Source organism: Pinus tabuliformis, chromosome X (genome assembly GCF_031772625.1).
Source record: "Pinus tabuliformis cultivar Carrire ecotype Pingquan chromosome X, CPIR1, whole genome shotgun sequence".
Classification (NCBI taxonomy): Eukaryota; Viridiplantae; Streptophyta; class Pinopsida; order Pinales; family Pinaceae; genus Pinus; species Pinus tabuliformis.
In genome coordinates, this window is record NC_142308.1 from 377,673,388 (window position 1) to 377,734,335 (window position 60,948).

The following is a 60,948-nucleotide window of genomic DNA, read 5'->3' on the forward strand; positions in this document are numbered from 1 at the left end:
CCTAAAATCATGGAACAATACCACGAGCCGACACCATAATAACCCAAAACCGTCGGCTAAATACCAAGAGTAAAACATAAGAAACCCCACGTGTGCTTTTCTCTGCCTTGAAATGTGTGCACTGGGGGGACGCACCTCCTGAACGGCTGGCCTGCGTATCTGGACGCGGTCCCTGCATGGTGTACCTGCGGGTACGCACCTTATGATCTGATTTCCTGCGTACTTCTTTATTTTCAACAAAATGAGGGCCTTGCCACGAGAGTTGCCATCAAGTACAACATTTGTAACATATAGCCATACCAGAAACATAATGCCAACAATCTCCCCCTTTGGACTTGATGGCAACCTACACCATAATAACCCAAAACCGTCGGCTAAATACCAAGAGTAAAACATAAGAAACCCCATGTGTGCTTTTCTCTGCCTTGAAATGTGTGCACTGGGGGGACGCACCTCCTGAACGGCTGGCCTGCGTATCTGGACGCGGTCCCTGCATGGTGTACTTGCGGGTACGCACCTTATGATCTGATTTCCTGCGTACTTCTTTATTTTCAACAAAATGAGGGCCTTGCCACGGGAGTTGCCATCAAGTACAACATTTGTAACATATAGCCATACCAGAAACATAATGCCAACATTCTCCCCCTTTGGACTTGATGGCAACCTCACAAACCTCAGTTTCATTCTCCCCCTTTGACATCAAGGGCAAAGGGGTATGCTCCCCCTACGATCATGCTCCCCCTGAAAATGAACCAGATCTGCAGCAAAGAACCATAATCCACCATGAAAGAGATAGAGATATATTACAGCTACTTCCAAGATCTCCTTCTGCACATCCTCCATAATGCCAACAATGCATTATATGCTCCCCCTGAACCTGTACCATCAATGAGAAGAGGTTCAACAATAAGATGATGCATCAACAACCCCCAGCATTTGCCTGAGGTATTCAAAAGTGTCCCTGGGCAATGGTTTGGTGAGAATATCAGCAACTTGTTCCTTAGAAGGAACATACTCCAACTTGACCTTTTGTTCAAGTACTTGTTCCCGGAGAAAATGGTACTTGATTGGTATGTGCTTGGTTTTTGAATGCATAACCGGATTCTTTGAGATGCTGATTGCACTTGTGTTATCACATAAGATGGGGATAGGTGGTGTACAAGTGATTTGAAAATCCTGCAAAGTCTGCATCATCCAAAGGAGTTGAGTGCAACAAGATGCAGCAGCAACATATTCCGCTTCAGCTGTAGACAAGGCAATCGAACTCTGTTTCTTGTTGAACCAAGATACCAGTCTGGAACCCATAAAGAACGCACCACCACTTGTGCTTTTCCTGTCATCCACGCTTCCGGCCCAATCTACATCTGTATAAGCATGAAGTGTAAGATATGTATCTCTAGGATACCATAAGCCATAATTTTGAGTCCCTTGAAGATATTTGAAAATTCTCTTCACTGCCTGAAGATGAGTCTCCTTCGGATTTGCCTGAAATCTTCCAACTATTCCAACTGCATGCATGATGTCCGGTTGGGTACCTGTCAAATAAAGTAAACTTCCAATCATAGATCTGTAGGTTGGTTGATGTACTGCTGCAGATTCATCATTTGCACTGAGGCTACATCCTGTGACCATGGGTGTACATACTGGTTTTGCATCTTCCATACCATATTTCTTCAAAATCTGTTTGAGATACTTGGTTTGAGATAAAAAGATTCCTCCTTCCTTTTATTGGATTTGCAAACCAAGGAAATATGTCAGTTCTCCTAACAAATACATTTCAAATTCTTTCTGCATGACCGAGGCAAAGCTTTGACTCATAGCTTCTTCATTGCTCCCAAAAATAATGTCGTCTACATACACAACAAGTATTAGCAATTTGTCATTTTCAACTTTTATATAAAGATTGCTATCTGCTGATCCTTTTGAAAAACCTTGTTGATGAAGATATTTGTCCAAATGGTAGTACCAAGCCCTTGGAGCTTGTTTGAGACCATAGAGAGCCTTTTTCAATCTGCATACAAGTTTTGGATCATTTCCAAGAATGAACCCATCTGGCTGTTCAATGTATACTTCTTCTTCCAGGTCTCCATTCAGAAAGGCTGATTTCACGTCCATTTGAAATACTTTGAAGTTTTGAAAACTTGAGAGAGCAAGGAACATTCGGATGGCCTCAAGTCTTGCAACAAGAGCAAAGGTTTCTTCAAAGTCTATTCCTTCTTGTTGCGCATACCCTTTACAAACAAGTCTGGCTTTGTTTCTAATTACTTCTCCATTTTCATTCAATTTGTTTTTGAAGACCCATTTTGTTCCGATAACATTCTTATCCTTTGGTCTAGGAACCAGCTCCCAAGTGTTGTTCTTTTCGATTTGCTCAAGTTCTTCATCCATTGCTTTCACCCAACATTCATCTTTGCATGCTTCTTTCACATTTTGTGGTTCAGTAGAGGAGAGTAATGCCAAATAGCTTGAAGCTTCTGCGACTGTTCTTCTTGTTTGTACACCTGCTTCTTTCTGCCCCATAATCTGAGATTCTGGATGATTCTTCTGAACATATCTGGATGGAGTCTTTTCTTCTATTCTTGTTTGCTCTTCTAGTTCTTCTTGAGGTTCTTCTTCTTCATTATTCTGTCGTTGGGGGTAGCCTTCATCTTCTTCTTCATGATGTACTTGCCTAGGAATGTATCCCTTCTCATCAACCACTACACCAATGCTGTCAACAATTCTGCCAAGTCTTTTATTGTAGCATTTGTATGCTTTGCTATGTGGAGAGTAACCAAGAAGAATGCCTTCATCTGCTCTAGGTTCAAGTTTGCCAAGCTGCTCATCAGTATTCTTGATATAGCATTTGCTCCCAAATATTTTGAAGTGCTTTACCGAAGGAGTCTTACCACTCCAGAGCTCATGAGGAGTTTGAGTGCTGTTCACCCGGACATTTGTTTTGTTGAGAATAACAGCCGCAGCATGTGCAGCTTCACCCCAGAAAGTTGCGGGAGTTCCTGATTCATCAAGCATAGCACGAGCCATTTGTTGGACTGTTCTGTTCATTCTTTCCACAACTCCATTTTGCTGAGGAGTTCTAGCTGTAGAGAATTCTCTTCTTATCCCATGTTCTTCACAGAAATCGAAAAATTCATTTGAGGTAAACTCCCCACCTCTGTCGGATCTGAGGCACTTAATTTTGTGACCTGATTCATTTTCAACCAAGGCTTTGAAGGATTTGAATTTTTCAAATGCTTCATCTTTGTGCTTCATAAGTCCTAGCCAGACAAACCTGGAGAAATCGTCAATGAATAATATCAAGTATTCTTCTCCTCTAGGTGTTCTTTTCCTTAATGGACCGCATGTATCTGTATGAACTAGCTCAAGAGGCATGCTAGCTGATCCTTCCTTCTCTGGAAAGTTAGTTCTGGTTTGTTTTCCAAACTGACATGATTTGCATATGGTGTTGTCAGGAATTTTGATATCTGGAAGATCACGAACTGCCTGATATTTGCATGCTTTCCTTATTTGTGAAAAGCTTAGATGCCCTAACCTTCGATGCCATAACCAATGCTCATCATCCTTGCTCAGATAGCATTGTTGTTGTCCTTCTTCAAATATGTACAGATTATTTGGAGTTCTTTTGCCTTTGATCACTGTTTTACCTGTATCAAGATCACGAACAAGACATCCATTTGATCTGAATATAACCTCGGTTCTTTGATCACACATCTGGCTGACACTTAGAAGATTATGCTTCAATCCATCAACATACAAAACATTTCCAGCCTTGACCTTTTCTTTTAACTGGGCAATGCCATTTCCTTTTATAGTTGCAGGAGTATCATTTCCAAAAGAGACTTTCTTTCCCTTTTCTAGAGCAAAATAAGACTTGAGTTTTTCTTTATCACCTGTCATATGCTTCGAACATCCACTGTCAATATACCATAGATTTTCCTGTCCCTCTGCATAAAATGCTATCCCACATCTTTCTGTTTGAGGTTCCTTTATTCTCCATGTTTTGGTGCTTGAGGCTTGTTCCTTTTTCTGCTGAAACCTGCTCCTGCATTCAGAGTCTTCATGACCAAAGTTATTGCAAATAGAACATTCAACTTCATTTTCAAGAACCGAAAAGTTGTTATAGGTCCTGTTTGTAATCCCTGTCATACTTCTTTGCTTTTGAGCTTCCCTAGTCATGATCGTTTTATATGCAACACATTGAGCTGCTTTGTGACCAAAGTTATGGCAAGAAAAACATTGTCCATTGAAGAAACTTCTGCGGTTATTGAATCTACCAGCCAACTGATTGTAGTTTCTATTTTCATCTATTCTTGAACCAAATTGAGAAGATTTTACCTGTGGCTGGTTGTAGCTTTTGTTCACCCTTAAGATGGATTGCCCTTGATAGTTTCTGTTTGTAATTCATTCCTGCTTTACCTGTTGATCTTCTTTGTTCTTTTGCTCATTTCTTCTTGCTGCATCAAGATAACTTTTTGAGGTGGATGCTTGAGAAGTTTCTCCATTATAGCCCAGACCTGTCTTGTTTAGAGGAGACCGCTGCACATTGATAATCTCATCCAAAGTTTCAGATCCTTTGACAAACTTGAGATTAATAGCTTTTGTTTTCTCAATCTCTTTTCTAAGACCAACAATTTCACCTTCTAATTTTTCAAGATGTTTTTCCTTTTCATCAATTTGAAATTGTAGAGTATCAATGATCATGTTCTTTTCTTCTATACATCTCTTGAGTCTAGTAATTTCATCATAAAGGTTATCCACATCTACAGCATCCATATAATCATCATCTTCAAATGCCATTAACAACTTATATTCATTACCTTGTTCATCTTCATCACTGTTTGATAGACCATCACTATCTTCATGAGTGTAGTAGCTTTTCTTATTTGCGTTCTGTTTCTTGTTCCATCTAGCAGGTTCCTTTCCTTTATCCTTATAAGGACATTTTGCAGCATAATGACCTACTCTTCCACAAGCAAAGCATTTAAAAGGTAACTTACCTCTGAACCTTCCAGAACCCCTTTGAAGATTTTTGACAAAATTTGATTTTTCTTCCTCTTCTTCTGGGACGTGGCTTGCTTCATAATAATCTCCTTTGCCTGATGCCTTGAAAGCAGCTTCTCTTCTGTCTGATGGACCTCCCTTTCTCATTTCATAAGCAGTTAGAATTCCATGTAGCTCAAACATAGTAAGAATTCGTAGATTTTCCTTTTCTTCTATTGCAGATACTTTAGATTCAAACTTGGGGGACAATGATCTTAGATCCTTTTCAACCACAATAGCCTCTTTTATTTCTTCACCCAAATTTTTCATACAATTAACAACCTCATCTACCCGAAGAAAATAGTTAGCCACACTTTCATCATTATACATTTTGAGAGTCTCATACTGAATTCTGAGAGTTTGAAGTTTAGCACGCTTTACCTGTTCATCTCCTTCATAGCTCGTGACAATTTTGTCCCATATCTCTTTTGCGGATTTATAGTGCATTACCTTCATGAATTCTGATTGAGATATACATCCTAATAGAGTACTGATTGCTTTCGCATTTGTTTCATACTTCTTTTTCTCGGCTGTATCTGTAGGAGTAGCTGAAGGAAAAGCATAGCCTGTCTCTACGATGTCCCAAACTTCTGTACCAAGAGATTGAAGATAGACAGTAACTCTTACCTTCCAATAATTGAAGTTTGTCCCATCAAAAACCGGTGGCCTGATTGATGCTTCTCTCTCGTAGTTGCTCATGATGAACGATCTACCTTCAAGCGATCAAGCTTCTCTGAAGGACCTGCTCCGATACCAATTGTTGGAAATAATACTGAGAGGGGGGGTGAATCAGTATTATCTAATTCTTTTAATCAATCTTCCTTATTTGTTCTTTGAATTATTTTTGCATGTCAGTACCATAAAATAATGAGCATGAACAAGGAAAAACAGATAGTCACACCAAAGAACACAAGATGTAAGGTGGAAACCCAATGTGGGTGAAAACCACCTGCTGCAATATGTCTCTATCTTCTTTCAACTTAGAAACTTCTTTTACAATGGTTTTGTACTGGTGCAGTCCTTTACCAGTACGCAGGCTGCAACCTGCAGAGAGCTACAACTCTCTCTCTCTCGTTTTCCAGTCTCTCCTGGAAGGGAGCTACAACCCCCTACTTCTTTTCATAAAGCATCAATTGAACATCAAGTACATGAAAGTTACAGTTCACTACAGTTATCAGATCAGCAATAACATAACTAACCCAGAACACCTTATCAACAGAAAAAATTCAATCAACAGAACTTGTTAAGACAGGTACGCAGTTTTCCCTTCTGTGGCCTGCGTCGCTACGCAGTTCACCTTCTACTTTCCTGCGTCTACCCGCAGAGATCCTTCTGCCGCACTGCGTGCCCACGCAGATCTCCTGTTTCTGCACTGCGTCCCGACGTAGATCTCCTGTTTCTGCATTGCGTACCCACGCAGCTCTTCTGTTAAACACCTGCGTCCTTCTGATTAGGGCCGAATAGGCAATCCACCAGAGCGGCACAGTTGCTCAGATCTGATCATGCGCTCGAGAGATCACCCTTCACAGATTCGCCTTCAACTTCCCTTTCATATAGATCAAGCTTTTAAGACCATAACCCAATATTTCATATCTAAAGATATTCAATTGCAAAAGATACTTAGCCAAGAGATCTCCTTTGCTTTATATAGGCAAGCTACTCCTAAAATCATGGAACAATACCACGAGCCGACACCATAATAACCCAAAACCGTCGGCTAAATACCAAGAGTAAAACATAAGAAACCCCACGTGTGCTTTTCTCTGCCTTGAAATGTGTGCACTGGGGGACGCACCTCCTGAACGGCTGGCCTGCATATCTGGACGCGGTCCCTGCATGGTGTACCTGTGGGTACGCACCTTATGATCTGATTTCCTGCGTACTTCTTTATTTTCAACAAAATGAGGGCCTTGCCACGGGAGTTGCCATCAAGTACAACATTTGTAACATATAGCCATACCAGAAACATAATGCCAACAATCTCCCCCTTTGGACTTGATGGCAACCTACACCATAATAACCCAAAACCGTCGGCTAAATACCAAGAGTAAAACATAAGAAACCCCACGTGTGCTTTTCTCTGCCTTGAAATGTGTGCACTGGGGGGACGCACCTCCTGAACGGCTGGCCTGCGTATCTGGACGCGGTCCCTGCATGGTGTACTTGCGGGTACGCACCTTATGATCTGATTTCTTGCGTACTTCTTTATTTTCAACAAAATGAGGGCCTTGCCACGGGAGTTGCCATCAAGTACAACATTTGTAACATATAGCCATACCAGAAACATAATGCCAACATATAGTGACTAAGATTTGTGGCGAAAACATAAAACCCTAACCACAATGTTATTTATCAAGATAATCTCATCTTTTAATATTCATTTATATTTAAAAAAATAATAGAAATAAATTATCATATATTTTTTAAAAATAAAATATTTTTATTTGAAATTTTCAAAAAGATAAAAGTGAGAACACTTCATTTAATAAGTTTAAAGTCATGGGGGAGAGACATTACGGATATATGAATTGAATTTAGTGAAATATTGTATTTTGGTTTATTAATATTAAAAAATAATAATATATTTTAAATTTGTTTAAAAATAGATAAATAAAAATTTAAATATTTTATTATTAATTTAATGTAATAAAATGTTATTTAAAAAAGAAAAAAAGAAAAATGGCTAAGATAAATGTTAAGGTAGGGTCTCCCTTCCTATAAAGGATTCAAAGGCATTATAGATACATGAATTGAGTTAAACAGTTAAAAGGTGATACAATGACATGATTGATTATATGAATTAAGTTCAACACTAAAAGGTTGATCCTATTACGAAATTTATTTTAGAGACTACAGCCTTGGCATTCAAAATGGTGTGCAAGTTGAGATATTTTATTTTGGTGAGACTGGTCGCTCTATCACTCAACGGATTAGTGAGCATTCGGCTGACTTGAGACATGGTAGGACCAAGTCCTCAGCCCTGGCTGAACATGCAGGGAAGACTATGCATCATGTATGTATAGAAGAGGCTCAAGTCATTGCCAAAGTTGCGCAGTTTCACCATCGCAAATTTAGAGAGGCCCTGGAGATTGAAAAAAGGCCGAATAATCTTAATAGGGATGATGGCTGGAAGATTAGCAGCTGCTGGGTCCCAGCCTTGTCTTCCTAGCCTCCTCATTCCCCTTGTGTTTCCGTCTTCCCCCTCCTTTAGTTTCGTTTTTGGCGGATTAGTCCTAGTTTTAGGGTATTAACCTTGTCCCGTTTATGATAATATTGGATTTATTAGATTAGATTTTTTGGTTCCATTATTTTGATTACATATGCTTCCTTTACTAATGTCTAAAAAAAAACCCTTTTAAACCTTATAAGTAATAGTATATTTACCTAATGGCACATTTAACTTTAATAATAGAATATTGAGTATATATTGAGTATTTAATAAATATAATTCGGTTATTTATATATTAAAGGAGACATTGTTTGCCAATGACCATTAGGTTTAAAAGAGAATTAGATAGTAGTATAAATAAATATATATATGATATAACAATAATATTGTTATTCTAGTATTAATAAACGTGAATATTACTTTATTCTAATAATAATAATTTTTTAATAAGAACTCTATTTATTATTGGTATTATGAATTATTAAATAAATATGGATTCATTAATAAACATAGGTGATTATTGAATAAATAATTGAATGGTAAATTTTTTTACCGAAGATAACTAAATTCTAAGATTAACATTTATTTATATTTAAATAATATTAGAATGATAATATTTATAGATTATTATACTTAAAAAATAAAAGAAAATAATAAACATGGATATTATATTTTTCAATAAGTTTAATCTTAGATATTATTACAACTATTTTTATGTTTATAATTACCTGTTTTAGCTATTATATAGGACCATTATATGTAAATAATAAATATTAAAATAGTATAATTTTACTTAAGATAACTAAATTCTAAGAGTATCGTTTATTTATACTTAAATAATAGTAGAATAATAATAATTATAGATCATCTAATAAATATATGACCATTATATTTAATACTCATATGATTAAATGATTTTAATCTTAGATATAATTTAACTGTTTTAGCTATTTATAGAAATGTTAATAGTTAAATTAGTGGTTTGACCGGGATCCTTAGGTCAAATTAGTCGTTGGCAATATAGCCGTTGGAGTCTCTGCACACTCTATTTAATCAGCTAATCCGGATTGGTTCTTCAACTTGTCCTGACGATGAACCACACTGGTTGGTTCGAAACGCGTCGACAAAAGATTGGTTATGTGATTTTGCCGAAGATTATCTATACAATGTTATGGATCACAGAGGTCTAAATTCCTTAATATTTTATTTTAATTAGCACAGGCGAAAATTTATCATTTCCATGTTTAACAATATAAATAAACTTGAGATGTCACATCATTCTTTGAGAGCAACTATCATAGCCGTGCACGCAAGCTCTTTCGAAGGAATCCACAATATAAAATAATAATTAATGGGTTAAGATTATCCACTCCGGAGATTTTATTCTCAAAATGTTGAAGGGGTGTCAATTTTTAAATCAGAAGTCTGCTTTTGGTGTGAAATTATCGAATTTACGGCAAAAAAATTGATAAGCTTCTTGTTGGGAGGTTTGAAATGATAAGATGGTAAATGGGTTTAAGCCATAATTCCAAGCCGTATGACCATTTTTTTCATTATTGGTGGGTGGCCACCCTAGAGACAATCAAGGCAATATCAGCGATGGCATGGCGGCCATCGTTTGTCTGTCTGGACTTGTAGAAATAACAATGATTTAAAGGCTTGCTTGCCTCCTCTCCCATGTCAGATCTTGCTGCTCTGCGATGCCTGCTTTAGAGATGGGATATTATTGATCCACAGAATATCGTCTGGTTTTGAGGTTTAGTTTTTATAATCAGCCTGCAATTATATTAGAGAGAGAATGATTTTAGCCATTGTGGTATCCCTGTTGCTGTTCTGCGCTGGTATGGCCATGCTGGTGGCGTTCTATCTCTGTCTTGTCTCCTATGTGTCTCTGCATCAGAGGCGTGGACAGCAACAGTTTGAGGAGAACAGGAAGGTTCCCAAGCAACAGGGCCTTTCGGAGGCTGACCTCCAGCGTTTGCCCACACTCGAATGCCTGAAAGAAGAAGAGCGGACTCCGCAGAGCGAGTGCGCGGTATGCCTCGAGCCACTCCAGATTGGTGACTGGTGCCGCGTGATTCCAGCATGTGCCCACGCCTTCCATGTGCATTGCGCCGATGCGTGGCTCTCAAAGCGCTCCGTTTGTCCCATGTGCAGGACGAGCGCCGCTTACGAGAGCGGGGAAAAGAATGGTGTGAATGGTTGCGCGCCTGCGGCGGCGTTGGCCCAAAAGGAGGGGCGGGATCACGATCAAGAATTGGGGCATCTCCCTCAGCCTCCTCCTGCTGAGAGTGTCGTTGTTGAAATGCCGATAACCCTAACGCCCAGAGACTGTTGAGGATGCTTTGGTTGGTATAGGACAAGTTTTTGGGTATCGGACAAGTTTTTGGGTTAGAATCTGGGTAAAATAATTCAAGAAATTTTGTAACAGTAGTGTTTGAATTGTGTTTTTCTAATGAAAATGGATTCAGTGCTATCAAAAAATTTTGGGGCATCTAAAATTTTAAAGTTTGACAATTGTATTTACAAAAATAGTTGCCAGATTTTACAAAATATTACCTTTCCATGATTTTCAGGGCAAAGAAAACAATCTATTTAGACTACTACCCACATGAATGGATTAGTCTTCCTTAATGACCTTAGAGAAAATTTAATTCAGGTTGTTGAATTGAGGTCTCTGTGATCCATATCAAGTTTAAGAGAAATTTTTCGGCGTAAATCACAAGATATATCATTTGTCCACGCGTTTCGAACCAACGAGTGTGGTTCATTGTCAGGACGATGAACCACACTTGTTGGTTCGAAACACGTCGGCAAATGATAATATATCTTGTGATTTAGGCCAAAAAAATTCTCTTAAACTTAATCAGGTTGTCATTTATGTTATAAAGATTTCTAGTTTTTGAAATCTTTAATATTTTTGAAATCTCATTCAAAAATGGGCGTTAGATAAATTTGTCTTTCCAGTGTTTGAATCTTGTTTTTATGGTGGAAATAGATTCAACACCATTAAAACTTTTTTGGTCATCCAAAATTTTAAACCCTGACAAGTGTAATCCAAATTTCCCAAAATTATCAAAACCTTTCAAATATTTCTATTATTTTCCTGACAAATTTGAACCCTCATCAGATTATGCGTCCACAAACATATTTTTTAACCAATTATTTTAACCCATTATAAATGGTGGAGTTAAAAATTAATTTTGATCTTAATAATATATTTGAAGTAATATGTCAGCTTATTCTCCTGCACGAAAACAAAAACAAATTTCAAAAACAAAAACAAATTTCAAACTATAATTCAGGGTTGAGAGTTTTATACGGTTTCTTCTACAATGTAAGACATACATACGCGTGTTGTATTATATTTCCCAATTTTGTATAACTTGGTCTTTTTTTCCAAAGGAAAAAACGAAACTTTTTATTAAGTATATAAAAAGTTTACATTGCATATGTCGTGGCATCACTGCTCAAACTGAGCTTTGTCAAAACTGAAATTCAAAAATTTCTGCCTTTATGCCTGTAGGCAGCTCCCTTCAGGTGTTGTCACTCTTCCTGGTGTGTGCTGTCCAGTGGCTTTTTAAAAGCCAAAAAACACATAGCTGTAGCTATGTATTGTTCATCATGTAGAAACAAAAAAAAACAAAAACAAAATTCGGGTCTCCTCAGGGGTGAGGAAAACAACCCATCGTTGTACATGAAAAGATAATATGGCCGCATTGTTTTTGCTGTAATGTTTTAAGCAGTACAAAAATATTGAAAATAAGCACAATAAAACAGAGATTCCTGCCAAATATATCAGAGAGGATGGAGGTAAGGAGGCTGGTCCGATCTTCTGGTGTGGCCTTGTTCATCTTCTTCTATTTTCCAGCTGCCCAAATCCTGTTGAAGACCATCTTTAGATAGCTGATTTGCCATGACATTTCTTTCCCTGTAAATGTGACAGATAGAAAAACTATTAAACATTGATTTCAGTGTTTGAACTTCCCCCAAAATTTGTTTTAAAGCCTGATTTCTGCAGGTACTGAGACCATTAACCCATCTGATCACGTTTTGAGAATCCCCAAAGATTTGAATAGTGAGGGTGTGCCGATGGATGAGCCAGCAAAGGAGGAGTTTTAGGGCGTTCAATTCTGCATAATTATTTGAGCCTGTTCCTAGCCCCACAGAAGCTTTCAGGGAGTGAGATGGGGATAAGTGAATGATTAGTCCTGCTCCTGCTAAGTTGTTTTGTGAAGCACCATCGAAGAAAGCCCAAGGGATTCCTTCTAAGATCTGTAATTCAGGGGCTATTCTTTGGGAAGAAGAATCCTTAGGTTCAGGAAGGCTTGAATAGATGGCTGCTCCCTGAGTGGCAGTGAGAGCTACAGGAGTTTCTTTATCTTGAAAGATGCTCCTGTTCCTAGCTATCCAAATCCCCCAGCTAATGATGAGGGGCAGGTTTCGAAGATTCCCGGTCGCATGCTCATTCCACCACTTCTGCCAGGCTTCTTGTATGTTGATGCCTTCCCAGACTAACTTTTTGTTCAGGATGTTTCCAATCTCACACCATACCTTAAGAGATTCTGGGCATTTGAGGAAAAGGTGGTTAACAGATTCTGCTTCTGCTTTGCATAAGGTACATCTTCTGGGCCCGTGCATGAATCTGGACTGCAGATTATCCCAAGTTGGGATTTTTCCCCTTAAGATGCACCAAAAGAGGATTTTTGATTTTGGAGGGCACTTGAGTTTCCACAGCTGCTTCGCCCACCACTCCGGATCTCCCCATCCCTTCCTTGACATAAGGAGACTATACCCATGCTTTGGGGCATATTCCCCTGTTTCTGCATGGGCCCATAGAAGCTCATCTTGCCTGTCGCTCAACCTTATATTTGACCTGAGGAGTTCCTGAGTGAAACCATTCCATTCATTCCACCATCTTTGCTCCAGTTCCAACTCTTCACCATTCTTCCATGCTTGCCCCCATATGGAAGAGAAACCCGGTTTTTCTACTTGGCTGAGGAAACGAAGATCCTTCCCTTCCAACTGCTGAATCAGTTCGGGAGAGAGGGCATAGTTGCCATTGCATCCGACCCAGGGGTCCTTCCCAATATTTACCTTTTCACCGTTCCCGATCTTCCAGGCTAAACCTTGTTCAATCACCTTGAAAGACTCCAAGGTGGCTTTCCAGATTGCAGAAACATTCTTTTGGGTCTTAGAAGGATCCCTGATCCAGTCTTCCAGGGGGGTTGGATCAATGTATTTTCTTTTTACCGTCCTTGTCCATAGATTTTCCATCTTTATAAGACGCCAACCTGATTTAGCAGCTAATGAAAATCTGAAATCTGGTAGACTTTTGATCCCCCAGCCACCCCACTCCTTTGGCCTAGCCACTTTCTCCCATGCGACCCAAGGGAGTACTGAGGATTCCTTAGTCCCTGCCCATAGAAATCTGCTGCATATTCTCCTAATTTTCTCCAGTACTCCTTTTGGAACCCATGTTAGGGCTGCCCAGTACACTGGGATGGCTAGAAGCACGGATTTTATTAAGGTCAACCTCCCTGCTCTGGATAGCCATTTGAAACTCCAGTGACTAATTCTAGCTTCAATCTTAGCGATTAGCCAGGACCAATCCTCCTTCCTGTAATCGTTTGGCTTCAACCAGAACCCCAAGTATTTAAATGGAGCGCCCATGGAGCTTACTTCATATGGAAAGAAAGATCTGAACTGCTCCCTTTCAGATCTGCTTAGACCTTCTTCAATGATTTGAGATTTCCTGGGATTAATCTGCATACCGGTAGCTTTCATAAAGAGGTCAAAAATGGATTTTAGCTCCTTCAGTTCATTGAGGGATCCATTTGAAAAAATCAGGATATCATCTACAAAGAGAAGGTGAGATATGAACAAGTTTATTGCTGCCTCAATACCAATTAACTTACCTTCCCTTTTGCTTTTATGGATCAACTGGCTCAGGCCTTCTGCCACTAGAAGGAAAAGCAGGGGAGAAAGAGGGCAGCCTTGCCTCAGCCCTCTCTGTCCTTTGAAAAACGAGGTGGCCGCACCGTTGATGAGAATAGCATAGCTAACATCTGTTATGCACCCCATGATCCATCTGATGAAGTCCACTTTGAAACCAAGGTGTGTAAGGAGCATACGAATGTATGTCCAGTTTATCCTGTCATAGGCCTTTGAGAGATCAATTTTAATCACTGCTCCCTTCTTATTTTTCAACTTAACACTGTGAAGGACCTCCTGAGCCACCCCGATTGCCTCATGGATTTGTCTTCCGTCCAAGAACCCGAATTGTTCAGGAGAGATATGCCTTGATAGAATTGGTTTGATCCTGAGGGCTATAATTTTTGCGATTATCTTGTAAATGCTATTGCATAAAGATATAGGTCTGAAGTCTTCAAAGGATTCTGGAGCTTCCTTTTTGGGGATGAGAGCGATGAAAGTTGTATTGAAAGGGCTGTATATTTCTCCCTTCAATCTAGACTCCTCTACAACTTCTGTGATTTCTTCCCCTATCTGCTCAAAAAAATGAAGGAAAAGTTCTACTGACCAACCATCCGGGCCAGGACTTTTCTCTTTTGCCATAGACTTTATAACACTTTCCACCTCCTCCTTGGTGACAGGATCCATTAGCTGGTCCGCTTCTTCCTCCTCCACATACCTGTGGAAACACTGCGCTGTTTGGATGACTTCTGCAATGGTGATCTCACCAGGGTCTTTGAAGAGGGATTGGAAATGATTTACTCCAAGGGCTGAGAGAGCTTCAAAAGTCTTGGCTTCCCTACCATCTTCAGTTTTTAGACTCCAGATGGTATTTGCGCTCTTCCTCCCTTTTGCATAGTTATGAAAAAAGCTTGTATTTTCATCCCCTGCTTTGAGCCATATTGCTCTGCTTTTAAGTCGCCATTCTTCCTCCTTAGCCAGCAGAATTTGATTCTTGACCTTCTCCAGGCCTACAATTTTCTCCTTAGATTCTAGGGTCGCATAGCTGTCCGCCTCTATACTTTCAAGCCTTTGGAGTTCCTCGGTAATCCTGGACAAAGCCTCATCCTGATTTTGTTTCCTGTCCTTTGCCCAAGAGATTGTTGCCTTTTTCAATCTTTTGAGGTTTTCCATAAATAAAAAACCTTTCTGCTCTTGGGATCCTCTGACCGGGTGAATCCAAGTTTCATTGAACAACTTGTTGTAGGATTCTTCTTGAAGCCAGGATGCGTTGAATTTGAAGGGAGCAGGAGGCTTTGAGGGACCTTTGGAGAGCTCAATGAAAATCGGAAAGTGATCCGAGGGGCCTCCTTCCTCTACCCATTGCCTGAAAAGAGGGATAGCTGCAGCCAAATCCTCATTGATTAAGAAGCGGTCTAATCGCTTAGCCACCCTAGCTTCCCCTACTCTTTTATTCCGCCAGGTAGGTTTCAGTTTGATGAGATTTGCTTCTATAAAATTGTTGGAGGCTAAGAGATTCATAAAGAACTCCGACTGCGGATCCTCTCTAGCATTTGGCCCCCAAGTCTCAGCTCTTCCTAAAGAGAAATTTAGATCTCCTCCCATCACCACAAAATTATTTTTCACGAGCGAGCTTTCCATCAATCTATTCCAGAAGGGAATCCTTCCCTGACATGGCCCGTAAATGTTAATAATAGTAAACGGGAAATCAAACTCCGTAGATTGACACTCAATCCCCATCACCTGCTTCATTCCCCATTGATTCCGAACCTTGATTCTGCCTTCTCTGATCCCTACCGCCAAGCCACCGGAGTGGCCCTCAGCATCCAGAGCTGAGAAAACCCAGCCTGGTAGCAGGCCTTTGAGCATTGATACAACGTCCTCCCCTTTCCCCAAGGTCTCCTGAAGGAGTATCACATCAGCTTTTGAATTCAAGACTAACTCCCTCAGAGCCAGTTTTTTGGGTTTACTGGCTAAACCCCTGCAATTCCAAGAGGATATTATCATTTTAGAACAGGCCCGGGGCTTTGCACTGCTCTAAGTGCCCCTGTGATAGATTGTTGCTTCCCATCTGCCACATCAAAAATGGCCTGGACCTTGGCTGCAGAGAGTTTTGACTTCCTTCCCCTTTTTTTCCCGGGCTGGCACAGGGAAGGGGAAGGATCGATGCCCCCCATAGAAGACATCGGGCCTGGTTTTGATCCCAGCGAGCGAAGGTTATAAGGGCATTGAGGGAGCTGGCTCTGGGAGGCGGGGTCAAGGCAACACCCATCACGATTCAAATCCAGGGAAGGAATGGCAGCCGATAGAGTTTCAATGCAATTTTCAATACATGTTTCCAGGGGACCCTCAATTGTGTTTGAGTTTTTAACAGTAGATTCAGAAGGTGCAGAATTGATGAGCGGATCAAACACAGAACGATCAATCAGGACAACATCACTAATTGCATTTAGAGAGGAGAGGGATGAATTCAAATTCGTACCCTTTTGGTCCGCGACAGGGCTTGAGGCTGGGCTAGGAAGCTCCTCGTCCGCAGGCTTCGAAACTTCCGCTGGCTGCTCTCCGGCTTCCATCATCTCCTTCGGCCTTTCCTGAGTGACATCTTCCTGAACATGGCGTCCCTGAAGAGGATCCATATCCATTAATTCCTCCTCCTGTATGACAGATGGATCTTTGGGGCTTTGGTGCTGAGAGCGCCGATAGCTCAGATCCGTTCGGTGGAACCTCCTCCTCCGTCTACCCAAGGGGCATTCTTTGGCTAGATGCCCATATTCGTGGCATCGGTGGCATCGGAACGGCAAGTACTCATAGTCCAGAATCTGTTCAAACACATATTCCCTGTATTGAAGAATGATTTTTTCTGCCAGACCTCCACTGGGGTTAAGGTTAACAAGGATTCGCGCCATGGCTCTGTTGTTTGTTTCCAAGTAAGACTTATCAGTCTCCAGATAGGTGCCCAATCTATTTCCAATCGATTTAAACACTGAGTCAGCCCAAAGAAACGATGGCAATCCCGGCGCCCTAACCCATACCGGAAAGGCCTCAACCCTTTCATGATCTGCATCAAACAAGGGGCTCCAATTTTTGAATAGCACCGGAATGTGCCCAATAGACCAGTTTCTCTGCTTGACCCAATCCGCAGCCTCTTTAGAATCAAACCGGACCGAGAACCAGCCTTTTGCCAGAGTTAAAACCCTAAAATCACTGATAAGGTCCGATTGCCAGTTCTGCTTCCCCCAGGACTTGATGAATTCCGAAGAGAAAAACCTCCCTCTTGCTCTACCGACCAGGGTACATTCAGCAACCTCCAAGGCTTCTTCAACAGTGACATCCATCCCCAACACCAGGTTTCTTTCGACCCCTTGGGATTTTATCACTCTCTGTTTTTTCCTTTGCCCTTCTGGGGGATTTGGACCACTGGGTAAGGTGCCTAGGGCTTCATTCACCTGATGCCCTCTGTGGGCGCTAGGGCCGAGCGAAGGAGAGATGTTGCAATGCTCCTGAGACGAGATAGGAATATGAAAGTGGGAGTCAAGGTGAGACTGATTTGTTACCTGAGACCCCTGAATTTGCCGCCATTCGTCCCCCCTTGGGTTCTGTGACTCCTCACGACGCTGATCCGGCCCTCCTGCCTCTTTTGCACTGATCCTGCTTGCTGCAAGAGAAACCCTAGTAATGGGAGCTGAGCTTCGCGTCTTCCCGTCCGGGCTTTGCCCTAGCTTCGACCCTAGGATAACTATGTCTTCCAATCCACCCGAAAGCACCGGGCCTGTAGACCCAAGGGCCCCGATACCGTCGAAGGGAGTTATTGACTGCGAGATCTTCTGGCTCGAGCTATGGGGCGAGAAAGGGAGTTTTTCTTCCTGATTCACATTTGCCGTTTCACAGCGGCCCTTAAGCGAAGAGGAGGGTATTTGGATCTGTCTCTCAGGCTCCGAACAGAACGGACGGGTGGCAATACCTTTCACCGAGCCGAAATAGTGTTCCACATTCTGGGGAGTTGGGTCTTTTCCCCAAACGGAGAGGATATCCTCCATGGAAGGGTTGAGATCGATTCCCTCATCCGCGATAACCATGGTTACTTCCGGGCTAGCGATCGCTGTCGGGCTGTCGGGAGCTGCAAAGTCACGGACCGTAAACCGTTTTCCCCTTGCAGTAAAACAATCTTCACGTTTCAGCTGTGATACCCTCCAGGTGTCTGTACACTCCTATGATAACCTCCACCTGCCGATACCCTCCAGACTGTCAACCGGACGTGGTCGACCGCGAGAACCTGCACATCGTCCATCGGATCTGGGCCCTAGTCTCGGCCCTACGGGCCTAGGGCTAGATCTGCGCCAGCTGCAGAGTCCTCCATCAAAACCCTATAATGTGTATTTACTTCTTCCATTATTTGTTGGAGCTTTACCAATGAGTGGTAAAAGATTGTTGTATTGTATAACTTGGTCTTATATAACGAGTCCCTTTCACTCTTTTGATTTTGTTTGGAATTTGACTTGGCCAGATTTCTGTTGCGCTGTAAATGTTTTTGATAAATGAAAATTATTAAATATTATTAAAATAATGTTTTAAAAATAATAAAATTTTGGAGGAATTTTTAAAAATTTTAATAGAAAATTTTGGAAATCTTTATTGTTGAGCTTTATAATTTTAAGTGCGCCAATCTTTTTGATAGTGTTAAATTTATTTCTGCCATCCAAAAATTGATTTAATTAAATTTCTTGATTTTTTGTGACCTCTATAAACAACACCGGTTAAATTGATAAACATTTTCATTTATTTTTTTATATATAATTAAGAAAGTTCGGTAAATTGCCGAGCCACATTAGTTTGCTAGTTTACTTAACCTTAAGTATGTCTGTATCTTATCGATTTAAAATCTTCCGGGTGACTACGGGCATGGTAGCTGACAAAGTATTTTCTTTTGCTTTCAATAAATTACAATGTCATTATGGGCCTTTCCGCAAATGGGGAGCATCAAATTATAATGTCGTTATGGGCCTTTTCGAAATGGGGAGCATCTAAATTTACTTTCGACGTCAGCAACGAGGAGCATCTAAATTTACTTTCCACGTCAGCAACGACTTTCATAATTAAAATATGGTACCAATTTAATTATTTCTATCAAAGGGTCAGTGGGTTGTGACTCGGCAGTAAATTAGTGTACCTTACGTGGAATGTGGTTATCGATAGGTTAGTGTAAATTTTACGTTTGTTCAAATATAGTTGGTTTAAATTTATTGGTCCACTCTCTCATCTTTGATTAGGGTTCTAAAGGATTATTTAGATTATCTTTTTTAATTAAAGAAATCGGGCTTGGAGTAGCTTTCATACTAATCTGATATCTAAATGTTTTTCGAATTATTATCATCAATATTTATTGGTTTTCGCTTGATAACAATTATCTATTTCATCTACTCTAAACATAGTGGATAATAGTTATCTATTTCATCTACTCCAAACATTGAGGAAAGGGGTAGTTAGGCTACCTCTAGGTAGGCTTGGAATTAGCGAATGGATCCACCAACATCACATCCACACAATTCCCTCCTCTTGAGCCTCTAAAGATTTCAAATAAGAGGACTAGCAACTCAAATAAGTGAATCTAAGTGAAAACAGGGATCAGTTGACCAACTTCACATTCAATGTCAACAAATAGTATAAGCCTTGAACCTTCTAAGGGCAGAACAATTTAAAGAACTTGTTTCTAGCTCGTTGCTTACATCCATTGATGAGCTAAAAGAAACCCTATGAAAACTTTGATAAAGATATTGAAAAGGCATTATAAATCATTGTTACAATGGTAAATAAAATTAGCAACAAAACAAAGATAAACCATAGATGTATTCCAAAAAGATTAGTGTGCCCAATCTTAATGTTCACATAATAGAAGCTAATCCTTTTACTTCTACAATTCACTCCAACCCCTACTTCTGCATCTACCTTTGTTGCATCAAGCTCTTCACTAGAAAATAAAAAATTTGCATACATGCCAACAATGTCTTTCAATGCCATCACAGTGCCACCAACAAAAAATTCCCATGCCTTCATGGCATATAAAAGAACTCCTCGTTATATGCACTAAAAGCCACCTCCTGAACCTAGAAACTTTTGAAAACTCCATAGATCAAAGAGAATATAATGCTAAGAACCTCTATACGTGGATTGTTGGTGGTCTTAGTGAGGAAGAAATACTCACTATGTGCACCCAAATGTTAATTTGTTATAAAAATTATATTGGAATAAGAGAAATGGATCTTGTGGAGGTTTTCACTAATATAATATCTGAATTATTAGGCATTTTAATAAAATGATGGACCTCAATTATCACGAAGGCTCAGTGGGATAGTTGGGAAAAGGTAGAAGTTACAAAGGAAGATCACATTAAAGAAAACAATGCGATAAGTTGTGTAATAAGTGAAATCATTAAAGGCTTGCGTTGATTACGCTAGATACCACTAACATAAAGGGGATCTCCCCTATATAAGGTCCCAATTAAGCCTTACACCATTTGGTGTAGGATGTAACACCATCCTCCCACATTTACCCAAGTTCACCGGTCTATCGGGGTAAACATGTGATGAAGAGTTACTATGATATGAATCAACCTCCTAGGTATAGTTAAGGAAGTGGAATCAAGAAACTAAAACCAAAACCTTACTGACCTTCCTCAGGAGCTACAGGACCCACAAGAGCTAAACCACCCCTCCAAGTGCCCAAACCCTGAGTCATATCACTTTTCCATTGACCTAGACTCCCAGTTGCATACATAAGCCTGCAAGGTAGCAAATGCAGTCTTATTTTCCTAGTTTTGTGCCTACGGCCTCGAAATTTGAGCCACCTTTTTAGGGCTAGTCTCCATACCACTGCCTAGAACTTGATGAAACTTTCCAAAACAATAAATAACACAAAGACAAAGCCTCTAACACAAAACTTGATCAAGAAATTGACCTAACAAGGTCTAACCATGACAAACATTTCGTCAAACATATGGAAGACATTTAATCTATAGGTCATGAATGCATATATGATCAAAGGAGTTTGAAAATTATTTGATACTCAATAAAAGGGTCTAATGCCCTCTCATAATAGCTATAATAAAAAAAAAATAGTTCATGCATTTATCATCCATTCATATATTCATCAAACATGTCAAGATCCATAAACAATATACATCATATAACCAACATATAAACCATGGAAACCCAACCATAATATCACCATCATAATCAATACATATGCTCATAGATCACAATAAAAAATACATCTTATTAACATATGAAAATGCCAACCAAGTCAAGGACTTCCACGTACCACCCGACCATAGACTAGGTTGAACCAAATATTTCCTTCAGCGAGTCATCCCCATGGCATATTACAAGCATAAATGTGGGATCTCATTGAATAACCAAAACAAAACCAAACTAGGGCTTCCAGAGGCCCAACCACCTCAATCATGAACCAGTGATTTCACCTCACGATCAAACATCACTAACCATCAGCAAATTGGTCTCTACCCAAGTTGTTTAGGGCTCCATAGTCTTTGTTCCAACCCGACTCCAGGACGGGTAACTTAACCCACAAATGTTGTACGAATCTAGAGCGTTTTTCCAACCAAGGCTGTAGGACTAGTAACTCAACCCACCAAGGGCTCCAGAGCATTTTGTCCAACCAAGGCTTCCAGGACTAGTAACTCAACCCAAGTTGTTTGAGGGGTTCCAGAGTGTTTGTCCAACCAAGGCTCTAGGAACTAGTAACTCAACCCACAACCATTAGGAACATGAGCACCAATTAGAAAACAATCAAATGGGAAACTGAAAACACCATGGCTATCCAGGAAATGACAAGGCTAGGTAAAACCACTATCAATTCAGGCACATTGCCATGCCAATGAAAACACATAAGCAAGAAACCACATGCATGTACCATGCATGCCAATACTAGCAAGGAAATCATACATGCAACCATTAGGGGAATTTTGAAGTCTAAATTAATAATAAAATAAGATTAGATTAGATTATCAAATTTTAGAGGGAAAAAGAAAAAACTATTTTTTCAACTCGTATTTTCAACTTATCTCCATATGGGTTTACTCAAATTTTGAGCATAAACACTGATTGGATGTAAAATTTTATTCCTCATCCAAAGAGTACCCATGTTGCATACTTTCAATGGACCCTGCTACACGAAAAATAAGAAATACATGAAAAAATGTGATTGCAATCACGTTTTTTCATGTATTTCTCATTTTTCGTATAGCAGGGTCCATCAAAAGTACACAACATGGGTGTTCCTTGGATGAATAATTAAATATTGCATCCAACGAGTACTCCCGCTCAAAATTTGAGTAAAACCTTAAGGAGATAAGCTGAAAATACGAGTTGAAAAAGTAGTTTTATTATTTTATTATTTTTTAATCTTTTTACTTTTTTATTCCAAAATTGGTGAATCATCCCCCATGGTTGACATCATCATATTGAATCCTATTGGTTCTTATAAAGTTTATTTTGGTTGTACATTTTTCTTAGGAGGCTCATTTTAGACCTCAAAATTCCCCTAATGTCAATACCTGTAAAGCAATCTAGTTGTAGTAGTTGTTGTTCTTCCACATGTTCCCTTGCACTCTCCTACTTTCCTTGTCCTTCTTCCTCCAAATCCAAGTGAGACTAGAATTCTCCAACAATGCTCCAAGATTTCTCTAAGTGTGAGAGAATGAGAGAGAGAATAGAATGAAAGTGTCAAATATTAAACTAACAAAATCTAAAACTAACCAAAATCTTCCACTGACAAAAGCCGTGAAATGGTCCTCATAAGCCTTTTTATCATTGAGGCCTCTAATTTCTTCGTTTTCCTTCATTTTTTCTTCAATTTCCTCCTCATGCAAATCTATTACCTTTCATCTTCCTTTTCTCCTACTTTCCATTATTTCATAAATAAAGTCAATTATTGCCACTTTGTCTTTTCCATTATTTTTTCCAATTTCCAGAGTCATTTATTAATCACTAGTGATCCCCATCACTATGTTTTTTCCTAACATTCAACTTGGAAAGGATGTCCCATGACCTTAGTCTTATATTTTTTTTACATGGAAAATCAACTAGGGTTGTTACAAAATCACCCCCCTTGGAGGAACACCATCCTTGGTGTGCAACGAAACTTATAAAATAGCAAAATAACACTACTTATGGGGCTTTATAACACAACTCGTTGTAGTACTTACAATAAACAACTACTTGAAACATGAAAAACATACCGCTTACTGGAGATTTATAACACAACTCCTTACGATATTTATAATAACAACCACATATAATCTCATGCACATTTGCTTCAACCAACAAATAATCATACTATCTATGGAGCTTTATAAACACAACTCGATACAATATTTACAATAATGTACACATATGCACATTTTATCAACCAAAAAATAAAAGGATACGATGTCTACATCAGCAACAAGGTAATCTAGAGGTTCACACCTCCACCCTCAAAAGTAGTACTAGGATTCACCTCCTTCCTAGGAAGTCCAGAATCCACTGTCAAGGTAAAAATGTACATCCAATGTCCAATGCTACAATCCTGTACCACTTTTCCTCTTAGTGAATAGTTTGTTATGAAACCAGCTCAAGAAAAGATATAAAAGATAGATCAACGCCTTAGAATTCAGCCTCTTCGAGGGGGCAACCTCCTTTACATTACATAAATGAACAATTCTTGGATGATACAAATGACAAAACCTCCTTTCTATATATAGGAGTCTAGGAGTCACAATATAATCCAGCCGACCTAACAATAATAATATAAAGCCACAAAAATAACAATAGAGGGATTCTATGGGGCATAGAAATAACAACATGGGGGTAATAGGGGCACAACAATATAAATATGGGGTATAACTACAATAGTAATGGGGTAATCACTAGTATTATAGGGACCCAACATGCCCCTCTCCTTCAAAAAACTGTTGTCCTCAACACTTGAGTAGTTCTGGATACTTCTGCATAAAATTTTCATCCTCCCATGTGGAATCTTCAGCGGATAAGTTCTTCCACTTGATAAGATACTATGAAATTGCTTGATTTCGTAGCTGTCGAGTTCTTGTTTTTGTGACTGCTTCCGGTTCCAATATAATTTTTCCTTCCTCATCAAGTTCTGGCAATATTGTTTGCACTGGGAGCTTGTCGCCTATAACCTTCTTTAAACATGAAACATGGAAAACTGGGTGCAATCGAGAAGCTGCAGGAAGCTCCAATTTGTATGCCATAGTACCAATCTTTTGCAACACCTTGTACGGACCATAATGCTTTGGTGATAATTTATTATCCTTCTTAGCTTGCTTTAGGGACATTTGCTTATATGGTTGTAGCCGTAGGAATACCCAATCACCTACATCAAAACTTCTTTCACTGCGATGTTGATCTGCCTATTGTTTCATTCTATTTTGTGCCAACACGAGGTTATCCTTTAAGAGTTGGAGGACTTGTTGTTGATGTTCGATGTGATGTTCCACTGCCTGAACCTTAGAATTTTCTCTTAAATATGATGTGATGGATGGTGGTTGATACCCATAAAGTGCCATAAATGGGGTCATTTTTGTTGCTGTATGGAAGGAAGTGTTATACCACCATTCAGCCAGAGGCAACCATTTGACCCATTGTGTCTGTTTATCAGATACAAAGCAACGAAGATATCCTTCCAAACATTTGTTTACTATATCATTTTGCCCATCAGATTGAGGATGATAAGATGAGCTATGAGCTAACTGAGTACCAAGACAAGAAAATAATTATGTCCAAAAATTTCCAGTGAAAATGGGATCTCTGTCACTTACAATAATCTTTGGGTTTCCATGTAGCTTTTGAATTGTTTCCATAGATGCAGTAGAAACTGTACTGGCTTTAAATGGATGTGATAATGCACAAAAATGTGCATACTTGGTAAGTCTTTCAACTACCATCATGATGACACTCTTTCCCTCAGACTTGGGTAAACCTGTGATAAAATCCATTGAAACCTCCTCCCAATGTTGACTTGGAATGGATAAAGGTTGTAATAGAAATGGCGCACAACAATGCTTCCACATCCTCATCCTTTCTTGAGAGTGCATCTGCCACCACATTTTGCTTCCCTTTTTCGTAGATGATTTCAAAGTCATAACCCAACATCTTTGTAACCCACTTTTGTTGCTCTTCAGAGGATAATCTTTGTTCTAAAAAGTATTTAAGGCTATCATGATCCGTTTTTACCTTGAAGTGTCTTCCCATTAGGTAGGGCTGCCATTTCTTAAGTGCATGGAGTATTGCCAACGTTTCCTTCTCATAAATAGCTTTTCTTAAAAACTTTCCCTTGATTGGACGACTTTCAAAAGCAATGGGTCTTTCACCTTGCATTAGAACAGCACCAATTCCATTTCTTGAAGCATCACATTCCACAATAAAGGTTTTGTGAAGTCTGGTGTAGCTAAGACCGGTGCTTGGCACATTGCCTCTTTAAGATGTTCAAAGGCCTTTGATGCTTCCGGAGTCCATGAAAATGAATTTTTCTTCAATAATGTTGTTAGAGGTGCTGCTATTCTCCCATAATTCTTAACAAACTTGCGATAATACCCTGTCAACCCAAGAAATCCTCGCAGATGCTTTATGGATGTGGGGATTTTCCATTCCTTAATGGCTTTAATTTTGCTAGGGTCTACCTTAACTCCTTCATGAGATACAATATGACCAAAATATTCCACCTCCTGGACTCCAAAGAAACATTTGGATCTTTTTGCATATAATTGTTTCTCCTCCAATAGTTGTAGCACCCTGTCAACATGTTCATTATGATCCTTCCAAGACTTGCTGTAGATTAGTATATCATCAAAAAATACTAACACAAATTTTCTAAGGAATGGTTTGAAAATTGAATTCATCAAACCTTGAAATGTTGAAGGTGCATTAGTAAGTCCAAAAAGGCATGAACAAAAATTCATAGTGACCCTCATGAGTTCTAAATGCCGTTTTCGGAATGTCTTCAATCTTCATTCTGATTTGATGATATCCCGAATGAAGATCCAACTTGGTGAAGTAAATTGATCCATGCAATTCATCCAGTAATTCATCAATGACAGGAATGGGGAACTTATCTTTAATAGTGAGCTTGTTGAGCTCCCTATAATCCAGACACATGCGCCATGATCCATCCTTCTTGTGCACCAATACTACTGGAGCAGAGAAAGAACTTTGACTTGGTTGAATTATACCAGCCTCTAGCATTTCTGCAACCATACGTTCAATTTCACTTTTTTGGACATAGGGATATCTGTACGGCCTGATGTTTGGAGGAACACTTCCTGGAATCAGATGAATAGCATGATCATGATCACGCATAGGTGGGAGACCTTTGGGAGTCTCAAATACCTTGGAATGATTGTCCAGGACTTTTTGGAGATCTGGAGAAATAGATGATTCCGATGTGGAAACATCTAGCGAACATAATTGTGCAATTACACCTCTTTGCTCCTTTTTTAGAAGCTTTGTCATACCATTAGAGCTGATTATCTTTCCCAGTTTCCCTACAATACCCCTTAATTCAACTTCCTTTCCTTCCGTAGAAAATTTGATGAAAAGTTCTTGAAAATTTAAAGCTATTGTACCCAAGGATTGTAGCCATTGGACTCCTAGTACAACATCAGCACCTCCCATTGGAATGGAAAGCATTGGGCTAGTCAATACATATTCTCCCATGGATAGCTTGATATTATGGCACCTTCCAGAGCAATTTATTGTTCCTCCATTTGAAATCATCACTTGACACTCTGGTGCTGGATATAGGAAGCAATTCAATTCTTTTGCTACCCTACAATGAATAAAATTGTGAGTGCTTCCTGAATCAATCAACACTATTACCTTTTTCTTCTTGATTTGTCCTTCTATCTTGATGGTTTGAGGAGTGGTAATTCCCGCCAAAGCATTACAAGATATGGTCGGATTTATTTGTTCTTCATCCAGGCTTTTTTCCTGGAGTATATCTTCTTCTTTTGACCTTTCTTGCTCCTTTTCTTCTTCCTCTTCACAATCTATGTAGAATAATTTCTTCTCAGCACACTTATGACCTTTAGTGTATTTGCTATCACAACTGTAACAAAGCCCTTTTTCTCTTTTTTCTTCCAATTGTTGTGGTGTCAACCTTATAGGTTGTGGAAGACTAGGGGCAACAACACTTCCATATTTATAGTTGTGAGTCGTATGCTTCCTGGTTGCCATAATTTTGCTTTCCATTTTTCTTGCTAACCTGAATGCCTTCTCTAATGAATCAGGTTCCCAAAGGTGAACATCATGTTGGATATTATCCTTTAAAGACCCTATGAACACATCAATCCTATGCTCCTCTAGAATATCTTTTACCCTTATGTTCAATTTTTGGAGCTCCTCAATGTGCTCCATTACTGAACCCTTTTGTTTGAGACTTATCAATTGGCTAAAAAAAGTGTTGTTTTTTGTATCTTCATAATGTGCTATCAATTCTTCCGTAAAAATTGCCCAAGTGATAAATTTTTTATGAGAGCAAAGCCAATGATACCATACAAACTGATTTGGTTCCAAATATACAGTTGCCATACGTACCTTTTGTGTGTTTTGCACATTATTGAGATCGAAGAACTGCTCCATCTGTAATATCCATGTGGCGGGATCCTTGCCATCAAAATTCCTCATATCGATTTTTGGAATATGGTGGGTCTTCGATACAACATTAGCGTCTATGGAATCATGATTAACATTACTTTTGTTCACATCATGAGTTTCCTTTACAACCTTTTCACCATTAGTAAGTATTTCTTGTAGAAAATTTGTTAAATCTGTCTTAAAATCTGCCATGTCTGTCTTCAAATCTGTCCTCAAATCTATCTTCAAATCATCCATCTTAGCTTCCATGCCCTTTATCTTAGATTCCATGCCATTTATCTTAGATTCCACGCCACTTATCTTAGCTTCTGTTAGCTTTTGTGAGCGTGACATTTGTTGCACTTGTTCTTGTAATTTTGATATATCATGTAGCATTTCTTCCTATTCTTCATGAGTCATGCTCAAGCTTTCAAGTTCCTTACTAGGTGTTTGCATTTTCTTTCCTCGGGGCATCAGTTACCGATAATAATGCTTTACTATGCCCTTTGAATTCTGTTAAACCAAGCTTACACAAAAATAAAAAATAAAAACTACACACCTTTTTTCACTTTATAGAAGCCTGATATTGAATTTGATGTATATCTGTAATTTCGGATCATCCAATTCTGAAATTGCGACCTGTAGTAGCCTTCTGTGTCCTCTTTCCAATGCCACAAGTCTGACCCAAATTGGATTCTCCAAGGAAGAGTTATGTGAAATCTCCCACAGTTACTTGCTTTTAGACTAGTTCAGTAGAGTGAACTTGTACGACGTGCCACGAGTCACTGTTTCAACCTTTTAATCTGAAACACACATACAAGAAACTACAGTCTGTCCTCTTTCTGTACCTTCTTACGTAATTTCAATCCGATCCCCAGAGAGAAAGTTATGACGATTTTCCCCAGGTCACCTATTTTGAATGTAATTCAATAGTTTGCAAAAAGACCAACTTCCTCGGATCATATCTCCGCAAATATCGTGCGAAAAGCTCTGAAATTCGGACCCAAGGTTCAGCGTGATTTCTTCTCAAATGGGTTTTTTTTGCGACTTCTGAAATGTCACAAAAAAAAGGTTATAGCGAAAATGACACGATGCCCTGTTTGGAGCAGCGAAACCCTAGAATCCAAAGCTCTGATACCAAATGTTATGAAACCAGCTCAAGAAAAGATATAAAAGATAGATCAACGCCTTAGAATTCAGCCTCTTCGAGGGGGAAACCTCCTTTACATTACATAAATGAACAATTCTTGGATGATACAAATGACAAAACCTCCTTTCTATATATAGGAGTCTAAGGAGTCACAATATAATCCAGCCGACCTAACAATAATAATATAAAGCCACAAAAATAACAATAGAGGGATTCTATGGGGCACAGAAATAACAACATGGGGGTAATAGGGGCACAAAAATATAAATATGGGGTATAACTACAATAGTAACGGGGTAATCACTAGTATTATAGGGACCCAACATAGTTACTGTCTCATTTTTCTAGGGCGCACTATGAATCTGCTTCTGATTCCATTTGACAATGCTAATGACCAAAATCAGTATTCCCCAATCTTCCCATCTCTGCTACATAGTCCCTCAGGCAATCTGGTCACCCCCTTCCATGCAGTCACACACCTTCCAAGTTCCACATGCATCTCCTTCTCTGTTACACAGTCCGTCAGGCGACCCCTCCCTTGGCAAGGTTTCCTTGCATCAGAAGGTCCAATAACCAAAGCATATCCCTCCATCAAAACCATCATATCGGTCATAGCATGATCCTGGAAATCGATGGAAACTATTGGGTACCAGTGTCCCACAATGGCTCTGCTCCTAAAGTGCTTTACCAGTATACTACCGCATGTTCCAATTCCTTTCATTATTGCTGCTAACATTCTTGCAGTCAGTTCCAACCACCCAACCGGGCATTTTCATGCTTTCTTGTACCAAGAACATAATTTCCATTAGATTAAAAATGAATTGAAATAAATTCAGATCATACCTCATTGGTGGCCCGTCAATAGGGTACACTTGCAGTTTTGTTCACTTCCTGTTACAACAAGTCAAAGTCATTGTTTGATCAAATCATCATGAATAAACATATCACATCTGGTTAGCTCAACACACAACCATCATAAATCAAAATCATAGATCACAAGTAACCATCATAAATAAAAGTCATAGATCACATGCATAGTTAGATACTGAAATAAAATATCGATACTTATCCTTTAAATGGTTCTTTGTTTTTTCTTTTGTTCTTTGTCCTTTCTATACACACACTCGATTGGTTTCCAAACCTGGAAGGCACCCAATACCTTCTCTTCTCTTTAATCACGTACACATACATACCATGTACATCGCACGCATACACCCACACATGATGTACAACACAACACATACACTAACGCTCGGTGTACCCTACAACACAACACATACACCTACACACTATGTACAACACAACCCATACACCTACACCTGGTGTACGCCACAACACAATACATACACTTACGCCTAGTGTACAACACAACACATACACCTACACCCGATGTACACCAAAACACAATATATATACCAACACTCAGTGTATAACGCAATACATATACGTACACAGAGTACAACACAATGAATACACATGTTGCGATGCAATGACTACACAATCCTCGTAACATAATAGCACATATACACAATATAGAATGTACGACATGTACACAATACTCGTAACACAATAGCACATATACACAACGCAACATGTACGCCATGTACACAATACCACATGTACAACAACACTATGTGTACCACATGTACATAGCACCACCTACACAATGTGTACACAACACTGCATGTACACAACATCATCTTCACAACATGTACATAGCACCACATGTACACAACACCACTTTCACAACATGTACACAACACCACCTACATTGGGTGAAAACATGAAGATGGATTACACTTGTGCGCCAAATGTGGCGATGAAATTTCAAAATTTTCCACTTTTATCAAATTCCGCCACTCAGAATTTATATAAGAAATACGAATTTTGATTCAAAGTAAAAAGACAATATGTGGATAATTATGTTGTTGTCCTAATGATATTTTTGCAAAAAGAATAGTGTCATATAATCTCTAATTTTTGCATTAAATGCAATATATGTCCTTGCAAATTTTCACAAAACTTAAGAGGTATGCATCAGTTCACCTGACATAACTTAGTCCAAAATGCGTATTTTTCAATATATATATATATATATATATATATATATATATATATATATATATATATATATGAGCATGATCTACACGGAGAGAACTAAGTTTTTCATATTAAGAAAATATTTTTATATGTAAAATTATATTTTTTAATTATTTTTCAATAAATTGAAAAACCAAGAGTACCCTTTTGAAGAGGACTCATAAACGAATATAATGATATTTTTTGTAAGTTTTTCATTGTGTATATTTTATGTCATTGATTTTTTATTCACCCCCTTTGAAACTATCCAAAACAAATTCAAGTGTTATGTTTAAAAGAAATTAGATGACAAATATCATATGAATTCGAAAGTGTCAAATTCATATGCTATTGGATAGAGGATTCTTTCACAAATCCAACATGATTAATTTCACCACTTAAGGATAAAGTCTACCCTAGATCCAATAGGGTACAATTGGGGTTGCAGAGAAATCTACACAAGAGGTGCTAAAACTGTAAGTTTTAGGACTTCAAGAGCTCGATTGAGTGATTTAAAATCTCTATCAAGTGCTTGAATTAAAAATTAAACTTTTGCAATTGAGCATTATAGTAACCCTTGATCGAGTGGCATACATGGTTCACCATCAACTCGATTGAGCTCAAAGGTCCAATTGAGCCATTAAACAACTAACCCACTAGAACCCTTACCAACTTTTATTAATGGTATTAATGGTGAACCATTCGACTCAGAAGCTCGATTGAGCCATAACTCTCGGTCAAGCCATTAATTTGGGTTTGAAAATGGCTTGATCAAGAGTTTTTTTAAACGATCTATTGAGCTATTTTTAAGCGCCTCAACAGCTCAATCAAGCGCTTAAAAATTACTCGATCAAGTATATGTTTTTTAGCAAAACGCACCCTCATTTTGCCAAAAAGTGTAACCTAGCTCCATGCTTTGACCCCACAATGTGTACATAGCACCACTTGTACACAACACCAAATGTACATAGCACCACTTATACAACATGTACACAACACCACATGCACGCAACAATGCATGTACCATAGGTACATAGCACTGCATGCACACAACACCACATGTACAACATCCACATTGCACCATATGTACACAACAACACATATACAACATGCACACAACACCATATGTACACAACACCGCACATACAACATGCACACAACACTATATGTACACAATACCGCACATACCACATGCACACAACACTATACATACAACATGTACAATCATGTATGTTATAGGCCATTTTATCACATTTGGTCAATAGGCCTACAAACTAGATCAATCCACATCCGTGAACATGTTGTCATCATCCCTACACAAATCCTTAAGCATGAACTTTCTAAATAACTAAGTTTATGGGTCTAACTACTTCAAATCAGAGCTTTTAAGCCCTAGTGCACCCTACCCCTTTAGATACATGTGTTCAACAACAGGTTTCTTATTTCTGCACCAATGCTGATCAATAACAACTTTCTCCTTGCTAGGGGTGTGTTGATTCTATAAATTCAGGAAAATTAAAAATAATCTCGAAGCTTCCTCTTTCAGAAGCTTCCAGGGCTTGTTTTAACCATTTACCTTTGATAAGAAGCTCGAGTCCTATATGATCCTACCTTAGAGACTTCACCTCTTATCCCGTGATCTCATCCTCCCATCTTAAGTGGATCTCAAGCCTAGATTGGTAAATGGTAAGAATTCCTAAACTACCATTCCTCTCCTATAAATTTACTGCCATCTACAACATCAGGGTTTGCTTTTGGAGACTGATCATACCCTCATGTTGCTACCTTGAATCTAAGAGAGTCATCATCTTCATGCAATAGGGTGACATTGAGGTGTATTTTGTGACAAGGAAGTATAAGTAAACTTGGGGAGATCTCTATAAGATCAACTACTATTCATGGTTGTAAAATCTCTCCTATTTCTATTAATACAAAGAGTATACCATTTTCCTAGATGTATTATGTTACATTTACATTCATGTATTTCAGTGCTTCACCGATCCATTAAATAGAATAATTGAATTATGCTACATAGATGTTGTGGATCTTTGGCTTGTTGGGAATGTGTGTGCAGGTTCTAATTATAGAAATCAGAGCTACGATTAGAGCTTACAAGCTGGGAGGAAAGTAAATCTTGTGACAAATTCCAAGTAAGCATCTTTATCATTCTTCAATTTCTCTAAGGGAAACCCTATATTCTTTTCTTTATGTTGTTCTAGACTAGTCCACTAGGTGTAGGGAAGATACTTTTGTATGCAATCATAAATTTCGTATAACAAATTTGTGACTCCACTAAGGAATGTTTCTTTCCCTTAGTGGTTTCCTCGACCTTAGCCCTCGTTTCACCTCTTGAAAATACCTTCATTGCCTCACTCAACTCTAGATTGACCTTAGGAAGACCTTTCTTTGAGCTTGGATTGATTTTTTGTGTCATAATTTAGCCATATCTACATTAGCGCTCCCCCTGGTATGGATATAGAGAATTGCAGCACACCCTAGCCTTCTCTGCACTTGCGCTACAGAGCACTGGTGCCCTTTTTGCACTTGCGTTGGCCCTTATTAGATGAAAAAAATTACCTTTTGTTGCTTTAATATCTAATTTTCTTAGTTCCAATTGGTTTTCCTTTTGTCCCTGAGTGTGCCTTGGTCTCTGAAAAGCCTCCGCTTGGTTTTCTTTTGGTTTTTATAGCCTTTGATAAGAATTTGTTTGGACTTTTCTTTGTTCTTGTCAATTAGGTCATTAGAAAAGTGTTGCTTGATCATTGATTGTTTGAAAGAATTTCTATTGCAATCATCATTCTTTATAGTTTCTTCTATCAGTGATTTAGCAATCATCTTAATTTTCATCTCATTTGAAAATTAAGTGGATCAAAAAGAAAAATCTCATGCATTTTGCATTTCATTTAGGGTTTTGTGTGTGAAATTGGAAATTGGAACAATTGTGTTAGGGGAATTGATTTTTGATTGAAAAGAAGATTTCATTTTTTCAGCTAGTTTGCATCTTAAAGGTATTCAAGTGAAATTCACAGTGAGCCTTCAAACTTGAACATAATTGAAGGTAAACTTCAAAATTTATTCAATCAATCTTAAGGAGAATTTGAAACATTAATGCAAACATCTAGAGGTCTAGGCTAGAGATGTGTTCTAGAGTCTATAAACATAAGAGTTGTCATTTTTTTCCAGCGTTGCATTCTAGGGGTGATAAACCTAGTAGCAGTTCGAACAAAGGTTACTTCTTCATTGGATGGTGAGTCCGACACAGTCGAAACAAAAGTACCTAAAATTTCATTACCTGAGGTTATCGAACCTGACTATGTTGAATCAGAGACAACACAACCTGCAGTTATACAACCCAAGGCACCTCAACTATCTCCAATCATTACTTCAATATCTTCCTCTTCTCTACCTTTGTCTCAAGCCCAACCACCACCTAGATATATATGACCCAACGGTGAACCACTTCCACCTAGTTTTGTGAGTATTGAAGAGATTCATTAGGAAGAGCCTTGGCCCTCCTCTCCTATCCAGGAAGGTACTCATTTTTATCAGGCTCATCCTTTTCCTTCTCATCATACTCCATAACAACCTCCTTTGTCCAGTTCTTTTCCTTTCAACTCACCCTTGAGTTTCGCTTGGCAACCCTCCTTGGGACAGTTAACCATGACTAAATCTACTATGGTTTCTCAGCCTGTATCTAACTACCATGACCGAGACAACCCATGTATTAACTTCATCCATGTTTGTAACATCGCCAAAGACATATTTGTATGTTGGCCCGCCCGTCTCGCCTTGTTACCAATCATTATTTGGGACCTTTTTTGGAATAGTATCCAGTCCATGGACCTCTCCCATTTCATTCTCTTCTGGAATCCTATCCAACACTTTTTTAATGAGCGCTACATAGTCTGCTCTTCCTCCTCCATCTACACCTACGATTCAATAATAGATTGGTCTTTATGTCAGTGGGTATGGACACATACAATAGCCTAATCCACCTCCCTTTTGGAACCCTCCTATTGGGGGGCAGTTTCCTCTGTATTTCCCTCCTCTTCCAATAGGGGGAACTCATTGTGGGAATATTTCCATCTCCTCAAGTTAGTACTCATTTGAGTCCTTCACATTCGGGAATGGATGCTAATGTTTTGAAACCTACCTTGCTCGTACAACCTAGTTTGGTTGTGGCTTCATATTTGATCTCTCAACCTATTCCATCTACATCTCAAATTCTTGTTCATCAACCTATACCCCAACCTGCTTAAGCTCAAATTAATTTAAGCCAACCTTCACAGGCTGCATCTTAAACCAAACCTATTCCACTGGTATCTGGAACCTCTCAAGTCACATATACCTAGCCTTGTCAAGGTAACTTACAATCACAATCGCTTGGTCAAGCCATTCCTCAAATCCAAATGGGTTAGAATGTATATGGTATGGCACAAGCACAACCTAACCAACCTTATTTTGGGATGATGAAAAATCCCACAGGGAAAATGTTTCAACCATATCAAGATATACCTCAAATGCCTTACAATTAGAAAATACCAACCCGGTCGTTTCAACCTCTATAAGGATATCTTAGAGTTGGGAAACAAGGTTATGTGTATACTTGTTATTAGAATCCTCCCTATCTCGGAACACAGATCCCTGTTTCTCAGGCCATCCTCTCTTACCTAGGGTATCCTCCACCAAATCTTGATAGGCAAATGCCATTTGTAGAAACTCTTGAATTGCCATATCTGACTCGGCTCACCAATGATCCCATTACCCATTCTCCTTGGTATCTGGTTATTCCCACAAAATTTCCTAGTGATATCCCTAAATTCAATGAAAATCTTGGAGAAGACCCATATACACACATTATGCCTTATCATTTGTGGTGTTCTTTGAACTCTCTCAGTGATTACTCTTCCCATTTGCGTATTTTCCAATGCACACTCATCGATATAATAGAAACATGGTATATTTAACTACCACTAGCTTCATTCGATAATTTCAGTGCCTTGGCTACCACATTCCTAACACATTTCTAGTTACCCATTCAACATGAGATTGAAAATGTACTTTTAACCAATTTCAAACAAACTAATTCCACTCACATTTCTGATCACATTCATGAGTGGCGTCGTCATTGTCGTTTGGTTAAATTTTTTGTTCCTGATTAGATTTTAGCTAAACGGTTATTAAGTCTCTGTTACCATCTATCACAGAAAACATCACTAAAGGCGGGGTTTTGACTGAAGAGCAAGTAATTTCTCTTTCCTATTATTTGGATCTTATTATATCCAATTTGACACACTCTATGATAAAATACCAAATGCTCTGTGACCTTCCAATACTATTTCTCAACCTCCCAATAAAGAATCACATGCCTCCAATGACGTGATTGGTTTTTTTGGCCAATACTCGATGAATAAACCATCTTGTTCGACTCTAGCTATGGCCTCCTATTGTTGCTACGATAAACAACCTCCAAAATTTTTCATACACTTAAATTTTGGAGCCTAATGTGGATCTTGTGATCGATCACCTCATAGTCACTTTTTGGTTAGTTGATTCTTTTAAGCTCCCTTCTTGGATTAGAAGTGTCGAAGTAGCTTGCTCACACATGCTTAGTCAACAACAAGTTCATGAGTGCATCCTTTTATGCAAGCTTGAATAAGAATTGTACATTCCATCAAGGTTATACCTATGTGATGTCCAATCCATGTCAACAGTCAATGCGCACTGAAAACGATAGTTTCTCACATTTTAGCTACGTTCATTCTTCCATTTCGATGAGTTTTGCAAACTATCACCTTCGTGCACCTTTGATTTCACGAGTGTCATTTTCATATTTTTGACTGCCACTTTCACTTTCCTTCACTCTAATTAGTGACATTTTCATGTTATCTTTGCTCATGCATGTGTTACTTTCACTATCGTTCACATTTCGCAAGAGTCATTCACACTTTAGCAATTGGCATTTTTTCACATGTTAGTTGTCACACAATTTATGTATGCTAGTTATGGTGGTTTCAAGGGGTTATATTTGTGTGAGTGAGTTAGTCTAACCATGTAAGCATCAATCACAGTCATTCCCAAAGTTTTAAGCACTGTCGCACAAGTGTCATCATGGTCGTCGCAAACTGTAACCTTAGTGTCACACTTGTCATAAAGTTGTCACATGGAGGGAAATATGTTGTTAATGTGCTCCAGATGACATATGTTTTTTTTCGTCAAAGTGTCTCAAGTGTGTGATCATAGTCAAGTCATATCACTATTCACAACAGTCTCTTTGGTCCTCATTATATTGGTTTAAATGACCGTTACATCTCTGTGGACTATTACGCTTGATGTTGTACAAACCCTTCTTGTTCATGTGTGTCTCTACTAGGGTGGTACTACTACCTCTTTCCTAGAGTGTCACTTTTCCTCCCCTCTACAGTGAAATAAATTTGACACACATACGATTGAACACTCACCATGCACACCCCCCTTGCTTTTCGAAGGCACCACATGTTCTACTCTGTTGCTGATAGTTAGATCCAAGGAAAATCTATAAGAATACATGACAATTGGGCCAATATTACGAATGGGGCTCCTACTCCAAACGGTCTGAGGTATAATTGAGACTTCACATCTGGGAGACCCCTTGATTGACAGATTTCCAACACCTTCAACAATATCGCTAGAAGGAGGGCCAGATGACAAGCTGAGCCTGTTGAATCTGGTTTAAACCTCTTATCTAAAATGGCTCATACTCAAATCTTTCTCTCGACGTGTTTCTCTAATTTTTCCATTTATCAATTTTCAATCCCGAATGATCCTCTCTATAACTTGTCCTAGTTAAAGTTTGATGGTGAGGATGGAACATCCATAACTGAGCACCTTTATGATTTTCTTAAATTTTGTGAATCTTAGGAAATCAATGATGAAGAGTTTGCTTGTGTGTTTTTCTTCCTCACCCTTGAAGGTCATGTTAATCGATGGTGCCATACCTTGCCACAATGACCGTGATTGCAACAAAGACAAGCGAGGTTGTTAGATTAATGAACTGGAAAACATAAGAATAAACAAACTAACCCAATGAGAACCTATGTTACAATAAATTCAGCCTGGAAGAACAACTGAGCCACATACTAAACGAGACCAGTAAGGAGTAAGCCCTTTCTTTGGCTAGGGAAGGAAAAATAGTAACACCACGTCTGCAAGAAGTCTGAATGAGAGAAAGTGCACAAGGATGGGTGTCTCTAAGACGTAGAGATGGAAAAGTTGAGACCTCCTTGTGGCGGAAACGCGAATGACAGGCGGGAGGCAAGACAAAAGGCGTTAGTTACCCTAACCTTGCGGTAATTTCTCATATGGATGGAAAACTATGAAATCGACGATCCGCTGCACGCCAAGTGTTATCTGTTGAGGGTTGGAAGAATCGAGAAGCAGACAGTTGGATACAACCATTTGACCCTTAATAAATCACCCAAATTCGAAATCCATGCAAGGTTTAGAGCTCGGTTAATAAATTCAAAAAATTAATGTATATATCACAGTCATTACATGGAATGATTAGCGAATGATAAATCGATATTATAAACATGTATACTAAACAATGTATAATATCACTGCCACATTTATATATACATATTATTGATATTATATTGTTTTATATCATATTATATATATATATATATATATATATATATATATAGATATAGATATTTCCTCTGGAAAAATCACTGTATATTTCATTAATAGAGTCGAAAGATAATTACATATAGAGTCTGATATATTCAGATATATATATATATATATAATTTCTTATTTTCATTTACTTGGTAAAGTTAGAAAACCATACATGTTACAATTAATTTCTTATAGTACCTCAATGCGAACTTCTTGGGAAAAATCACATTCTTCACACATTCTAAAATTTAAATCGGTTAATTAATTGAAATAAAATAATTTCATTATTATTCAATAAATAAGTTGTATAAGACCATATAGTATCACACATGGAGTCTTATCAAAATCTAAGAATTAAATATGTGTATGAATAAATATTTGTGTTTTGGTAATTTTTTTAACTTAAATTAAATAAATATAAAATATTTTGACAACTAATCTTATCAAAATCTAATATATATATAATATGAGGTTTTTTTAGTTTAAATTAAATCTAATATATATATAATATGAGGTTTTTTTAGTTTAAATTAAATAGCTATTGATTAAAAAAATAACTACTGTTATTTCTTGTTAATTCAATTATATTTTTGAATACTAATGAATTTTACAAATTTTTATCAAATTTTGATTAAAATTAAATCCAAGTCAATACAAAAAAATTGAAAACTTGGAAAAATTAAAAAAATCCACTCTTTTAATTTTTACATACCGAAACCTTTAATTTTTCCATACCAAAACCTTCCATCTTCCATGGTTTGGGAAGAAAATATCAAACCCATTGATATAGTAACAACAAAACTTTAATCTTTTCAAAACAAAAATGAACCCCATGAAATGTGAAAGAGTTTTGATGAAACGATTAGAACCCTTGATTTATCAACAATTTTGATAAAAATATATTAACCAATTAATTTTTTTTTTAAATAAATATTTTTAATATCAAAATATCAACAAATTTGATTTTTTTATTTTAAATTTAAATAAATATTTTAAATATAATATATATTTTTAAAATATTTAAAATATTATAAAAAAGTCAACACACGTACAAACCCAAATTAAAGGAAAAATCAAATTTTACCCCAAAAAAAACATAGCTTAAGTTTTTTCCATTTTTCTAATATTTTAAATCTATATTTATATCATTATTATTTAAATTTATTAATATTTTATTTATTTTTTAAATTTAAATTTATATTATTATTATTTTTATTATTTTATTTATTTTCTAGTAAATTTTTAAATATATATATATATATATTTGTAGATTATTAATATATATTTATTTATTATTGATTTTAATAATATTAGTAATTTACTTTTAATTATATTAATTGTACAAGCCCAAATAAACTCCACAATGAAAGAGTAAAGAAAAGAGCATCATATTAATGATAAAATTACTTATTTATACATGTGCAATCTAAGTACGAGACAATTGTGTCTTGGTAACTTATTAACCATAAAAACGGGATGTAAAACTAATTACATATTATACAATATATAATAACAATACCGAAGGATTAGTTAACATCCGCCCCTTAATCCGAAGGGACATCTGACATGCCGAGTAACATTCTGAACTTTTCAAACTTTTCATGTCCCAGTGGCTTTGTAAATATGTCTGTGATCTGCTCTGAAGTAGGACAATGTGTCTAATGAATAACTTTGGCCTCTACATAATGTCGAATCAAGTGATATTTGGTGTTAATATGTTTGCTTCGATCATGAAACTTTGGATTCTTGGCCAACTGAATTGCAGAAGAGTTGTTGACGAGTAGTGGAGTTGAAGCCTTTTGTTTCCCCTGCAAGTCTTCAAGTATTTTGTGAAGCCGAATGGTTTCTTTTGTAGCTTGAGATGCTGCAACATATTCATCTTCAGTGGTAAAATCAACAGGAATAGATTGCTTGCGTGATCTCCAACTAATGGTTGTTGATCCAAGACTCATCAAATAACCAGAAGTAGAGACTCCATTCTCCTTATCTCCATCAAAATCAAAATCTGAATAGCCAGTGAGATGGAAATCTACAACTTTAGAATATTTGATGCCATATGTTCGAGTGCCTTTCAAATACTTGAGCACTCACTTTGCTACATTCCAATGACCTTCACATGGCTTATGCATGAACCTAGAAAGTATCCCTACAACAAAAACTATGTCAGGTCGATTAGTAGTTAGAAAATTTAAACTTCCAACAAGTTGTCTGTACTTTGTTGGATCTTCAAGCATACTTCCTTCAATGGAAGTAAGCTTCAAATTCTGCTCCATTGGAGTAGTGACAGGATTACAATCCTGCATCCCAAATCTATCCAATACCTGTCCAAAATACTTTTTCTGAGAAATGAAAATATATTTGGGTTTCTGATCAACTTCAATCTCTAAATAATAATGTAATAAACCCAAATTTGTCATGTCAAAAACTTTCAATAATTCTCTTTTAACGGACACTATATAGTCATCATTGTTTCCACTGATCATTAAATCATCTACATACACAACCAAATATACAACTGAATTTCCAATTTTATTAAAAAAAAGAGTTGCATCATCCAGATCAAATAACTTATAATTCAACTTGAGAAGGTGTTCAGTTAACTTTTCATACCATGCATGAGATGCTTGTTTCAGTCCAAACAAAGCCTTAACCAATTGCATACCTTTTGCTCTTTGCCTTTAACAGCAAAACCTTCAAGCTTAAACATATAAACATCCTCCTTCAAATCGCCATTCAAAAAAGTTGTTTTAACATCCATATGGTGTAATCTAATTGTGCCCCATTTTGTTGTAGGAGCAAATGTCTATGTGTAGTCAACGCCTTCCTTTTGAGCGTAGCCTTTTGCTACAACTTGCCTTGTATTTATCAAACGAACCATCTGCTTTGTATTTGATCTTATCCACCCATTTGCAACCAACGGGTTTGACACCTGCAAGAGGATCCACTAACCTCCAAGTTTTATTTTGAATAAGTTCATCATATTCCTTTTGCATTGCATCCTTCCATTCATCACAATTAGTAGCTTCTTCAAAACAATTAGGTTCGCTAATTGTACAATGACTGAATTCATAGTCATGAGAAACATTACCTGAATCACCTTTAGAAGACATTCCTGTTTCAAAATCGTCATACTTGCTTGGAACTTTTCGAGCATGTGTAGATATTCATAAAGGTTGGTCAAGTGGTTGTGATGGTTGCTCATATTGAAAAACATGCTCAAGAACAAGCTCTTCAAGAGCAATTTCTAGTCCTGCAGAAACATTACTATCATCCAAATTTTCTTCAGCAATAACATTCTCATGAGTCAAAGATGGAAGAACCACATACTGATCCAGAATGGGAACCCCCCCTTCAGTGTGTGGAACAACATTATCATATTCAAAATAGAACTTCTTAGATGCAAATTTCTCCAAATGAGCCAGTTGCTTATCAACGGTGGAATTACTTTTATCTGATTCAAGGAAAATAACATCTCTGGAAAGAATGAACTTCTTATCCTCTTCATCATACAATCTATAAGCTTCGGAAGTAGCAGAATATCCCAAGAAAATACATTTGCGACTCCTAGCACCCAACTTGTTGTGCTGATGTTTAGAAATTAATGCATATCATAGAGAACCAAAGACTCTTGAATGTTGAACAACAGGAAGATGATTATACCACATTTCATAAGGAGATTTATTATTGATGACAGAAGAAGGACAACGATTGCGAATATAAGCTGCACAAAGGACTACCTCTCTCCAAAACTTCAACTTAACATTCTTAAAGAACATCATAGATCTAACCATATTAAGCAAAGTTCTATTCATGCGTTCTGCGATGCCATTATGTTGTGGATTATAAGGTATGGTAGTCTGATGTTTGATTTCGTTGTCCTTCAGGTATTGTTCAAAAGCATGAGAAGTGTACTCGCCACCATTATCAGTTCTAAGAATGCCTATATTCTGTTGAGTTTCATTTTTAATCATCAAATGAAATTTTTTAAAAACATCAAACACTTGTGACTTATTCTTCAAAAAATACACCCAACACATTCTTGAGTAATCATCAATAAATGTTAGCACATATTTATTTCCATTTGCAGTTGCAACAGGCATAGGTCCACATAAATTTAAATGTATGAGACCTAATTTTCGTGTAGATCTGAAAGAAGAACTATGAAAAGGCTATTTACAATGCTTTCCTAGAATACAAGCATCACAAGGTGTAGTCTTTCTTGGAACTGTAGGAAGACCTTTAATACCTTGCTTTTTCATAATTTTGATGCTGCCATAATTGATGTGACCAAATCGAGCATGCCACAACAAGCTAGGAGACATGATATCACTTTGTTGTGCCAAAAGAACAAAACTTTCACGAGAATTAGTAGATGAAGTACCAATTAATTTTAAAAGTGTACCTTCTTCCACATCGGTCATAACAATTGCATGAGCAGATGCTCTTCTTATTTCGATGATGCCATCAAATATATGAATAGAATGCCCCTGCTGTCGAATATGGATAAGAGACATCAAATTTCGTTGAAACTGTGGAATATAAAGTACATCCTGTAGAACATAATCTGCAAAATTTGGTATCTTCAAATGAATAGACCCAATTCCAGATGGTTTAATTTGAGACTTGTCAGCAAAGTAAATAACACCATCAATATCATCAATGAAAGTTTCAAAGAATTCTCGCCTAAATGTCATGTGACAAGTGGCTCCTGAATCCAAAATCCAAGTATCTCGCCATGAAGAAAATGTAGTATTGAAAACATCATTGGTATTAAAATTAAAGTGAGAAACAATGTAATGTGAAAACTCTGATGATTTTCCCTTATCTGGTGTAAGTTGATCTTTCTTTTCATTTAATTGTTCTCTCCTTTCACTAACTTTCTCCCAAGGTATTTTACAGTTAGTAGTAGTATGACCAATTTTACCACATCTAAAACATTTGATAGCTGGTCTATCATTAACATTCCTTTCGTGTCTATCACTTTTTTGTTTGTCTCCTTGATTATTTCCCCCCCCCCCCTACCTCTATAATTTCTCCTACCATGACCTCTACTACTTTTATCACCTCTCAGCTATTTTCCTTACTAGTTTATCAAATGTAATGTCTTTTAGTTGCCCACTAGCTTGGAGAGATTCCAAATAATTTGAATAAATAGGATGGAGGACTTTTATAAAAGTTGTAAGTTGTAAATCTACTTTAATTCCAGTGGCTTCAATATCATGAAAAATGGCTTTTGTTTCATAGGCACTCTTTAAAGGATCATTATCCTTGATCTCCAAATTAAACAACTATAACAATAACTGAATAATTTCAAGTTCTGAGTGTGAATCATCAATTCTTTCAACTTCTTTAATGCTTTGAATGCAGTACCACAAGAAACGATATATCTTCTTACCTCTTCTGTCACCGATGCAGTTATTAATGCATATCCCTTGTTGTCTTTTGTCTCCCAAATTGCAGGCTACTTCTCATTATCAGGCGGCTCTGGTGCAATTTCTTTTCCATCACTATCCTTCTTGCCTTAACTTCCCGCAAATCGTTAAAAACAGGGGCACTTTTAAGCTTTCTAAACCACTCTATTTTCCTTTCCATTAAGAACAACTCCAACTATGGAAACTATTGAAGCAATAATTGTTATGTAGCCAAATATTCTTCAAATCCTTTCAAATTCAAATATATGCAATACTTCAGAAAAAATATAAATTTCTTTCTCCTCTTGTTTTAACAAAGTTGGCTTTGTGGTTTAGTGATAAGTTTCAAAAATAGCCTAGCAAAGAGCTAGGTTCAAATCTTATTAGCCTTCAAAAAATTGACCACTCTTTAATTAAAATTTTAGCCACCAAAATATATATATCTTCGCCAGAAAATTGACCACTCTTCAATTAAAAGTTTTAGTCATGCCACCAAAATATATATACTTCATTTTAAGTATCCTATTCATGCCACCAAAATCTATATACTTCATTTTAAGTATCCTTCACAAATACTTCAGTAAAAAATTTCAGTAAAAATTTTTGTATTCTTCATAAATCTTTCTGTAAAAAACTTGTATCATTCAAACTTTTTATCCTTTTCAGTAAAAAAATTGTATTCTTCAGAAAAAAAAAAAATATACTTCATTTTAAGTATCCTTCACAAATACTTTAGTAGAAAATTTCAGTAAATTTTTTTGTATTCTTCAAAAATCTTTCTGTAAAAAACTTGTATCATTCAAACTTTTTATCTTTTTTCAGTAAAAAAAATTTGTATGCTTCAGAAAAAAATTTGTATTCTTTAGAAAAAAATTGTATTCTTCAGAAATATTTCTGTAAAAAACTTGTATCCTTCAGACATCTCCCGTTTGTAGTAAATGTATTTTGTTATCCTTCATAAATTTTACTATCATTGAACTCATGTTTACTGTGGTAAATGCAAATACCGTGATTAAACTCTTGTTTAGTGCAGTAAATGTAATTACTAGAAAAACTTATGCCACTCAATTTCTCCAATCGTCTTTCATTATGACTGAAAGATATGACACTTACAAAGTGTCAATAGTTGTTATCGTTCATAAATTTTACTGTCATTAAACTCATGTTTACTGTGGTAAATGCAAATACTGTGATTAAACTCTTATTTACTGCAGTAAATATAATTACTAGAAAAACTTATGCCACTCAATTTCTCCAATTGTCTTTCATGATGACCAAAAGATATAAAACTTACAGAGAGTCAATAGTTTGGGCATCCCACTGCATTGCTCCACTGGTGATTAAACTCTTGTTTACTGCATTAAATGTAATTACTAGAAAAACTTATGCCACTCAATTTCTCCAATCATCTTTCACTATGACCGAAAGATATGAAACTTACAGAGAGTCAATAGTTTGGGCATCCACTGCATTGCTCCACTGGATTAACCTTAGTTTGGGCATACCATTGCGTTGCTCCATTGGATTAACCTTCTACTACACTCTCCACTAAATTAACCTTCTGCTGCACTCTATCTTCATAGTCTTCATGCTTCACATCTCCTTTACACCATAGACTTCAAATACATGGAGTTTAGGAACAACTCAACTAGGGCTTTAATACCACTGTACAAGCCCAAATAAACTCCACAATGAAAGAGCACAAGGAAAGAGCGTCATATTAATGATAAAATTACTTATTTATACATGTGAAATCTAGGTACAAGACAGTTGTGTTTCGGTAACTTATTAACCGTAAAAGCGGAATGTAAAACTAATTACATATTCTACAATATACAATAACAATCCCGAAGGATTAGTTAACATTAATAGGCATGTTAATTTTGGAATAGGGTTTTCAAAGTTTTTATTTAATTATTAATAATTATTAGGTACATGGTAAAAATTTAACTTCCATGTAATATTTTATAATATTCTTAATAATATACACAAATTAAAGGTTGAGATTCATTTCTAAAGTACTTACGTCTTTTTTATTTAATTAAATTGATTAATTAACAAAATGTCATATGAACAAGTGTCATATGAAATGAATTATGGTCTTTTGGGAATGTGGTAATGATAAGTCTTAGTATTGACCCATGATATTGTAACAAATCGCGATTACAAATTAAGGGTATCCATGATAAAATAAATATAAAATTTCATGGATAAAAATCTTGTTAGTTTATATATGTTTAACTTATATATTAAATTTTCTTATAATTAAAAATAATAATAATAATAATATTTTTTAAATAAAGTATAACTTATATAGTTTTATAAATTTTTAAATATATTATAAAATAAGTAATCTCATATTTATTATTTATATTTATTGTTTATTGATAATATAGGTATTTCCCAATCATTTAATTTATATATTTAAGCTAATATCATAATTTAGTTAAATCGCATTATATATCAAACTTTATTATTTATAAATTAGTAAACAATTAATATATATATATGAAAGAAAATTGCAATAAACTAATAATTATAAATAAAAAAAATCATTTTATTTTTGAATATATATATATTAAAACTCAATATAGAAGATACATAACATTTAAACCTAGTCCTGAAGATGAATCACATTAGTTGGTTCTAAACGTGGATAAAATCTTAACATGTGATTAATCCAAAAAAAAATTTCTACATTATAGATTAGAAAAATCTTAGATCTAGCATTATTATAATTATTTATATAAATCAATACAAAATATAATTTATAATGAGACAAAATTAATAATAAAATTTATTTTATTTTAAAATATTTTTATGAAATAATATTAAATGTACTTAATATATGTAATCACATGTGATTAGCATCAACCTAGTATACACAAATTCAAATATGTTTTACTAATTAATATATATATATATATATATATATTCAAATATTAAAAAAATAATATTATAATCATATAAATAGTAACTTACTCCATCAAACATATAAAATTCCAAACACGTAAAAATTTAGAACTAAAAAAACTGAATTTTCAGTGTCAAAATCACCATGTATTAATAAAAAATATTCCATATATAAAAATATAATTTTTTAAATGAAAATAATACTAAATATAAAATAGATTAAAAAGTAAAATTAGATACATAAGAATTGCATAGCATGGCATTGCTCTAAGTCCTTTTGCATGATGTTCATCATTACCATATCCATCTTCTCTCTGCTTCACCTAGTTCATCACCATTTTTAATGCAAAATTTAGAGCCATTGGCGTGGAAGATGACCATTTAAGAGGATCCCTAAAGGGCACAAAATTTAAACACCCCAATTACAACTATTACAATAAATTATTATAATATATTTTAATATATTTTTTTTAAATATTAAATTTGTTCAAAAAAATTATTAGTTTTAATTTAAAATATTAATGATAATATATTTTATTATAATTCTTATCAATTCAGCACTCATATGTTTAATAATTAAATTAATTTTTTTTAATGACAATTAAAGAGATATTGTTTTTGGAAATTTCAAACTCTAATAAAATATTATACATGGTAGATGTATCAATCAAATAAAAATATTGTCAAAAATATTTTGTTGGTTGTTTGAACATAATTTTTTGAAATCATAAATTTAAATTTTATTATAAAAATTTTAAATAAATTAAATTTATTTATTTAATCAAAAATATATTATAATCCAAACTCACAATATCACTAATAATTACATCTCCAAATTCATTTAAAAAAGCAAAAAACTGGTGAGATTTTTTCATGCCACGAGTGTTCAATGCATCAAGAGACGGTGTCCAGATGTCAGGTACATTGTGTCACATGCTCGTTAAAACAAACATGTTTGATATGCAAGTGCAATGTATCCTACGTGTCCCCAAACCAAACACTTGTTTTCGTGTCTCCTACACGTGTTACGACAACAGGACTCCAGCCTAAAAAAGAGGTCGACGACATTCAAAGATCGTTTAATTTAGATGTCAGATAGTCACGCATATAATTATGATGATTGGAAATTTGGATGCCCGGTTTGTTGATTTTGAAGAACCCGAACTTTTGTCTTGGTTCAGTTGATTCGCTTTGGGAGACTATCTCTGGTGTGGGCCCCTTAATACTATTTATAGTATTATCTTTGACTTTCAATCATCTCTTACTACTTAGCGATTTGGTTGAAGGATTTAGTAAGTCAGTTAATTCCTGCAATTGGTGGTTGCTGTGGCATAATAAGACATGGTGGGTCAAACATTTTTAATAGACGAAATATATTCAAGGAAGGCGATAAGAACACTAGATACTTCCATAAGGTTGCAACTAAAAGGAAGCCTGTCCTCCACATCTCGAATGTCTCTACAAGATATACAACAGGAGGTTGTCTTTTACTTCACAAAGCAATACTCGGCATATGATGAAGTAAATATTGAAGAACAAGTGGAATTTGCTCTGTTTTTCCCTATATGGTCAACGAAGAAGTCATTGAGCACATGTACAGACCCATCTCTGCAGATCTGCAGATGAGTCTAAAATCCATTCCCTAAAATCCCACATTCCATAAAATCCCACTAATTGAAAGCCTGTTTGATGAAGATCGATCTTATCAAAGCATATGATAGGGTCGATTGGGATTTTTTTAGGTTGATCCTTCATAGAATCACCTTCCCCTACAAACATATTAATTAGATCAATTAGATCATGGCTGGTGTCATGACAACTAAATTAGTTGTTTTGAGCAATGGTATGCCAAAAGACTTTTTCTGGGCTTCTAGAGGATTGAGGTAAGGTTGTGCACTCTCGCCATTTCTTTTCATTTTGGTTATGGATGCCGTGAGTAAAGGATTAAAAGAAGCCAAGATGGTTGGAAGGATCACTAGATGCAAGGTTACATCAAATATGCATCCCTATCCCTTACACTTATCCCTATCCCTTACACTTATTGTTTGTTGATGATGTATTATGTCTTGGAGTGGCTAAGCTCTCTAAATGCTACATCTTTCACCAAATCATTACCAAATTTGGGAATACCTCTGGTCTCATTTTAAACAAAGAAAAATCAGAACTCATTACAAATTGCATAAAGGAGAAGGAGACTAGGAAGATTGCATACTTATTTGGGATTAGAACCAGGTCTCTAGATGGTGGCTCAAGTATTAGGGCTTTCACTTAAAGCCTTGCAACTGCAAGAAGCAGGACTGGTCCTAGATTATTGAGAAAATTCAAAATAAATTGACCTTATGGGAAAACAAGTGGCTCATTGGGTGGTAGGATGATTATGATCAAGGTTGTCATTCAAGGCATCTCAGTCTATTGGATAGGATGATTATGATCAAGGTTGTCTGTCAAAACATCTCAATCTATTGAATGCATCTATTTCTTTTGTTAATGTCAGTCATTAACAAGATGAATCAATTCTAGCAAAATTCTTCTGGGCAGGCTCTGGAAAAAATTTGAAAATTCCATCAATCAAAACTCTCTATAATTTTCAAACTTATGGAGGAAGGTGGCTGGGGAATTAAAGACACAAAGTACTTCAATATGGCTCTGGTAACTAATAATTTACGGAGGGATTTCATGGGACCTGGAATTTGGCATGAAATCATAAGAGATAATTACTTTAATAACATAAATTTGGAATAGTGGGTCTTGGCAGGGGCGTCGGAGAAAAATGGTGCCTCAATTATATGGCATAGTCTGATGAAATATAAGCCATGGTTGTGCGGTAATCTCAGATGGATGGTTGGTTGCGGTAGCAAAATCTTAGTTGGATTAGATGCCATCATCAAATTGGAGGGAGTACATATCTTATCTCTTCCCATTATTCAGGTCCTGCATGATCGTGGACTTTTCTCCCTTCCTCATATTGGTATCCCATAGAACACTAGTTTTTTCTCCTATAGTTGGTCCCATGTTGTTAAGTTGGATATCCCACCAAACCTTGCTTTTGAATGGGATTCCTATCATTCTAATTTATGCCGTGTAGGGATAGTCTTCAGAGAGAAGGATGATAGACTTACCTGGGGAGGCTACTCCAATAGTGGATTCATCTCTGCTAAGGCAATTTATTCATTGATTACTAAGGAAAATTGACAGGATCTCGGTACTAAATGGTTGGCTTGTATGTGGAGGTGGGAGGTTCCAACAAAATTAAAATGTTTCAGCTGCCTTGTGTTTCACAATCGAATGCTCAGCTGGGATAATTTAGCTAAGCGAGGATTCAATGGTTCGGGGCTTTGTCCACTGTGTCAATCGTCGACTGAGGAGGTTCCTCATCTATTTCTGAGTTTCTCTTTTGTTAGATAAACTTGACCCTATGGTGGAGTTGAGGTTATGTCAACAGTTATGGTTAACAGTTGTGGTTTTGGGCACCTAGTATTGGTGACTCATGGTATTGAGCTCATGGTATTACATGTAGTTGAATCCTTTAAAGGGCTTGTGTATTCTCCATTGTAAGTAGCCATGGTTGAGCGGTGAAAGCTCATGTTGTTGGCCGGCTTGGCTGTGTTTTAGCCAAGGACAATAATAGATCTATTGTTGGTTGGTTTTTCCCCCAATTGGGGTTTTCCAGATAATCATGGTGTACATAATTTGAATGTGTATTTCTTGATTGTTATATTTATTTCTCTTGAACCCTAACAAGTGGTATCAGAGCTCTGGTTGGCAAGAGCCTGGGATAGCTGTTCGAAATGTTCCCATCCACGAAGTGGTGGCGCTGGTTGAAGCAATAGCTCATTGCACAAACCAGCAATGTCCGTTAAGTGATGGTTCGATGAGGAGCAAGAAGAAAATGCAAGCCCTGAGAATATTTTTTGAAGAAGAAAATGCAAGCCCTGGGAATATTTTTTGGAAATTTAAATTAAATTTTGAAAGTTGAGTTGTTGCCTGTTAAAAGACCAGCGTGGCATATTGCCAAAGCTTGAAGGAGGACTGTGCTGCGTGCAAGACCACTTGTATGAGTGCTGCGTGACCAGAGACGCGTGACCAGAGACCTCTGCGTGCAAGAGAGGCTGTCAGACCACCGTCGCTGCACCCTGCGTGTACTTCATGTTGTTGCCTGCGTGTAAGAGAGGAAGACTTGCTGCTGAGTGGCAGAAAGGACGCTGCTGCGTGGCGTGAGGAGCGAAAAGAGGCGTGCGTGGGCTTTGCTGCGTGAATGAAAGCCATCTGCCTGCGTGGAGCTGTTGCCAAACGCTCTGCCGCTTATTGTCTCTGCGTGCTGGTGCAGAGGCTCTGTGTCTATTCTCTGAAGGGAGATTCATTGCTGGTGAAGTCTCTGCAGAAGCGAGCGGTTTGTTGCCTGAAGATATCGGAGCCTGTATGCAAGGAGGAGGAGCGAAGGTTTGCCCAGCTCTACCCTGCGTGAAGATCAGAGCCCGTGACTCTGCCTAGGAGCCCTCGAAGAGAAAGACGTTGCGTTTTTTTTTTTAAACGAACAAGTCTAAAAGAGCCAGAAACCACAGTACGTGAAGCTGCAAGTTTAGACCGAACGAGGGTTTTTTGCTTTATGGTTATCCATTGTTGGTGAAGTTGTGAGCGCTGAATTTTATCTTTTTGCTTTATGGTTATCCATTGTTGGTGAAGTTGTGAGCGCTGAATTTTATCTCTGTCGGACGAATTTCATCTCCAGAGCCATCGAACCAGAGGTGAGCGTGTGTGGGGTCTGCCCTGCCTGAGGAGGGCAACACCTGCGGTGTGATCTGCGTTCTGCGTGGAAAAAAACCATCAAACCAGAGGTGACACGGTTTGCAAGGAGGAGACTAGAGCGCGTTTTGCTGCGTGTTAGACCGTGAGTTGCTGCGTGCTGAGGAGGAGGAGCGTGTAAGCCATGCATGCCCTAAACATATTTTTATTGAGTTCTGCAGAGGAACTTTTAAGAAGGTGGTCTCTGGATTGAAGTTAAATATTGAATGTGCGGAGAATTTGAACATGATGATGCAGTTGCCCCTATTGGCATTGCCATTACATACACATAAAAAAAATACAATACTGGGCTGCTGCTTCCTATGGATCCTCGCAAACGAGGATTAAGATTGAGATGACCTGTCCGCTCTCAACCATTCATGTGGAGCGTGGATGAACAGGGCCTGCACGCAGATTGTTTTTCCTTCTCTGCGTTGACTATTTGAGGAGGAGTACCCTTTGCTGCGTGAAGGTGCCGTGTGTTCTATGAAAGAAGGCCAAACCCCATCTCTGCGTGAAGCTCTGCATGAGCAGAGCATGAAGAGTCTGCCAAATCTAATCTCTGTTGAAGGTGGAGATTTTCATGTACATAGGTATATGACTGTAAGACCTGGTAAGGCATGTGTACCCCGGTAAATCATTGGTAAAGTCTGAACGTCCACTTGGGTGATATGGGGACGCATGTGGTGGTATGATGAAGCATGCTGAACTAGTATAGTGTGTGAGATTATCAAATACCCTAACATTGACTGGGTAGGGCCTGGAGGTGAGTGGTGGCTGGCTCACTTGGCAAATTTGGCCAAGGAAAACCCAAAGTCAAGTTTAAAGGGGGGATTGTTAGATAAACTTGACCCTATGGTGGAGTTGAGGTTATGTCAACAGTTATGGTTAACAGTTGTGGTTTTGGGCACCTAGTATTGGTGACTCATGGTATTGAGCTCATGGTATTACATGTAGTTGAAGCCTTTAAAGGGCTTGTGTATTCTCCATTGTAAGTAGCCATGGTTGAGCGGTGAAAGCTCATGTTGTTGGCCGGCTTGGCTGTGTTTTAGCCAAGGACAATAATAGATCTATTGTTGGTTGGTTTTTCCCCCAATTGGGGTTTTCCAGATAATCATGGTGTACATAATTTGAATGTGTATTTCTTGATTGTTATATTTATTTCTCTTGAACCCTAACATCTTTTTCGATCTTAACCTGGGAATAGGTCTCTAATATTCTAAAGATCAATTCTCTGGTGGATATATCTTCCATCGTTGCATGCCTCCATCACTGGTGCTTCCACCATCAAGAATTCAGGGCACACTCATTATACATTTTTTAGGGTATATGGGGATGTAGGAATTTATGCATTTTAGAGATTAAATCTCCAGACTTGATATCCATAGCTCTGAATATTGCGGCATACTTTTTGGAAATTGGCCCTTGGAGACCTATCAGTGATATCCGTAGATGGTCATATAAGAACCTAGAGAATTTCTTCCCAATCGACTTTTTTGATGCGCCTCTGTGAATGGAGAGTGCGGGTGTGAAGCCATAATCAGATTCAGTCCTTCTCTAGCCTATTACTTCTAATGATCAAGGGGATATGGCACAAATGTTAGAGCAGAGGTGTTGGCCTTATGGGGGTGATTTGATGTGCTTCATGGCTCGTTGTAGAGCATATCCTGATTGCAGGTGACTCGAACGTGGCCATTGATTGGGTCAAGGGCCATTTGTCGCTTGAAGTTCCACCTCTTCTCCATTGGATGGAGGAAATTGGGTCCATGATGGCCTCTTTTTCTTCCATCTGCTTCTACCATATATTTTTAGGGAGCATAATCACAGACCGTCTTTCTAACCGTGGAGCCTCTGTCAGCGAAGGGCATATATGTTATGAACTTTTGGCCAAGGGCTCTATCATTAGCTCGGGGGCTTTTCCCTTTTGACGTAGGTTTTGTATGTCTCTTCCCCTGGGCGTATAATTTCTTGGAGTGATTATCTGTAGGTTCCATCTCTCGGATCTTAATATATGATGCAGGGCACTTTATGGTTCGAGTTTTTGCATGGTAGTTTTGTTGGTTGTATTGCCCTTTTGTTACTATTTTGAGCTGTTTTTATGTTCCTACATGACTTCTCTCAGCCAAATTTTCAAAGTATTTTAAGACGAATGAGGAGCCAATTTTTATTAATAGAACTTCGTATATGAAACTATATTTCGTAGTTACTATCTTTTGAAGAAGAAGAAGAAATTATTTTAATGTCCACGAGGCTAAAGATAGCCTATGGAACAGATTGCTTCTTCATCTGTTTGATACATTCGACGCTTTTTTTGTGAAGCTTCAAAATAAATGCTCCAAGCTTCTCGACAAACCCCTCGCTAAATAGATTATCCCAAGAGCTAGTTGCTAGCATATTTGCATAACTTCCTTGTTGTCTTTGAAGGCCTTACATTCTAAAATGAAATGTTTTTCTGTTTCCATTTTTCCGGAAGAACAAAAAATGCATACTCTTTCCTCCCACACTTCCTTTCATCATTTTTACACAGAAGACATGGTCTATATTAGAGTTGGGCTTGAGGAATTTCAAAATTTTAAATTATGAATGGCTATGATTTGATAATCCATGAATATTCTTTATCTAATACAAAATCCAACGAATAATATAAAAAATATGTGAATCATTCCTTAGTTTCTTTAATATGATCTTATCTTTACTTTATTAAAAATCATTCTTGAAACGTGGCTGGCATTATAATTGTTAAAAAATTATGTATCAAAAGTTTCTTTGGCAGTTTAGATCTGCACCATTTGGAGTGGCGATTGGGTGCATTTCCACACCACCCCCACGTTGCATAATTACGACTATGATTTCTAGTTTAACGTTGCTCATCATTTCTAGGAATACATTAGTTTGAAACTAGCTGGAGAAGCACACATATTTCTCAATTGATTTTGTTTTTTAGTCTAACTCAGATTTATAAAAAAATTAGTTGCTTAAAGTTATAAAAAAATTAGTTACTTAAAGGCATTGTTATGATTTCTAGTTTAACGTTGCTCATCATTTCTAAAAATATATTAGTTTGAAACTAGCTGGAGAAGCACACATATTTCTCTCTTGATTTTTTTTGTTAATCTAACTGAGATTTATTTCTCCACACATATTTCTCTATTAATTTTGGTTTTTTTTAATCTAACTGAGATTTATAAAAAAAATTAGTTACTTAAAGGCATGGTTTGACATATTTAAAGACTTACCAAACATTAATATAGTTATTGTTTGTAAATTAGATTAAAATTAGGTTTTAGGTTTTATATTACTTTAATGTTATTAATATTTAATTTATAATATTAATATTATAAATGACATTAATATTCTTAATATAAATAATATTAATAAATAATAATAAAATTATGTTAATTGGTCTTATTTTCAAAAGGTGATTGACATATAAATGATGGAAAGTGGGACTTTTGGCATATATCAATCACATTTATTAATGTGTTTGTGCTAGTCATAATGACATTGTTAATAGAGGTCTTTATCATTGCCATGCAAATAAAAGTGGGTAAGAAGTATTATATTTTTTTATTAATAATTTTTTTGAGATAAATATGGTATTGTTTTTTAAAGAAAAGTATATAGCGATATGCTACATATTTTAGGTTAGTGTTTTATTAGAAAGAATAGACCAAAGCCAAAAGTGTACTCTTATCATGGAAGCATAAGATAGTATAATATTAAAAAAAAGCTAAAAATATTATACATATGTTGAAAAATGGATTGGATTGGCCATTAAAATAAACTATGAAATTAGAATGTAAAATAAATCAAAACATAGCATAAGAGTAAGCAAAAGTATCAGAGTATATGGTTTTGAGGGGTCCTCATTGTTGATAGAGGTGTTTCTTACCGAAAGAGGAATACCAAATTGTTGTTTAATCTGATAGAGGTGCTAGTCTAAGTCTCTCCTATAACACTGCAAATGCTCCAGTAAGTGTAAGATGTTTGCTTGATGCTCGAGGAATATATTAATGATGTACATGTACCATTTGCATATGTCCAACAACTAACACCCAATCTACCAGTTCAACAAAAACTTTTATGTCCAAAACCTTTATGCCCAAAAGGTGTTGGATAGGAGAGGCCCCAAGTTAGCTTCTCTGGGATGGGCCTCGTTGTGACCTTTGATATTATAACCAATTTATTTCATATCTTCAAAGTGACCTTATCCACAAACTTGAGGTGATGGATAGAATATGTTTAAAAATCATGTAGATTGCAAAGGTTGAGATATTATAATCTGTCACTTCCGCGTTCCAAAGCACATTATCACGCCTCCATGTTTTTCGGCGTCTTATGCATTCTAGTGTGTGATGGTGATGACCAACACAAGCTAGGCAATGATAGCGATGACATGGCATCCGTCGTTGGCCTCCCTTTCCATGTCATATCATCCTGCTCGGTCACACCACCTTTGGAGGGTAACACCTATTTCCACCCCTATAGGTTTATTAATGCACATTAAATGCACTTGTGGAGAAGGACTCTGACATCAATTTTGACTGTCAATTCATGGACATAATTTCTCCGGCAAATACTTTCTAGGGATTGGGTTCATGTCTTTGTAAATCATCCATCCATGACTTATGCCAATGCGAGATGCATCATCCCCATGCACATGATACATGTGAACTGAATTAATTTAAACCACTACCGAGATTTGAATTTTCCCAACAAGTTTTGAAATTTGCCCACCCACATTATTTTGAATTTGGTCGTGGATGAAGCGGCTAAATCCATAAATCGATGCCTGCCCACATTATTTTGAATTTGGCCATGGATGAAGCAGCTGAATCCACAAATCGATGGGGTTACCGGCCAGGAGTCGTATCCCATATCCACCACTGATCCCAATTCTATGATTCTTTTCTTCAAAGACGAGGCAGAGTATGTGGATTCAGATCCGGGGCACTCGTTTCAAGCCATACGAGACCAAATTTTTGGCTCCGAGAACACCTCCATGGATCCTGCACCCATGAACAGATTCGCCTAGCAGGCGACTTCCTTGAGGGGTCCCAACATGTCTCAGACTGTCATGAATGGCTTCACACCTTGTAGTATTCAATCGATGGTTTGCTTCGGTACCATCCTCGACTCAACCCAACACACTCTACATTCATTCTGTGACTTCCCATGGAGCCATCAGCAATATACCCAAGCGGTTGTCCAACGGATACCCGCAGAAAACCATATTTGAATCAATAGACGAGTCGGGTTTGTCATTCAGGATTTATTACTAGAACATCCAGGCCACTCTGTTCTATAGAAATATCAGAAAACTCAAGTATATTAGTGATTTCCACTCCTACTCAGCTCAATTCAAGGCCCATGCCAGGAATGGGAAGTTGCCCAATTATGTGGTTGTGGAGCAGCGCTACATGGATTCCAAGCTCTTCCCCGCCAACGACGACCATCCTTCGCACGATGTAGCCGAGGGCCAGAAATTCGTGAAGGAGGTGTATGAGACGCTCAGATCCAACCCTCAATGGAATGAGACATTGTTCCTTATAACTTATGACGAGCACAACAGATTCTTCGATCACGTTCCCACACCTGTGAAGGACGTGCCTAGCCCCAACGACATTATCGGCCCCGACCCCTTCTTTTTCAAATTCGACAGGTTAGGGGTTCGAGTCCCCACTATCATGATTTCGCCATGGATTGACAAAGGAACAGGTTTCGACTCTCTTGGCACTATCTTCTTCCCTTCATCCATAATTCGATTATTTTCCATAACATTGAGTATTATATTAAATAAATTGTTGCTGCAGTGGTACATGGGGCTAACGGACCATATCCATAATTTCAGTTTGAGCATTCATCCATTGATGTAACAGTCAAGAAGTTATTCAATCTACAATCCGATTTCTTGAGCAAGAGAGACGCCTGGGCTGGAACTTTCGAAGTTGTCGTACAGAAGTGCAACAGCCCAAGAACAGACTGCCCAGGTACTCTAGGACCTAACAAATCTTCTTCTCACCATAACTAATTGTTGATCGAATTAGGCTTCTACCCAAACTTAGTAGTTTCGATCTAGTTTTATGGCCTTGCAGAGACATGGTTGGACCCTCCAAAGATAAGGTAGAGCAGAGCGAACGAGGAAGTGAAGTTAAGCAAGTTTTAGGAGGAACTACTGTAGCTGGCGGCTCAATTGAATGGAGATTATACTCTTGGGAGTTATCCAGAGGAGATCGGGAAGAAAATGAATGTGAGAGAGGTTAACAAAACATCGAGGATTCTGTGAGGCGTTTCTTTGAGGCAAGCTGACTGGCTAAAAGGCTTGGAGCTGATGACCATGAGATTGTAAAGATGAGACCTTCTCTCATCACCATAGCCACTAGTGGAGGATCAACCTCCAAGACCACCCACCCCTAGTGCTACACATATAATTACATATTATATAAATTCTGATTCTATGGCATATAAAACAGATGAATGTAACTCAGTCCTTTGGGAATAAAAATCAGTGGATTAATTTTTATTGGTCCACTTTTCTTCAAAAATGTTAAAGAGTTCCCTGGCGCTGCTAATTTTAACTGTGATATGTTTTCGTTTATTAGTTATTTGGGATTTATTTTGATTGAATGGTTTATATCCTCGTTCATATTTTTTCTATTGAGTTATATTGTTTTCATGTAAATTTGTTGTACATAAACATTGTTGTATTCGTTTCTGACCTTATAAACTTTTTGTAAACTATTAAAAATTTGTTCTGAAAACAACAATCTTCTTCTAACCCTTTTACCAAGAAAAAATAAATTGCGTATTCATTCACAAAGTCAGTAAAAATTGTTACATGTTATCTTGAACTATCTAAAACCGAAATGCACGTATTTGCACTAGCTAAAAATGAAGGAAATGCTACTTATTATTAATTTCATGAAAATGACAGTGTAGAAATAATAGATCTTTCTGACAACCAAACACTAACAATGAGGGCAACCAATATTTCCACCCCTATAGACCCATTAAGAGACTCTAAGGACATTCTTGGGAGATGGGTTCTGACATCGGCTTTTGCTGTCAACCCTTGTGCATCATTTCCCTGGCTAACAGATTCTGATTAATAGGAAAATGTGTTGATGTCTCTGTATGTATTCGCATTCATCCACCATGACTTTTGTCGATGCCACATGATCCACCATGCGCATGATGGATCCCAGAAATTGCGTTGACAGTACCATGGGGTATGCCATGTGTTTGGAGGTTATGGCATGGAGCATACATGATAGTATGCTCAAGTTTTTAAATTGTGTGCGGGCAAATGAAATTCAAATTTGAAATCGCTCTGGAAAACCAACCGTGCCTTCATTTTCTTCAGAAACCCAAACCTCTATGCAAACCATGCCCATTATCGTCGATAGAAGAACTCTAGAATTGGTAAGACTTCATCCAGAGGTTAGTTCATCGGGGAGAGCTCCGACATGATGCCCTATATAGATAACAAGTTCTCCTCATCCCGCTTGTTGCCGAAGCACATCCACAGAACAATGCATATGAGCGTGGTTCGAAACTGGTACATGATACTAACCGCTCCACTACTACGAGTAGCTTTGTTACTCATTTTTTCCACCAGGCGACCTATGCTACATTCCCTCACCTTCCAAAATTCAAATTGGAAATATTGGTTGCCTTTAGAATTCATTCCCATCATTGCGTGAAGGTCTTTAAGTTTCTGGGAGCACTAGGATCAAATCTCGTCGGTCTAAGTCAGTTCATTTTAAGTTTTGGGAGCCCCAGCATCAAGTCTCATCGGCTTAAGTTAGTCCATTTTAAGTTTCGGGGAGTCCCAGGATTGAATCTGGTCGGCCTAAGTCGGTTCATATCACTTTTTTCGCAATTCGGGGCTAGGTGCCATGATGACAGATCACCAGAGAATCTATCCGATGACGGAAAATATTGAGAAGGATGCAGGCGAATATGTAAACAAGAAGCCGAGCACTCCATTGGCGCCCAATTCCAGCAATTTTTCATCTGAGAAGGGCGGGGTCGATCCCGCGCTCATTCCGCCTACTTCAAATGGGCGGATGAGAGTTAAGGTTCCAAAGGACCAAGTTATCTCCAGAAGAGAGCATCGCAAATACTTGTCACTGCCTCCCAAGTGTCGGTGCTCCTATTGCCGTTGCTTGTGTTGCACCATTTTCTTTTTAATCACTCGTCGTGATTGTCGCGGTCGCCTGTGGCATTCTGTACTTTGTCTTCTGGCCCAAGATCCCCAAATACTCTGTCGATAGCATCCATATTACTAATTTTACCTTCAACCCCGTCGTTTCAGTACAAATTGTCAATTCGATGTGAAAATAAAGGCCCAGAATCCCAACAAGAGGATCGGTATGTATTATCTCAACAATAGCCATCTCGCGGTTTTGTATTCAGGGTCGGAGCTCTACACAGGCTCCCTGCCGGTATTCTACCAGGGCCACAAGAACACCACTTTGTTGGACGTGGAACTCAGTGGGACCAGTGATAAGCTCACCAATGCCATGAAGTCTACGCTCAATGCACAGATAAATTAGGCGAGCATTCCCCTGAAATTGAACGTAGATGTTCCCGTGAAGATAAAGTTTCGGAAATTAAAGTTATGGAAGATAACAGTTCATGCGCGATGAGACCTTACCGTCGACCAGCTCGATGCCAAGGCCACAGTGACTGTTAAGAATTCCAAGGTGCGGGTGAAGCTGTGAGGATTGCGCGCGACTTAGGATGCATTGAATTCATGGTTAGGGCACGGTTGGGGTTAAGTGTTTTTGTGATAGGACCATATAGATGCTACGGCTGCAGATATATCTTTTTGATATACAATTTGTTTTGTTCAAACTCCAAATATAATATTAATGCCCAACTTTTAGTTGGCAGACATATTATTTTTAATAGCGTGGCCCTGTTTATATCGAGACATGTTTTAGTATTTCCAAAATATAATTGGATTCTTTACTCTCTATTGTTCTTTCCTTTCTCTTACGGATGAGTCAGTATTTTGTGGGTATGGTGGTGAAATCATACCCATGGGTTGGTTTTGCTATTTCTTTTATTACTTGAAACTTCAATTGAGAACTTGTTAATAGAATATGGGAGGGTTGTAGTAAAATTATTAAAAGTAACTAAATTATAATAATTTTTTTT

General features: G+C 37.4%; 1 protein-coding gene and 2 pseudogenes across 1 annotated transcript; all 3 read left to right on the forward strand.

Moving 5' to 3' along the window:
- The first annotated feature begins 9,889 nt into the window (after nt 1-9,889).
- LOC149140094 (E3 ubiquitin-protein ligase ATL23-like) lies at nt 9,890-10,555 on the forward strand. Its single transcript, XM_089452160.1, has one exon. It carries the CDS (start codon nt 10,008-10,010, stop codon nt 10,545-10,547), a length of 540 nt encoding a protein of 179 aa, XP_089308286.1. The 5' UTR covers nt 9,890-10,007; the 3' UTR covers nt 10,548-10,555.
- A 46,050-nt stretch (nt 10,556-56,605) lies between these two features.
- On the forward strand, nt 56,606-58,200 carry LOC149140095 (non-specific phospholipase C2 pseudogene; annotated as a pseudogene).
- A 1,484-nt stretch (nt 58,201-59,684) lies between these two features.
- LOC149140096 (NDR1/HIN1-like protein 6 pseudogene) lies at nt 59,685-60,509 on the forward strand (annotated as a pseudogene).
- The last annotated feature ends 439 nt before the right edge of the window (nt 60,510-60,948 follow it).

Bases quoted from the DNA above. Each gene is read 5' to 3' on its own strand.
- LOC149140094 (XM_089452160.1), top strand. From the start codon at position 10,008: ATGATTTTAGCCATTGTGGTATCCCTGTTGCTGTTCTGCGCTGGTATG.